At 45.9% G+C, this 70,786-nt stretch overlaps 3 protein-coding genes and 1 long non-coding RNA gene across 5 annotated transcripts in view; all 4 read right to left on the bottom strand.

Moving 5' to 3' along the window:
* Positions 1 to 235: 235 nt before the first annotated feature.
* On the bottom strand, positions 236 to 9,149 carry RASD2 (RASD family member 2). Its single transcript, XM_042890420.1, has 3 exons — positions 8,042 to 9,149; positions 4,127 to 4,406; positions 236 to 2,587 (listed from the first exon to the last, which is right to left on the bottom strand). Exons 2-3 carry the CDS (start codon positions 4,395 to 4,397, stop codon positions 2,058 to 2,060), a joined length of 801 nt encoding a protein of 266 aa, XP_042746354.1. The 5' UTR covers positions 4,398 to 4,406; positions 8,042 to 9,149; the 3' UTR covers positions 236 to 2,057.
* A 1,026-nt stretch (positions 9,150 to 10,175) lies between these two features.
* Positions 10,176 to 23,166, bottom strand: LOC122190433. The gene is made up of 3 exons (XR_006182125.1): positions 22,898 to 23,166; positions 12,790 to 13,010; positions 10,176 to 11,240 (listed from the first exon to the last, which is right to left on the bottom strand). It is a non-coding gene; the product is annotated as an uncharacterized LOC122190433 (long non-coding RNA).
* A 36,277-nt stretch (positions 23,167 to 59,443) lies between these two features.
* On the bottom strand, positions 59,444 to 68,646 carry MCM5 (minichromosome maintenance complex component 5). Of its 2 annotated transcripts, XM_042889998.1 has the most exons (17): positions 68,564 to 68,646; positions 68,302 to 68,484; positions 67,165 to 67,291; positions 66,970 to 67,098; positions 66,683 to 66,855; positions 65,028 to 65,183; positions 64,653 to 64,819; positions 63,848 to 64,019; positions 63,621 to 63,732; positions 62,750 to 62,893; positions 62,566 to 62,631; positions 62,108 to 62,284; positions 61,317 to 61,429; positions 60,879 to 61,007; positions 60,474 to 60,616; positions 60,206 to 60,333; positions 59,444 to 59,769 (listed from the first exon to the last, which is right to left on the bottom strand). In XM_042889998.1, exons 2-17 carry the CDS (start codon positions 68,466 to 68,468, stop codon positions 59,668 to 59,670), a joined length of 2,205 nt encoding a protein of 734 aa, XP_042745932.1. In that variant the 5' UTR covers positions 68,469 to 68,484; positions 68,564 to 68,646; the 3' UTR covers positions 59,444 to 59,667. The 2 variants fall into 2 exon arrangements, with proteins under 2 accessions (XP_042745932.1, XP_042745931.1); XM_042889997.1 differs by having other exon boundaries at positions 68,302 to 68,617.
* A 1,262-nt stretch (positions 68,647 to 69,908) lies between these two features.
* HMOX1 (heme oxygenase 1) overlaps positions 69,909 to 70,786 on the bottom strand; it is a 6,178-nt gene continuing 5,300 nt past the window's right edge. Inside the window, exon 5 of the mRNA XM_042889586.1 lies at positions 69,909 to 70,661. Within this exon, the coding sequence (XP_042745520.1) occupies positions 70,525 to 70,661 (137 nt within the window). The 3' untranslated portion in view covers positions 69,909 to 70,524. The remainder of the gene's footprint in view (positions 70,662 to 70,786) is intronic.

Raw genomic sequence — 70,786 nt, forward strand, 5'->3', positions numbered from 1 at the left:
ACTGGAAAGACTAGCTGTCTGCTTCTGCTTGAGAGGATATCTGTACATATATATTGGTGTTGAGATAGATAGATAAGAAGGAAGGAAGGGAGAAAGAGAGGGAGAGAGATGTAGTTATAGATACAGGTGTGTTTCAGACAGACCACTTTTAAGCTCCTAGTGTCTGGAGAAAAGACAGAAAAGACTCCTCCAGAATTTACTGGAGATCTCATCTGGGCTCTCAACTCATACCGCACTTGCACAGTTGCACTTGCACAAGAATAAACTAGGACCTTCCTTGTTCTTGGAGAAAGTAAAAATGGACTGGAACACAGCTAATAAATAAAACAGGTTTAATCATAAATGGCATACATATTTACAGATGAGAGGGAGAAATGGTTGGAAGGTTGCTGCCCTGGAAATGGGGTTAATAGAACAGTGTATCTTACCAGTCAATATACAGTACCAATGAAGGGTGGAACTGATAAATGAATATAGGATTTTTAGTCCCAGCAGCTAATTTTCACAGTCAACCATAATTCCTAGATTTCTGTCAAATTACAGAATGAACTAGCTTACAGCTCTGACCAGGACACAGCAAAGCAAATACAGCCAAGAACAAGAGTTTGGAGGTGAGGGAGAGACACAAGCTACCCGAAGGCCATTCTGAGGTATATAAACCATATATACTCTGCTGTTGTGTACATTTTGGGGGCCACACTCTGCCCACAGTTATGCATGCACGCCTCTTGTTTCAGTTAGTGAGAGTGGCAAGCTTACATCTAAGAGAATGTATGTGGCTTTGATGGCAAAGAAAAGCAGATCAAACAGCAAAACCAGAAACAGGACAGTGAGAGCTAAAGATGAAAAAGCCTGGATGGATTTGAGGAAGAGAAGATGTGAATGATGGCTGCAGATTTATCTACCCAGCCAGTTCAGCCCCATTTGGACAGCCAGCATGAAACTTTACTTCTAGAGGTCTTCTATAGCACAAAGGTTTCGTCAAGGTAACCTTTATCAGACAAGAGGAAAATTCATGAACAAAATGACTAGAGACATATTAACAAAATAAATCTGATGGAGTTGGTCCCAGATCAAGAGTCTACAATCAGTCAGTTTCTACTGTTGGAGGAAAACCTAGTCCTGCCATGAAGTGGTCTAAGCCAACACGTGGTCAGTCTCAACTGATACAGGCAGAGGGAAGGAACCATTGGTCCAGTGGCCAACAAGGCAAAGGATGGCATTTGTACTGTGGAGTTTAGAGTTGGTGTGGCTGATTTGAGAAACTATTACACTAGGTTTGCAAAGCAGTCAAATGTATTGGCCTTTTGCAGAACAATTTCATTTTCAGTCAATGTAAATATTACGTAGTTTTACAGATGGAAAACATCTTTCACTTCTAAAAGTAGACACTGTTTTGATATCAAGCACATCTGCCACCTGATTTGGCTAAGAACCCACACGATAAAAAAAGCAAACCCCAAATAAAATCTATAATACAAAACAACATTCATGTCAATAATTGACCCAGCAAGCATAAAATCATGACCTTCTTGCAGGCCCCCTCAGAAGTGACTTAGAGCCTTGTGTCCGTATGCAGAGTCCACCCCCTTGGTAAGACTGCTGTTCTTTGAAATGGAAGTCCCATTTTTTTTAAAGGAGTGCTTCTCGCATGCACATACACACACACACACACAAAGACATAACCTCCTCTCTTAGCAAGTCCTGCACACTGGGTAACTGCTGATGCCTTCTGTGCATTTTTGACCTACTCTCTTTGTAAGGATGAGGTTGATTTTTCTTTACTTCTCAAGTCAGTTTTCTTTAGACAAAAAGGGGAATGAAGATGGACTACATTACAGAGAAATGCACACTCAGGCGTATAATTTTCCCTAGTTGCTTATGAGATTGATGTTATTTACATTCACTGACTCAGCAGAATCTGCAGGAAAAGTTACCCTTTTGCTGTGCAGGGTTTCCTCGATGAACCCAGTGAGCCCATTCTGTGATTCCATAGACCATTTTCCTTTAAGGCACTTCATGTGGATGATGACTTCAGGCAGAAGCACAAGCCCTCTTCACTGGATTGTGCATTTCTCCCTCTCCCTTGACTGACCTTCCCTGAGAACTTTCGATTTGATGTACTTCAGGTCACTGTTGACACTTGGCCGGCGAGCAAAGGGAGAGATCATGCCATAGGCATCCATGTCCTTCACTCGCCGCATCCGGAAGGATTTCTGCTGGAAAGTGTCCCCATACTGGATGGAGATTTTCCTGTGGAGAGCAGGGCTCATCTCATGAGGTAACTTAGCCATGCTGAAGAGAACATAGAACATCTCATCCACGTTGGTGTTCTTCTTAGCTGAAACTTCAAAGTAAGCACAGTTTTCATCACTGGACACAAGGTTCTCACCTTCGTCTGAGCGCACTTTGCGGTGGATTTCACTGTGGTCATTTTTGTTGCCACAGATCACCATGGGGAGGTCAGCTGATTCCTTGGTCTTGTTCTTCAGGCAGGATTTGACCTCGAGGATCTGCTTCTGGAGTCTCTTGACCTCATCAAAGGATTCTCTGTTATCCAAGCTGAATACCAGGATGAAAACATCACCTGCAATTGAAAAAGGAAACTGTAAATGTTTAGAACAACCTGTGTCAGATAAGCTAATTTTCGAAAAACAATACATTTATTTGCCATCTCCCCCCCATAGTTGTTCTCTTGTTTTTTTTCTTTCTTTTCATGTGGTCCTTTTGAATCTTTTCATTCTGTTTTACTTTAGTTCCAGTTCTTCCAATCCAACTCCCCACTCATTTCTGTAGTGCAATTGCTTATGGCTTTGATGTTATTTCAGCCATATCTGAGTACATACCCACAGATTGCACTGGACTTGCATGGGTTACAAATAGTTATTGCCCATTTGTACTGTCCTTTGTAAACAAGTTTTGTAAAAAAGCTGCATCGCTTTTCTTTTTCTTCATTTTGTCCATATTGCTGTGTAAAATAGCTATTCTTACACCAGCAAGAGTGGAGAACTAGTATCCATTCAGCCTTGGCCTTTTGATTATGCAGTACAAGAAACACCTGAATGGAAGATTTCCAGGTAGTCAGTCCCAAATATCTAAATGAGGAATGAGTGCTTTCCCAATGTTCACTGCTCTGCTGCCATTTCATTTTCTCGAGAGAAATAGACCATGGAAAAAAAGAAATACATAAATGACACAGATCCCCTGGCATTTCCTTTTGACATTTTCTGACATACAATTCCTTTTGCAAAGGAATCATTGCCTGTTGAATGACAGTCATGTTGAAAGTGTGAAGAGATTTCATGGACAAAAGCTCACATCCGCGTCTCAGAAACTGGCCCTAGGACCTCCCTGAATGCAGATGGTAGCCTGGTCTGATACGAATGTCACGTTTCACTGGTTATCCAGAAGGGAAGATAGCAGACCCAGAGAATTGGTTTGTCGTGAGCTGTTGCTTAATATATCTCCACTGTCACTTCTGCGGTCAAGAACATATCTTAGCTCACAACAGGAACCGCTGACAATGGGGATGTACAAAATGAGTCCACTATTTTCCCTCTTTAATTCATTTCATTAATTGTAGAATTAAGGAGAAAGGGTAAAAGTAGAGTGATCTTTTTTACTGGTATATTAAACCAAGGGAATCAGGCTGGGACTTTTAAGAAAAAAAAAATCTTTGAGCTTTTCTCAGTTTGAATTCCCTGCCTGTGCATTTTACATTTGCTTTTCACTGCTGGTGTCTTATAATGACATGCCTGTTTTGTCCCTCGCTGCTCTTTATTGCCCACGAGATTTTATTCAACCGTTCATTTGTGACGGCAGGAAAAAAAAATATGTTGCAGGAGAGGGAGGTGGTAAAGCAGGGGAATAAACTAGGGGGAAATCTTAATTTCAGACCATCACCCAGAGGACTTCTTCTCTGCGGCATAGGAAGCATACCAGCCAGGAAACATCCCTCTGGAGAAGTGAATCTTGCAGTGAAATCCCACAGCCCGTTTTGCTGTCTCCCAAACGCATCTGATCCCCAAGAAACACTCATCTCCATGATACAGTTTCCAAGCTACACTTTATCATTATAATATTTTATCCATTGTTCCCTGTTTGCAAACTTTCTTCACTTTCTCACCTGTTAGGATAGAAAGCCTCCTCATAGCGGGGAAAGGGTGATTTCCTGAGGTGTCCAGGATGTCCAGCTGATACATATCTCCCCGGATATTGTAGACCTTGCGGTGAAAATCCTCAATGGTGGGAGTGTACTGGTCCTCAAACCGGCCATTGAGAAAGCGTGAGACTATGGAGCTCTTCCCCACCCTGGAGGCTCCCAGCACCACCATGCGATACGAATTCTTGGCTGGCACATTCAGGGTGCAGTTTCCACTGGACATGGTTTTCATCATTGCTTGGACCTGAAGGAGGAAACGACAAAGTTGAAGGTAAGAAACTGAAGGTGGAGGACAGAGTAGGGATGTTCCATACCATGTTGGTCAAAGAACGCTCTGGCATTTACCCTGAAGATAGCATGGTTTTTAATTGTGATTTGCTATTTTGTTTAAGCCTTGAAGGGCTAATTTTATCAGCTGTGTTTGAACTTGGACACCAGGTTCCTTCTCACCATTTGCATCACTTAGACATTACCAGATTTTTCAGTTCTGGTTCTGTTTTAGATGCATAAACACAAAGGTCAGATTTCCCAATATATTGCACCCACTGAGGTTACCATTACATTTCCTAATGTACTACATCCACTGCAGCTGTCGTCAGGACCTAGACCACTTCATTTGGTTGCCTAAATAGGAACAGCTCACAGCATTCATTTTCTGAGATCAACCAAAAGTCAGACAGAAGCCCAAATCACGTTTGACATCTGTGGAAGCTAGACATCTCAGTTATTTTAAATAGCTGGTCCCATATAGCCTACATTGCTGACGCAAGGAGTTCAAGACGCAAAATAGCACTGAGTAGAGATAAATTCTGTGCCTTCAGTGACCTTTCAGAAACCAGAATTTAATCTAGCTGCTTGGACTGATAGTGTGGGAACTCCCTACCAAGAAACTATCAGTGCTGCAATTATCACTGCCTTGCAGTAGGACGGCTGACAATGGATAGAGTTGCAGTAATAAAGATTTCATAGGAGTTTCAATCTTTATACATACACAGATGTTGTGTGACAGTCATTGAGCGTGCTAGTACAGGAGGAGAAAGGACAAAGGACAGCCATCTTAAATTACTATCTGACTAGATTTCCAACCCCTGGCAAGGAAAATGTGTCTCGAGACCTTGGAGATCATGTTTTGATGCTACTCAGATACAGGAGACTTTGGTGGGGAAATAAAAAGGAGGGTCACACAGACGTTTTACATGTGCTATTTCAAATACATTGTGTGCTGAAAGGAAAAATACAACCCCCAGAATGGGGAAAGCTAACATTAAAGCAAAGAAAGTACATTCTGGGCAGAGTTTATTTTGGTTACTAGGATCTTATTAAAGAATAATCAAGTTCCCACTGTGCCGTTTATTTAACTTAGGTGTTGTTTACTTAATATTACAATTTGAGCACTTTGTGTACACTGAAATATCATCTCTGGGTCCAGATCTGGATTCTTGTCTTTCCCTTGAGTGAATTTTATCTCCCAAGCGTTTATGCAGCTGACACTTATCTCAGTCAAGAGCTTAAAATCTTTGACTTTGTTTAACATATGCAAAGCACCAAAGCAGAAGTGAAGATATGGCCACTGCTAAATAAAGGAGTCTCTGGAATTCTAATCCAGAATCATTACAAGTGCTATAGCCCGAGGCAACAGCAAAACATGACTATTTATGATTATTGCTATCGTTTGCTAGCAGCACGTTCATCCCTATATAAAGCATAGAAGAAAATGCAGCACTTTCCTTACAGTGTCTTATGGCCTAAATTACACATAGAGGTCAGGGCTGCACAATATTAGAGGCAGACAGTAATGTCAGATTATAACTTTGGATGTAAACACACACACACAGTTATGGTGCTGCTGAAGTGACAACATGGAGGACACCTGTTGTGGATTGGACTGCTTTGTTTAGAATAGGACCCATCTCCAGCCCTGCAAAAACACCAAATTTAATCTGAAACAACACTTCCACATGCAGTGTCTCTATCCTACATGGTGAGTCCAATGCTGTCAGGCATCCATGGGCCAGACAAATGTCAACAGAACAGCTATGGGATACTTCCTTTCACCCTCTCAGGCTATATTTAGCTGACAGAGAAAAGCATAGATTTTATGAGGAAAAACACCAGCTTCTCTACAGGCTGTGCTCAGTGCTTAGAAATGAGTCAGCTCCTTGGACCAGGAGGGACTGGTATAGTTGCACTCCTGGCTGACTCCTACTGTGTGTATGTTTTCTGACAGGTAACCACTGAGCTGCTGGCCATCAGAAACCCCCATCATGTATCAAGGGAGCTTGATGTGTTGTTACCGTGCTTCTGGGACAGCTGGTTTTGCACCCCAAGGGCAGGAAGTGCTTCCATCTTCCTCCTTGACATGGACTCCATTGTCTTAGACCTCAGTTAATTTATGAGCATGGTGGTGATGAGTTGACTGTAGGACCAGAGGTCTTTTCCAACCTCAGTGGTTCTAAGATTCTAATGCCACAGGACCCAAAACACCTTGGAGAGAGAATTGACACTGTGGCACCTTTGGCCACTAAAATCATGCTGCCTCTCACCTCCATCAAAGACAAAATCCTACCTGCAGGCGTGTGACTTTCAGGACACTTTGCCCCAGAGATGCACATGCACTGAGAAGGAAGGAAGGTAAGGACTTGCAGATTTTAACGCATTAAATAGTCACTCCATACTGTCCTCATTCTGCCTGTCCAGGCATTCAGTTAAGAGGTCTCCTATGCTTTCCTGACAGCTTTTCATTTCACATGGAGTCTAACGGTGCTTTTCAGCACTTTGATTCCTGGAGTTTCTATTCATCTCATCACCTCTGCTGCAAATCTGACTCAGAGCATGCCGTTGAGCTGGGAGCTTACGGTTTTTTTTTTTTGTGCACTCTCCTTATCCCTCCACTTCAGCTTTTCTCCAGTGCAGCGCAGTCTTCCTTCTTTCCTCCTCACAAAAGGAAAGAAACTTCAGCCCTCATTCCCAGCACAGGGACTTATACATTGAAAAAGATTAAAGACAGAGGAAAGAAACTAGAAGGGAGCCACATGCTCATGTACTAAATAAAGCAAAATCAATCTGAAGAGAATGAGGAGGCAAACAACCTCCAGCTGGCTTTAATCTACATCTTTTCCTTGCAGTTTATTAAATGCTTAAGCATAGATTAATTCTCAGTGGTACCTTTTTCTTTATGCACTGTCTCCATGGCAGAAATTCTGCATTAGTATTTTATATTGGTAAAGGGATTTCAGAATGCCAGAGAAATACAGGCAGTGTGTATTATCTCCAGTTAATAAAGGGAAAGGCTTGCGTGCCCATAGAGAAATGAAACAGCTGTCCAAAATCAGCATTAAGCCTCGTTTCATTGGACTCCCCACATCTTCTACCTGCTGACCCCCGCTGCCTGTTCTGTAGATGCACACCAGAGCAAATGGCAATGCACCTGATTTTCCTCACTCTGAAAAGCACTTGTCTGAATTCCAGTGAGGTGCTGCCACGTTTAGCCCTGAGCACCTGGAGAGAACTACCTAAGAAAGACATTCCTCATTCAACCTGCCAGCAGCTTTGCCACCCAAGCTCCCCAGCTCCCATTAGGGAACGGAGTGACATCTGCTTATCCTCCCTACTGCTCCCCATCCACGAGCACATTCCCGGAGCACCTTTCTTGCACTCCACTGTCTTTAGCTACAGTTTGATGCTTCCGTTTGCCATCCAAACATACTTCAGTGCATCCAGCTGAAAACAACATAGGCAGATACACAAACTGCATCATGCATAACAGACCTGGCACCTGTTAGCCACCACTAGTACCCCTCAGTTCCCATGCACACTCAAATCACTTCTTTGGGATGTTTGTCTCCCACTGCCATCCCAAACTCCATGCTGCGCTCTTACCTCTCTCTCCTCCGAGGAGCAGCCCTGGGTCTGGGCGTTGCCTGATGAAGTTGGTAATTTGAATCAGAGGCAGCTATGCTGTAGAAGGCTGTCGTTCTGTGGATCCCACGTTGCTTGCCTGGGGCTCAGCTTTTCACCAGTTATTTCCTGGGAACTTAGCAGGACTGGGAGGGACTGCAGGGCTCCAGAGGACGTCCCCCCATGGAAAGCAATGACTAGATCAGGGCTAAAGAAGGGTCTCCGGACCAGCAGCAGCAGCTTTTCTTTTTAGTGAGATGAGCTCTTCTGCTCCCAGCCTCAAGTGAGGAGGAGAGGCAGAGTCTCCTCTGGGCAGCTCTGCTGGAGTAGGGATACTTTGAGCAACACCTAGTCCTGCAGGTCTGGGGGTTCATCCACTCTATGCCACCTCAGTCCCTATGGGAAAAAATCACTGAGGGCATGGAAGTTATCTACAGGGAGCCTAAGCTTCCCCAGGTCTTGCCTTGCATACAAACCCCTCCCCACAAGCTTCTTTTCTTCTGACCTGGGATCGGTATTGTGCTATTCTCTTTCCAGGACAGGAGGGGCTTTCCTTTACGTTTGCCGATTAAGTTTTTCTCCTTCCCTCCCTGCCTTTCTCTCCCTGGCTCTCACAACTACTGGCAAATTGCAGATTTCCCTTCTGTAGGACTCACAGATAATTGGCTCAACTCCTCCCTTGAAGTCAGTGTCAGACACAGGGGAAGGAGGGGTGCTGAGGGGGTGGGATTTTGAGCCTGTTGAAAAATCTTTTATTTTTTTCCTTCTGAACAGAAAGTTCATATGCATTCCAGACTGCACATTCCTTTTCTTCCCACCAGAAACCTGTATGCATGCATGTGTGGGGAGCGAGTTAGTGGATGTGTATGAGAGACACAGGCTTCACTTTGCCAGCTGCAAATTCAGAAGCTGTTTCTAAACACTGCTTCTATACTTCAGCACTGATGTTTTCTGCAAGGCAGAAGTGGACTGACTCATTTCCCAAGTACAGGCTTTCTGTCCAGAATTCCTGTAACTCTTTTGCCGTATGGAATACAGTCTCCTGTTCCCTCACCCTCAGTGTCATTCTCTTGGGATTGCTAGTTGGTCTGATTGAGAAACAGGGGTGATGTGTGACTGCTGTTAATTCATTAGTATTTAAATAAGCTAAACAAGCACCTCGGGGAGGCAGACAAATCAGAGTAACAAAGGAAAATTAGAGTGAATTCAGGCAGTTTGCTCCGACCTTGTTGAAGAAGTGTGTTTGCAATTTATTTCATCATTTGCTAACTCTGCTTTTCTCCTTTCTGAGCTGAAGAAGCAATAGTTTAGACCGTAATGTCTATTATAAAAGATGAAATAAAAAATAATTTAAAAAAGAGTTAAAATGAAGTATTTCAGCATTGCCTACTTACAATTTCTAATCAGATAAAAGGAAGAAAAGCACTGAGATTTTCAAGATATTTTGACAATAAAAAAAAAACAACAACAAAAAATAACGAGAAGGGAGGTATGATTTCTCAAATCCAAATATACTCGTAGTTCCAAGTCTCTCAACATTTTCTCTCACTTTCTCTTTGATCAAATTTACTATTCTTTGAAGAAAATAATCATCCAACTTCATCATCTGTTTCCTCTCAAGAATTCCCACAAGAATTTGTGCTGTTTTGGTGGAATTCCATAGGTTCTTTTCTTTTGGGAAGCAGCAGCTCCTGGCTTCCTCCTTGTACAGACAGCTTCAAATTTGGGAAGGAAGAGCACAGCTTGGCACAGCACCACCAAAACATTGCTGGCTTCTTTCAGGAGCCAGTGAACTGCTAATGGGCAATGATCTGAACTCGGCTCTTTTTAGACCACAACACCACTGTCAACTCAAGTCTTTTCTCTTTGGTACAAAGTTGATGAGCATTTTTATAGCTCAGATAGGAAAAAGATATGATGATTTTCACTCCCAAGCCATTGGTTCAGATCAAACCTTCACTGAGAGGTGTCATCTTTGTTGACTTGTCTGCAATCTGTGTAGCTTAGATCCAAACTTAGTGACCAGCATAATGGTGTTGATGCCACAGGAAGAATTGCTGCTGACAAAATTAGCATAAAATTAAAGTCCTATTCTGCTACAGAGAATATACTCCTCTTTCATGTCTATAGTTTGCAAGAACCTGAGTTCTTTGCAAAAAAAAAAAAAAAAAAAAAAAAAGTGTAGAGAATTGTAGTCATTGTAGAGACCATCTCATCAGCCTGGAATCTCAGCCTACTCAAGATCTTTGTAAACCAAATGCAAAACTCTTGCCTAGCTGCCTTCATCAAGCCCAAACTCCCACTCAGTTGTCTTCTCCAGCATTTAAGCTAGCCATTCCATTTCCTTTAAGCACATCAAAATAGGATGGGAACATTCTTGGCTATGCACCTTGGTATTATTTGGTCTCTCAGCAGATAGCTAGTAAGAAGTCACTTCTAAAGAAAGCCTTCAAAAGACAGTTGCTGACTATGAGTCTTCAGAGGCTCACAGACATTGCTGTGGCTATGTTGTTGGGTATTTTTTTCCTTTTTTTTTCCTTTTTTTTTTTGTTCTGAGTGTGCTCAGCAGCAGTTAACAAAAGGCCAAGACTTCCCTTGTGGCTCAAGTATCCCTGCTTTTCCCGTGGCTTCTTGGGGTACCTTGTGGAGAAATAAGGTTAATTCTCAGTACTTGCCCACTGGAGAAGCAGGGATGGCAGTACCTTTCTGCTTCCAGGGCTGAAAAGGGAATAAACGAATCAGAGTGTTAAAGCTATGGCCATAAGAAGAGAAAAAGTTCCCCATCTCAGCAGTTTTCTCTGGTCAATCAGAGACCATCGATCTTTCTTAGAGCCTGTGGCTATTCACTGATATAAATGTCAGACATACAATGAAATATGCTCCGAAGGCATTTATTCCTCCTACTCCTACTGTATGAAGAAATCCAAGCTGAGCTTCTCATGTGGCTAACGCAGTCTCAGAGCATTGCAGGCTGTGGCTGCAAGAACCACCATGACTACCAGGGGCTGTGCCTGCCTGCTTGGTGCACTCGCCAGCATCAGCATTTGGGCAGTGCACACTCGTGGAGCAGAGGTGTCACCATCTGGAGCCATCCCTTCTGCAGCTCCCGATGCTGGCTGCAGTTGGAGATGCAGACTGATACGATGGGCTGATGCAGTAGGACCAATCTGTTTCTCTCCACCTTAAGGAAAATGACAGAAGTGACAATCACATGCTGTTCAGTTCTGGTCAGAATTAGTTCAAGACAAAAGATGTTCCACGGCTTTTGTCTCCTCTTCAAAAGCATATGCAACAGAGATTAAATATTTAAACCAGCTATTCTCTCTCTCTTCCCATTCATTTTCACTCCCCTCATTATTCAGTAAAGCAGGCTCGTTTTTCCACCCCCTCACCTTCCCTCCCTCCCTCCCTCCCACATTCATTTCTCCTTCGTGGTGCCCCTCCCTTCAGGCAATGCTGGAAAGTTAGTGTTCAGGAGCCACTCAGCTGCAGGTAGGTATTATGCCCTGAGTAGCACATAGATGGGCAAACACAATGCTTCCCCTGAATTACTTGTACTCCCTGGGCATTTAAACTCCTCCAGGGGTATTATGGTGTGCAGGAAAATAAGTGATGATCATCAGTTGTGAGTGAGAGCAGTAGTACTTGGGGAGAATACAGGTAGAGAAGGCACACATTTGAGAAGATGGTGATCTGGCTTGTCTTATTGTTCCCTTCAAAGGGCAACTGTCCACATTTCTTTATGAATCTGTAATTTCTCAGCGTCCCAGGGTGTGAGATGGGTTAATAATATTTACTGAGATGCCTGCAAAATGAAAAAGCATTACTTTGCAGTGAAAAGCATCCAGATCACTTATTTGCTGCATTTTGCTATGAATCATTTTTAAATTATATTTTAATGAAATATGATGGAAAAAGATTGCATTTCTAGTCTCTCTCTTTCCTTTTGCCACTCAGGGCACAGCACATCTGGATTTACTCACCAGATATGCACGCACCCTTTCATTTTCATCCCATTGTTGAAACTTTATAAAACTTTCCCCATCTCTGGAAAATTGGTAGGAATCAAGATTAAGGCTAAAAAAAACCCTTCAAAAACCATCAATAAAAGTGTATTCAATAGTATTTCAGGGAAGAACAAGAGGAAAAATAATGAGTCACAGAATCATTAAGCTTGTAAAGACCTCTAAGATCATTTATTCCAACTGCCAGCCCACCCCCACCATGCCCATTGACCACGTCCCTCAGTGCCACATCCACCTGGTTCTGGAACACCTCCAGGGATGGTGACTGCACCACCTCCCTGGGCAGCCTGTGCCACTGCAGCACCACTCTTTCTGAGAAGAATTTTTTCCTAATATCCAACTTGAACCTGTCCTGGTGCAAGTTTAGGCCATTCGCTCTCGTTCTATCACTGTTACTTGGGAGCAGAGGCTGACCCGCACCTTGCTACAGCCTTGTTTCAGGTCACTGTAGAGAGCCATAAGGTCTCCCCTGAGCTCTTCTTCTCCAGACTGAACAATCCCAGTTCCCTCAGCTGCTCCCCATTAAGCTTGTGCTCCAGACCCCTCATCAGCTTTGTTGCCCTTCTTTGGATGAAGTGGATAACAATTCATTTCTGTACACTCAGTGAGTACTAAGGGGGTTGTTATGTCGTCTCTCAGTCCCTACTGGAGGAAAAGCCACCAAATCATGTCCTACCCATGCAGAAGGAGAAGTGATGCACTCACCTGACAGTGACTGTACTGACATTGCAGGAAGGAGTAGGCGTAGGGAGAAATCATGACGTTCAGTCTCCATTCAGGACCCATCTTCCTAGCTGCTCCTGGCCCAGTGATAATGGCATGGATGGCAGCGAGCCCATGCTTGTCTCTGCTGGTATATGATGCTGAGAGGAAGGGTTCATTCAGGAGGCCCCCAAGGCTCTCCTCTGGATGGCACCATCTAGGATCTTCCTAGAGAGAAAGAATGCTTTGGGGACTATTTCTATTGCTGCTGCTATTTGGCACCACAGGATGTGCCCTTATTTCCTCCCTTTCACTATTCCTGACTCACTTACCAGGGCTGACGATTGTCTCTCAAAGATTTTTACCTGTGATGATAAACGAACAACTAAGGAGGGCAGAAGAGAAGGAGGAGTTGAGGAAGATGAAAAGAGAAGAGCCTTGCAAAAGTCTTCACAGAAAAATCTCTGATCAAAAGCACAGTAAAGGCTCATTAGATGCAGGTAAAAACAAAGATATAATGAATAGCTCAGAAGTAAGAGGCGATGCATGAAAAATGCATGAAATGGAGACAGACTGATGAGCTCGAGCCCTCCGTAGCGCACGCTTTGCTAACCGTGACCGGTTGCTCTATTTTGGTCTCCATTTGGGGAGAGAAGGGGAAACGTGGAGCTTGCTATCTGTGACAGCGATAGGGCCTGGGGGAACAGCATGGAGCTGTGTCAGGGGAAGGTTAGGTTGGAGATTAGGATGAGGTTCTTCACCAGAGGTTGGTGGGCATGGAACAGGCTGCCCAGGGCAGTGGGCACAGCCCCGAGATGCCAGAGTTCATCTGGTCAACACACTTAGACATACGGTCTGACTTTTGAGTGGTTCTGTGTAGAACCAAGGTTTGGACTTGATGGTCCTTATCTTCCACTGAAGCTGTGCAGTATGAAGAGACCTTCTTCAGTCACCTTCTCTGATGCTGCATGTTGGTACTGGCTGTACATCTCTGTGACTCTGGGCACATTTTGTTTGGCTCTGAGCTTCACTGGCTCTTTCCAGAAGAGCAGCCGCTGCCTGCTGATGGTCAGTATGGATGCTGTGTCCTCAGCATGGGATTGATTGCTGCTGTGCCCTCCTCTATAGCAGACCAGTCTTATGCTAGAGCTTGTGTGAGCACATTGCTTTTTCTTTTTTTCTATTGCTCCCTGTTCTTTTTTTTTTTTTTTTTTTTACTGCTCCTTTCATTAAGAAAAGAAAAAAAAAAAAAAAGGAAGTTTGGGGGATTGAAAAACGTCTTATTCCTTTGATCCAAGAAATATTATACGCCTTTGTTTATAATCAAAGGGAGTCAGTGAATGAGAATAATTCCTGAGTAAAGAACAGGTGAGAATGACAGATCATTTTTTATATTTCTTTTTGTTCTTGCCCCTCTCAGAGGACTGCAATCATGTACTCCAGATCCGGAATGAAATCCATTATAATAATAATGATGGTAATACTATGTACTCTTAGTGCAACTTCTGCTAATATCTCCACACACACTGCAACTCCTAGAAAGGAGCTGGAGCACAAATATTTCAGCAGTTTTGTAGAATCATAGAGTCACAGAATCATTTGAGCTGGAAGGGACCATTAAAGGCTGGTCAACTCCCCTGCAACAAACAGGGACAGGTTAGAGATGGGGAAACCAAATGTGGATGCAGGTTTTTAAGCGATGAGCCTCAGTTGACACAGGACAGTGAGCACCTCCAGATGTGAGCTCCCTCTGCCCACACTCAAAACTATCTGGAAACTGAGCAACCATCGTTGAGGAATTATTGAGCCTGAGCTAATCAGCTCTGTGGCTGCTGGCCAGCTCGGAGCATGAGCAGAATTAGTCGTATCTGTCTGCAAAGGGCCATGCAAATAGCCAGCATTTCCAGCAGCAGGGCTGGAAATAGAGTCCTCATCTCTTCCTCTGTGCAAGGCACCAGCTGGATGGCCAAGAGGTGTGTATGTAGCAAGCACTGGCTGTGGAGTACCAAAACCTCCCAGAGAAGTAAAGCTAATAATGGATGAATTCATAACCTCGTCTGTGTCCTTGGAGGGAACCCGCACGCAAAGCCGCTTTGGCTTTCAGAAGGCTGTTGCCTGCTGCAAGCTTGCCACGAATGTATGTCAGACCCTCAACAGCTCGAGGCAGCCTGGAAAGCTGCAAGATTAAAACAAACTAGAAAAGAGGAAAAAAAGCCCTCAAGTGCTGCAAGGTCAGGTTTTTCTCTGCAGCAGCAGAGACCGGCATCTCAGTTTTTAAGTAAAAAAATAGAATCCAGACTAAACTTCCGTATTTTCATGGGGGTCCTCAGGCTGGGGCAATGCCCTGCACAACAGATGCTGTAAGGCATCACCAACTTAGCTTTGCTGCAAGCACTCTTGCCATGCTGTACAAACCTAGAACCCCGCTTTCAGTGGTGTAAAAAGCTATCATTTTGACATGGAAGCCTATCACAATTGCTTTTATCTGGTTCAAATGACTAAGCAAGCTGCTGAGGCATAGGAAATAGGGCCCAAGGCATTTTCTGTGTGTTTGTTCTGGCTGAAGGCTCAGAGGACGTGTACAGAAGTATAAATTTGCCCATTACCTTCTCCACGACTCTGTGTGCTCTCAGCCCTCCTCTGTCCAGAGGAGCTTGTTCCTCCTCAGGTAATCTCACAACAATCCAATTAGCAAGAAAACTTTCTGCCTTCAGCGCTGGATGAGACGGCCACATTATTAAAGGCTCCCATTGGCTCCGACCTGCGCTTTGCTTCAAAGCAGAGGGCAACTACATCCGTGAAATGAACAGAAGGGACAAATTTAATTAGTGCCAAACTTACCCATCAGGATTCCCACTCCTGATAGTGGCAGAGTGCAGAGAAAAGGAGCTCTGATTTATGTGGCAGGTCAAACAAAGGCAGGGAAAGGAAGAGGATAACCACAAGAATTTGTTCACTGCTGGAAATCTCTGCTAATTGGGATAAAATGCAAAAACTCAGAGCTGCTTCATCTGCCAGGCAGCTCCATGTGGTACAGACCTAAGTCACCTCGCCTTTTTGTTCTGTCTTGAGGATTTGACCCTTTTATCATGCAAAAAAACCTCTGTACAGTGCTCTTTATAAGGGAGGGGGCAGGGGAAGAAACATAAGGAGTTTGATTTTTTTTTCATTTTTGCGTTTGAAGTCAGTTTACATAAGTGCCCCAAAATAGCAATTCCTTCTTCTTGTTGTCTCCGAGAGACACTTTATGCTATTTTAATGCGGCAGAAAGGAAACCAGGCACGCGGATTCATGCCATGCGTGCAGTTCTTCCACTGAGTGACAGCACAGGCTCAAGGGTGCTGGTGCATGTTGGAAACCAGTTCAGCAGCACAGGTGATGCACTGGGAGGATGATGTAGAACTGCTGCTGGTCTGCGATGCCTCATCAGAGGCACAGAGGCTATGGGGATGCACAATTCCCAGGCCCTAGAGGGATACCACCAATGGGTATGGCATCTGGACCATTCCTGGGTGCTTTTTCTGTTGGGGAGATGAATAGAAGGAACTGGGGACACCAGTTGGCATGGCAACCCCAGTATCTGCCTCTTCGGGCTTAGGCAATCACACACAGGTTGGGAAGGTGTGAAAGGGCACTTTGCACAAAGCCTCATTGGCGTGCAGTTTGCATCCCAGGCAGCTGTGTGGAAATCAGCAGTCTGCCAGAGCACTGCCAGACCCCAAAAGTCCTCACCCTGCCATTCTCTTTCTTCTGGCTTTGCTAGACTTTGGGCAACAGCAGAGACCTCCAAATCACCCCTTACCCCATCTGTCACCCACCAGAACGCAGCCAGGACTGCACTGATAAGGGTGACCTGCTTGGTCTTCTTGCCTGTTTTTCTATTCTCCCCTGCAAAAAAGGCAGTGAGAAGAAAGGCTTTTGTTTGCGGAATGGATTGCCAAGTGGCTTTTCCATCATAAAGCAGTTTATGGACACGACTGGTGATTTGCTTTCATCAGCTGTCTTTGCTCATTGCATCCTTAGTTATGAGTTTTTTAGCAGCTGTATCTATCATGCTTATTTGAGAATACTGAAAAGGGCAAAGAGAGAATAAATATGTTGTCCTCACTCTATCTGAACTAGTTTAAGCTCTTGCCAGCAAAGAGAGCTTTAAAGTGGACAGATAGGAAGCTTGGGCAGAATTGCAAAAGGGTGCTGCACTGAGCCTAGCATATTGCTGTTCAATAACCAGTGCAAATCCCTGTGATTTTATGGTAAATCTCCTAACAGCTGACGAGATTCAGTCTGTCCCAGATTTGGATCCATGTGATGAGAAAAAGAAATCTCAGCTTTCATTTAAAGCAGGAAAAGCAACGCAAAGACAACAAGCCAAAGTCTCTGTGCTTACAGAAACATCACTGTGTCATTTAAATTTACCCTACGAACCCAAAGGTTTGGAAGTAATGACAGATTCTTCCTATTTTCAATTAGAAAATAAATATTAATAACATGCAAGCCAGTCTCATGATTCTGGGGAAAGTGACTCATGCTTCAAAATGTTTGGAGAGGTGGTATTGACACTGCTGGGAACAACTTTGGTGCCCCATTAATACCTAATCGGATGTGCTAGGGCTTCCTGTATAGCCACCTCATTAGCTCAGAGCCTTGGCTGCCCAGATCTTAACGTTTTGATATCCTTACTGCCTTGACTTGCCAAGCATGCCCTGCTATGTTTCTCAGTGAAGCTGGCCAGGCTTCTTTAAGCAACCAATTATCAGAAGATGTGGGGAGCGTTTGGCTGGGCAAAGCTCAGCCTGTTCTTTACCTGTGTCCAGACAGCTTCTTTCTTTACGGAAAGCACCTCTCAACAGGATGCAGTTTTCCAGCACTCCAGACTCTGAGCTTCAGGGCCTTTGTTGTACAGTTTGCTGGGAGAAAGCTATCATAGACGATTTATTTATTTATTTATTTATTTTGGTGGTATGTCTAGGCATTTCTCATCCTCGGGATGGCAGAGAGCAGGGGAAGGTGGCAGAGGGAGTCAGCGAGCTCATCCCAACTGATCTGACATAAATCCACACGCGCCTATGAAAGGAGAACAGTTACACAAGCTGCCTTCAATGTCCTTTAACAGCTGTCAAAAACACATCCCACAGATCCAGCTGAGATATCAGCTGAAGAGGCACTTGAGATGCAACGTAAGGAAGACTGTCACAAATAGGTTGCTGTGATGGACTGCAGTCCGGACAGTTTGTTTCAGGCCCTGGGACATGCTCTGCCCCAACTTCTGTCTCACAGCCAGCCTGTGTATGGCCTACAGGACTCCTAAAAATGGATCTGTGATGTGAAAGGAGGGAGGGATGGCCACACCATATCCTGCCACCTGTAGAGGGGAGTGCTGCTCCTACAGCCTGCTCACAATAAGCCCAGACTCAGTGGGCTCACAGGTGAGAAGAATGTTACTGTCTGTTCATCACTGCCTGGGTGAGATGATACCTGAATGTAGTCCATCCCAAAAGGTCCTCAGCTTCAGTGGCCCGTGTCTGTAAGTTCCACTCAACTCTCTTGTTCGATCAAGCCCATGTTATGACACTAAGGAGAAAATAGTGGGTAGCAGTGAGAGTGAGATGGCAGGTACTGTCACCTCCCTCTGCTCATTGCTGAAGGAAGGTAGGCAGACCTACGACTGAAGCACGTCACTAGCAACTCCCCTGAGATTACACAAGTCATAAATAGTTGAGAAACATGTTGCAACTCAGTTTTTAACTCTTGCTTGCACTAAAAGTTTACTAACTGTCTAACTAAAGGCATTCTCTAACTGTCCCACAAAAGTAGAGTAGTCCTGGAATATCACCTGCATCTGCTTATGGTGATGGAGATTCTTGTAAAGAGAAGGTATGCCTTTTGAAGCTGTGACAGAGAATAATGCATGACATAGGCCAAGGTTGCATTTAGTTTTCTGGCTGGCAGACAAATACACCACACAGTCAAGCCAGAGTTGCTTCTGGCTATTTTGTAGAGTCATAGAATCATAGAACCATAGAATGGCTTAGGAGACCTTAAAGATCATCCAGTTCCAACCCCCTGCCATGGACAGGGCTGCCACCTACCAGCTCAGGCTGCCCAGGGCCCCTCCAACCTGGCCTTGAACCTCCAGTGATAGAGCACCTGCGGTCTATCTGGGCAGCTGTGCCAGTGCCTCACCATGCTCTGAGTAAAAATTTTCTTCCTAACGTATAGCCTAAATCTTGCTTCTTTTAGTTTAATGCCATTCCCCCTTGTCCTATCACTATCAGACCTTGTAAAAAGTCAGTCCTTCTCCTGCTTGTAAGCTCCCTTCAAGTACTGAAAGGCAGCAATGAGGTCTCCCCAGAGCTGTCTCTTCTCCAGGCTGAACAAGCCTAATTCCCTCAACCTTTTTTTCATGTGAGAGGTGTTCCACCCCTCTTATCGCCGTTGTGGTCCTCCTCTGGACCCAACTTCAACAGCTCCCCATCCCTCCTGAGCGGGGGTCCCAAGCCTGGATGCAGTACTCCAGATGGAGCGTCATGAGAGTGGAGCAGAGAGTGGCAATCCCGTCCCTCTCCCTGCTTGCTGTCCTTCTTTTGATGCAGCCTAGGATACTGTTAGTCTTCTGGATGGCAAGAGCACAGTGCTGTCTCATGTCCAGGTTTTTGTCCACCAGGACCCTCTTTAGCCATGGTTGCTTTGCGTTCCTCTTACTGTGGCACCAGTAGCAAGCCCAGCCTGGCATTTGGACACAGATATGAAGTCAGATCCCAGGCATTCAGAGGAGGTACAGGAGGCACCACAGTGACTTCATGGTGCTTCACTGCTACTATCAGCTTAGAGGAGGAAGTCATCAGTGAATAGATCTAAAAATGGAATGGAGAGCTCTTGGAGGGGGGTGGCCACTGAGCTGTGGAGAGCCTCCTCATTGTTCCGCTGCCGCCCTGACGTCTGTCTGTTCGCACAGTGAGAGAATGCCAGCCATTTTCTTGAGCTTAGCCTGACTGCCAAAGCTGCCCTCAGATGAGAGTACAGCCAAATTCCTTCACATCTCTGCTGCTTTCTGTTGTCTGCCATTGTCATGGAGAATAAAAACGATCCTACATAAAGCACTCAAACAATATGGAGCTGGAGTCACTGAATGTGAGATATGTCTGACACACTTGCCGTGAGATCTTTAAGGGCCTCTGTAAGACAAGCATATCTCAGTGGAGTTTTGTGCAGCAGCTGTGTTATGGAAAACCATTAAACTGCTCTACCGGGTCCCTTTTTTTTAATCAGCAGAATGCAAGTGACCATGTCCTGCTTGATACAGCACACCAGGCATAGCAACATACCTTTTTAGGCTTTGTCTCCAGTGGGATTTGGGGATGAGAAGGGAGAACATTACAAACACTTCCCCTACTTTGTGTTCTTCTGTCACTTGTCACATCCTAGAACTTTTCTCTCACCCCCCAGAGATGACTGGCCAGTTTCATTCAAAGTAAGGCACTTGTTCCCCTGGTATGAGGCTTTCCTCCTAAGTCTCATTGTACCATGCAGACAGCAAGAGTCAGGAGAAAAACAACCTCGTTAACAGAAATGGATTTTTCTCTCCACGCAGATGGGCAGTGAATATTTTTAAATGCAGTCTCAACAAGATGTGCTAATTGGTACCACTGTAACCCCACGGTCCTTTCTCGTAAGCAAGCTAGAGAACAGATGGGTATTATTATGAAACTCCAGGGAGATGGATGGCTGCACAGTAAAGTGGACATGCCTGGCCCTCCTCCAGTTCTCAGAAAGGACCCCAACAAAGCACTTGATTCTGAAACCCAGCCTACAGTCACAAATCGTCTCAAGATGTGTTCACCAATCCAATCTCAAAAGCACCGGCACATCAACAGCCTAGAGAGGGAAGGTATATGTGAAAGAGGACAGTAAGATCACATTGCGTAAAACAATAACTGTTGAAAACAGCAAAAAGCACAGACGTGCCCTGGGAGGGAGAAATGCGAAGCATCAGTGTCTAAAGAGCCACTTGAGAGAAATAAAGGGCAGCAAATTGATCTTGGCTGTGCAGGCCATGCGTGTCAGCCAGAAAACAAACACAATTTGGCCTACATTGGTTTCTGTCACAGCCTTGAAAGGCAATACCTTCTCTTTACGTGATTCTGGCCAGTAAATCATTGGAAAAATATGAGCTAATGTGTGGTCCTTTTGTTACCAACAAGGTTTTGGGAATTGTGGAGTGTCTTGTGACTCCTCTGCCTGGAACCCAGCTGAAATCACCCTCTTCTCACAGAGGACCACATCTCTTTGTTCTCTCAGCTATACCCTGCCAGAATCCACCACAAAAACATGTAGAGGAGACGCCTGCTTTTGAGATGCCCATTTTAGAGTGAGGATTGAACCCACACCCCTGGGATCATGGTCTGACCCTGATATTTCAAGAACAGAAGACCTTAGGTCCTGATGAGGCCAAACCTGTCCAAAAATCTGTTACTGCTGAGAGCAGAGATGGCAGTGCAGTTCTTCAATACTCTCTGGAGAAATTCCTTTCCCTTTCCCTCTCTGGCCTCTTGAGCTGTTCACATGGATCTCACAAAGATCTTTGTGATCCCTCAGCAAATCAAGGAATTAAGCAGCTTTATAAATGAAACAACTATCAAGCCTTTCCTACAAGAGAGCAGATAATCTCTTTTATGAAGTCAGAAACTAAAACAAGAGCATTCTCTACCTCAAATACAAGTCCCTTTGGTTGAAGAGGGATAACAGCTGTTAATCTGTCCCTCTGTAAGTGGTAAAACCTTCACACATAGGACATGTTTGAGACGGGAAGATTAACAGAGGATAGAACCACAGTCCAAAAACACTCTAAGGATGCAGACATCAAGGAGGAGGGAGAACTGTTAATTGTGAGTCTGAAAGCAGAACACTTAAACTGATGCCCTGACAGTGTCTGGAAGCTGGGATGTGGCTGGCTTTGGGCTCATCTCCAGGGGAAGCGTTGAGAATCACACTGCTTTCTATCACATGCACACCTCAGACTCTGGTATGTGCAAGGAGTTACCATCTTAGCACCTCCTCCATCTCTAGGACTTGGCAAGTAAACATGCCATTGCTATGAACGCCAGCCTTCCTGGCCCCTAAATAACCCAGGAACATTCACTGCCCTGCTCACTGGGGACAGTCCTGTGACAGGACCTGGCAGCCCTCCCATGGCAGGCTGCAGCACACCTCAGCCCTCAGCACTCTCCACTGCAGATTTCCAGATCTGCTCTGTGGCAATGGGAATAAATAAATAAGAAATGGGAGACTGTGCATTTGAGTGTCTCTTGGAAGAATTTTCTTTGCTTCTGTAATTCAGCCCTGTACATTCCTCTCCCCTCACTGAGATCTGGAGCTATTCTTGTTGGCATGATGGGATGCAGGAGAAATAATTTTGCTGAGAAATGATGTACGATGCTGTCAGTATGGACACAGGGGTGCTTGCTCTTCTCCTCAGGAAGGAGGCAGAAGCCAGGTGAGGGTGGAAAGATGATGTCAGCCTACATTGGCATCCCTTGATGATGCTGACCTTATGCCCTTGCAGCTGCAGGAAGGCAAATCACCCAGCTGAGCTGGTTATTCCTCTGTTCACTAGCTGATTGATAGCAGCAATACTGCACTGCTTATGGGGCAGATTGATGTGATAGTTGCATCTCAGAGGCTGTAGTGTTTTGGAGGGTTCTGTCAGCAGGGGAGGTGACGGTGAAGGGGAGCACCCATGTGGCGCACACCCTCCCACCAAGCAAACGCAGTTAGGTTTCTTTTTGCTATGACTTCTGTTTTCGTGCTGCGGATCAATTAATTTTCATGGTCCAATTAGAGTTACAGCTGTTAAAGCCTAGAGCATGACTGGCTGGTTAGGCTTTAAAGAATGTGACATTTTGCAGCTGAAAGCTTTATCACGCATAAGCAGTGTTAACACAGACATGGCAGAAGTTCATCTAAATGCCACGTCCCAGATGGAATGGGGTCCCTGTCCGTGTTTGTAGGTGGGTACAGACCTCTTCTGCCCACACATCCCATCTTCCTAGTGTATGTTATTGCCAGCAATGGATGTAACCATCTCTGCTCTTCTCCTGTCCATTCTACTCACCAGTCTTGCACCTACATAAGCACCTCTTTCTCTTACAGGAAACTCTCAGCATAGGGAGCGCTTTGGTGGCCCTTGGTGGAGTCTGCCAGCAGCAGTTCCTTCCATGTTCCTGGCACATGAAGCAAACCAGGGGCATTCTTGCACAAAAGTCTTCTTTAGACAGTGAAAATGCAGAAATGCTAAGAGACCATCCATGCAGGCATTGGTGGCAGCAGAGCTCTGGAGGGCGACTGGGGAAATGTCACCTTAATAAGTAGGCGGACTTAACTCAAGCCATCAACACTGCCAGAATGGCCCCAAGCACAGCTCCTCAGTGTGTCTCCAGAAAGGGCACGAGTGCATGGCTGACTGAGCTGTGGCCTCTCCAGCTTCTGGAAGATGAAACGTTGTAGTACAGAGAAACAGGCATCCTTGTTGCAGAGCTAATCCAGGCATGCAACACCTGTCCTAAGCCTCCATCAGCTGAGTGCACTGATAGGTTGCCTTTTATAGCAGGCTGGATAACCTAACCCAGCAGGTTCCCCCTTTGCAAGCTGCTTGAAGATATCAGGTCTCTGAATGACTACAGGGTTCCTGGTACCAGATTTCAGTCTAATATCCACCAAAATAAGGGAAGGTTTTGCTTAATGGCTTAAAGTTGCACCAGGGGAGATTAAGGGTGGGTATTAGGAATTATTTCTTCTCCAAAAGAGTGGTGAGGCATCAGAACAGGCTGCCCAGGGAGGTGATGGAGTCACCATCCCTGGAGATATTCAAGAACCGTGTGGCACTGAGGGACATGTTCAGTGCTCATGGTGGGGATGGGCTGTCAGTTGGGCTTGATGATCTTAGAGGTCTTTTCCAACCTCAATGATTCTATGATTCTTTGAGCCCATATAGACTATCTCTGCTCCTTAGGACTCAGGACATAAAGGCAAATTGGTTGTATATTGGCACCACTGGGTGTATAGAGGCATCGCTGTTTGGATGAACATTTAAAATAACCTCATCTCCTCTGACCTGCACTCAGCTCAGTGCCATCATCATTTTCACTTAATGTGAGGTCCAGCAAGCTCCTCTGAGGTGTCCCCATCCTTTACTTAAGGCAGAGACTGCTCCATTCCTTGGCTGGTGTAGGTTGTGGTGCTCCCTCAGCTAATGGAAAAGCTGGTGAATCCCTGCAGAGAGTCTCCTTCTGTACATCCTGGCTTGCGACAAGATCTTGACTTTTAGAAGGAAAGGGAAATAAAAATCTTCAAAACGTGTCTGCTTTGAAGATTAAATCATATTCTGTTCAGCCTATTTGTATATTTAGCTTTTTTTTTTTTTTTTTTTTTTTTTTTTGGCACAGACATGGCTGTAATTCTCATTTCGTTTACACAGCTGCAAATCCCCATCAGAGTTAAAAGAGGGTAGAGTTAGAACACGTTAATCTACCCTGAATAAGATATTCAACCCTGTAATTCACAGTTTACACTAGATTTTAAGTGCAAGGAACTAAGAGGCTTTCTTTTTTGTCAGGATGCATGACATATGGACAGACTGACGTGGTTTACGTCCAAAGCCATTCCTGACCTGTGAAGTATCCCAGTGTATCATGGGGAATTATGTACCCACAGGCGAAAGATTGCTGTGGTTTCCTTTGGGATAATCCACATCTATGGTCTAAGCTTTATGTGGACCTTACAGCCTGGAGTAACTGTTAGAGCCTGACTCTTGAGTGGTCTGTGCATTGGCACAGTCCAGGAAAATATTCTGCAAAGGGGAAGGTTTAAGGAAAAGGTTTTGGGAAGAGACATATCATGGATACATGGATACATTGACTGGAGTCCTTTCTGGAAGCTGCCTCGTATTCATGTTTAGGGAGAATTTGAGGGAAATGCCTAGTCCTAAAAGAGACATGGATTAAGCAGTCCTTCCCACCTTGCATCTCTGTCTCACTGGTTAAGCCTTTGAGATGTAAGTCCTCTTGTTACTTGTACTCACAACTGGTAGATCAGACTATTCTTTTGGGACTATTTTACTGAAAGAGCCAGGACCAAAATACAGCATCTGATGATTGCAAAACACATTATTGACTGAACTTAAACATAGATGCTGAGCTAAACATTAAAGATACAATGCAAATCTGCTGGATGTTTGATACTTCTGTCTTCCTTAAAATGTTTTTCACATGCACAGAACTGTATATGCTAATATAAATACCTGTGACTTCCGATTGTTCTGATCTCAGTCTGGAGCTTGGCCCCAGGATCTTCCTGGAGCCTTCAGGCTCAGATTTGTTTCTTGTCAGGTGAAAATACATAGCAGGGGCTGATGGATGGAACAGTTCTGCTCCATGCTGGTGTGATTCTGAGAGCTGCCTGTGCATGCGTGGGAGATGGGACCCAACATCTCCCAAATGCTGCGCAGGGGACTGGCACTGTGCAGCTTTTCTGGGAGACAGGACATCACAGAGCATGTGCACAATGCCAGTAACTCAGCTCCCAGCCTTGTTCCTGAGTGCTGGTCGTGGGATCATCCCCATTGCATATATGTTAGCTCGCTCCTGGCTTCTCTTTTAGAATGGGTAAACCAAGTGCTTCTGAAGTAAAAGCTGAGTGTCCTTCTATGGACATTTGCCTCTGCCCTTCAGGAGGCATGGTGCAGTCTTCACCATACTTGGTTTCCTCTGGGGCATCCTCCCCATAGGCAGTGCAGGCTTGCATGTCCCTTACACTAATTTCCAGGCATGTAATATATGCACACAGCATGGGGCTGAAAAAACTCCACCCTGGTGGCTTGCAGTGCAGCCCTTATATATTTTCAGACTCCATATGCAGTCTATATGGAGTATATTTTCAGACAGCACATGGGCTGGTGGGGGAAGAGTGGACACAAGAGGATAGTAATAACGGTAATAAATCACAGAATTGCAGAGTTGTAGAACTTGGAAGTGATCTCTGAAGATCAAATCCAAGCTCCCTGCTAAAACAGATTCCCTAGAGTAGGTTTCACAGGAAAGCGTCCAGATGGGTCATTTAAACAGACATAAATGAGTCTTTAGTGCACATAGGTGCCTAAAGAAAAGACTCAAGGCTGAAGGCCATGGCACGTAAATGCATCCAGGCCCCTCTCTTGGTGGCTCCACAACTCACAGTGCACTGTATGGCCAGGGGATGGAGAGGTCTTCCTCACAATGTAGTCAAAATCTTCTGACAGGGCACTTTTCTGTCTTTCCTGTCACTGAACATCTGCTATGAGCATCGAGATAATCACTTGGCAGTCTCCACAGCCCCCACAGCAGTTTTATGCACCTTCCAGATCTGTGGGAACAGCTTTTGAGCTGCTTTTTTGGGGGAGGAACAGCCAATGTCCTCAGCAACTGGTAGCCAGTGTTCTTCAAGCATGAGACTTGGTGGTGAGACATCTTGTAATTTGCATCTAAGATTTCCTAGCCAGAGGAAATCAGTTAGATCAGGAGTTCCCAAGACAAACTTCCTCCTATAAGAGTCCTGTATTACCTGTAAAGAGATGAACTGCTACTTATTTTCCTGGAGAATCTGGCTATTTGCTGCTCTTCCATACTCTCACTTCCAACAAATTGGAGGTTGTTATTTTGGGGCTGTGTTCTGAAACACCCATATGGGAAAAACATAAGTTGCTTTCGGAACAAAAATAAGTCATGGTTACGTACATGCTTTAAAATGCAGTCAGCCCCTAACTGCTTCTTGCAGTCATATCTGAACTCCTTTGTCTTTTTGCAGCATCTACTCCCTCATCTTTTCCACCATGGCATTAATCCGTAGCTCTCAGGCACATATGGGCTCGTTCAGGCACGGCCTTGTTCAGCTTATGAGGAATCCAGTTGCAAATCCTAGTTCTCCCAGTGAATTTCCATACCCTGCTGGCAGCCTTTGCCTGGCAGGAAACAAGGGGTGGGATGGGATGGGCTGCTGCTGGCCTGGGAGACCTGGGCTGTTTCCTCTTGGGAATAAGAAGGGTGAAGGGCCAAGGTTTAACGATGATAGTTGTCAAAGGATATGGGCCTTTCTGCATTTAGAGACAATTAAAAGAACAGCTGAGCTGGCTAATTGCCAGGATCAAGAGTGCATCAATTTGGGGGATCGCTTTGATAACTGAGATTCCCTTTGCAGACAAGTAACTTTTTTTTTTTTCCCCAGTTTACTTCAGTTACTCAAAGGTAAGAGACAGAATCAACGTTGGAAAATAAAAGTTTGCTTTTCTCTTCCAAGCTAGAACCAACGATTAGACTGAGCTCTACTAATTCTACAGCCCGGATGAAAGCCAAGGAGACAAGGATTCCCATTAAGATGTTTCCCCTGCAAAACAAACCAAATGTATTAATGTAAAATATTTTGATAACCAACTTCTATCTAGTACATCTATCTAGTACAAATATAGTTTGACTTAGCTAATAACATCAGTTCAAACGTTTATTTTCTGGTTCCTAGTTGTTAATCTTTATCCAGAGTGATCTTTGCATAGATTACGACTAAAAGGAACATATCTTTTTAGACAATTGTGAATGGCAGCTCCAGTATATTAATGTGTTTAAAAATGCACGCAGGTTATCACCTTGATTAATGAAAGTATATGTCTTATTTATTATTCAAGTTGTAGAAAAATGAAAATCTGTTTATTAGCCACAAAGACTAGCAACTTTTTTTTTTCCCTGAGAAGCAAGTAAACAGAAAAAAAGAAAAAAAATCAGTAATAATAAGTCGATGTTTTTTGTTTGCTAGCTTTAATCACAGCTAAATATGGTAATTTAAAAATCACGTTCATTTAATCCAGTTGCCCTTGTGAGTGGCGACCTGACATTTCTTTGGGGAGCTATCAAATACCATCCTGTTATTTGGTCTTCCACCTGTTACAAGGCAGGGATAGATGGGTCCTTGTGCCAAAGTGAGATTGAGTTCCTATGTCCTCTGTCTCAGCCATCTCTAACCTTGCTTGTACTGCGGTGTCTTTGCACTCTGCAGGATTGCGTTCTTGCCAGAGAGATTCAAATGTATTTCATTGCATAGATCCTGGGGCATGATTAAACGAGCGTAAGGTCTGTATAGGTCATGTCTGTGATCTTTGTGTGGTCCTTTCTAGCTGCACCAAGAAGCTTGCTGTCTCTGTACAAAGCACTCAATAATCTCCCATCCATCCTTGCTCAGTATGCTACGGTTCAGTACACTGTGGACTCGAAATATCTTTCCAAGTAAGCAACCTTATGATGCAGTGCTTAATGTTCTTCGATGATGTAGCCAAGTAAGCTAGAAAGATTGATTGTCTTGTCCCTTCATGTTGCTATAGCTCTGGGCTGAGTGATGGATGGATCCTGGATCTCTCGGCCAGGACTCACCCCTGCAACCTTTCCCTGTCAACCTGGCTGCCAACCACTTGTTGCCTCTTCCAGTTTTGGCCGCTGATGGGGACTGCCTGTGTGATCTGCTCACCAGCTCTGAAAAAAGCTTTGGAACAAATCCTTGGGTCTGTCCCAGGCATAGGGATATTTCAATCTGAGAAAGTTACTGTTTTAGTTGACTTCTGCTGTCCCTGAGGGCTTTGCAACCCTGGCTCCTTGCCTCAGAGGTGAACGGTGTTTCTGCCAGCCCCTAGCAAGCCTGCTTCAGCAGCAGTGGGGACATGGGGACCTCATGCCTTCAAGATCTAAGTTTTCTTGGAGCTAGCTTGTGTACGCTTGCAGTTCAGAAGGCCAACAGAATCCTAGGTTGTATCAAAAGAGGGGTGGCCGGAGGGGTGGGGGGTGGAAGTGATTGTCCCCCTCATCTCTGCCCTCATGAGGCCCCATCTGGAGTACAACATCCAAGTCTGGGGCTTCCAATGCAAGAAATACATTACAAATAGAGATGTTGGAGTGGGTCCAGAGGAGGGACTTGAGGAAGATTAGAGGGCTGGAGCATCTCTCCTGTGGAGAAAAGCTGAGGGAGTTTGGCTTGTTCAGCCTGGAGAAGAGGAGGCTGCGGAGAAACATCATTACAGCCTTCCAGTACTTGAAGGGAGCTTACAAGAAGGAGGGAAACCAGCTTTTTACACAAGTAGATAGTGATAGAACAGAGGGGAAATGGTTTTGAACTAAAAGAGGGGAGATTTAGATGGCGTGTCAGGGCAAAAATTTTCAATGAGAGAGTGATGAGGTGCTGCCCAGAGAAGCTGTGAATGCCTCAACCCTGAAGGTGTTCAGCGCCAGGTTGGAGGGGGCCAGGGGCAATCTGTTCCAGTGCCTGATTTAGTGGTTGGCAATCATGCCCATGGAAGGGGTTGGAACTGAATGATCTTTGAGAACCCTTTCAACCTGAGCCATTCTTTGATTCTGTGATTCTACCTTGCAGTGAGACAGAGTGGCCTAGCTAGAAATACACTCTGGGGCACTGTGAAGGGAATATAGATGAAAACATTTATGCTCTCTCAAGAGCTCTCTACTTCCTGCCAAGAATCAGGCTCAGTCAAGTCAAACTGATACTTTAAGACATACAAAAGCAAGCATACGTCTGTGTGATGTGCTGGCAGAGGAATCATATCCACATCATCACAGACACTACTTTATTGGAAAAGTTCAACCTTCACCACAGTGTCCAGAGTGAGGACTTTGTTACCCTAGAGAAAGCCAGAAGGAGGGGTGATACCTGCAGGCCATGGTGGCACATGGAGGCAGGTAGCCCCACAAAGCAGATATGAGGCTGGAAAGGGCAGCATTGTCCAGTGTGCAGGAGTACTAGCACCGAAACACCCAGGAGACTGCAAAGGCTTCAGATACCTCAGGAAGGTGAGCTACAGAAATTCCTCCGAAATGTGGATACAAGCTCTCCCAAATTAGTCAGCATCTAAATATAGCAGCTTAAACCTTGCTGAATGACAAGTAATCAGACCCCTACCTTAATGCTGCATTGTATTGTTAAGCTGTATGATCAAGAATAATTATCACATAGGTGTGATTAATATACCAATATAACGCATTGTATTATAAAGGTGTTTTTGATTTTTTCCAGAGGCAACACATAGAGGTGTGTGTGGTAGTGAAGATAATCCTTTAAAGGCAGGCTTAAAACTTTCTCAAAAAATGAATCAGATTGAGGGGTGGGCCAAAAGATCGCTATAAATGCGTCTGTTACAAACTCTGAGATAACTGCAGTTCACCGGCTTGTATTTCAGATGGGGACAGTTTTTCTTTCAGTTTCCTGCATTTTGGGGGAAGTCTGAGCTTTTTTTTGGCTGAGAGGATTGGGGATTTAAAAGCATCATTCCTGAAAATGTGAAAGGCTGTGCTGAAAAAACCCAAAACAAAACTGAGTTCACAAGATCGCAAGACGTTATCAGATATTCCCATGTTTCGTAAGCTGTTTCACGATGTCATGATGGAAGGCAGACTCTACAAGATATCTGGAAAAGCAGAGCTTTATTTATTTGTTTTGGCTAAAATGGTACATTTTGAGGAACAGTAGCATCTCAGGAACAAAAGCCTGGGAGGACCAACAAGCTCTGTTCCCTTTTCCATGCACAAGCACAACTCAATACCCATTTCATTAGCTTTCCTAGCTCCATTTTGAAATCATCAGTAGTTTTGGCCCTACTAGTCCTATCAGTGGGTGTTGATATAAGGTTAAATTCATTTGTGAAAAACTTTTTCTCATTTTCTGCTTTGTTAACATCCTCCTGTGGCTTTAACATCTGCTCTCTCAGTCTGGTATTTTCCTCCTGCTGTGCTTAACTGGAGCCTAAACAGATAGGTTCTTCTGCTCTCTCCCCATGTGCCAGATTTCCATTTCCTTAACCTTCCCAAGAAACTCCTCTCTCAATCTGTTGAATTCATCTTTTCTGGCCATGGCTTGGATTGGGTTGGGTGCAGCTTGCCAGCCCAGGTTTCACCACAGCTGATACCCACCATCCTTCAGATGTTTGAGCATCTGCAGAGTAATTTTAATTTCCCAAAGAGGTGCCCAGATATATGCTAGGAAGGCTTGGATACAAACTCTGTTTCCTTAGGAAAGGCTTTTCATTTCAGAAGTGGAAGCTGAAGAGGTAATTAATGCAGGGGATTTACCTTACAGAAGAGGCAGCCATTTCCCCCTCTTTTCTGGCAAGGTTAAGTCTCATCATGATGAGATTCCTTTAATGTAAAATGTGAATCCTCAGTGGAAGGCAGCTGTGGGAGTTGTTTGGTTGAAGCAGGTGGAATACTAGAACCCTGTATCACATTTTTGGCTCTGGCACTGATCTGTTACGAAGCATTAGGCAGATCATTACTTCTCCATGTCCCCTCCAACCATATGTCTGTTTTCTCTTTTTTATGCATCAGCGCTCCCTGGGGCAATGGCTGTGCACTATAATGTATGGAATGAAGCCTAGCATAACTCAGCTCAGATTCAGTAACTCCAGTTGCTGCTGTGTTTTAAATTCTAATAATCCTGATTCAACAAAAAATGCTTTTGGAGTAGGAATTCTCCTCCCATCCCAGCGGCTGATTGCTCTGACGTTATCGGTGCACAGCTCTAGTTTATCTTTGCCACTTCAGCCCAAAGCTAAAATAATGCATCATGGGAGCTCAGAGCTTTAAGAATAGCATCTTTCCTATTCACATCAGATCATTCAGCATGTAATCTTTTTATCTCCTGCCGCAATTGCTTCTTGTGGTGAGTCCAATTTTCTATTGCAGCACTATTGGAAATGATTAGCTTTGACAGATTCTTAAATTCTGACTCCCAAAGTTGATTTTTGGAGGTATTGGGCTGCGGTGCTTCATGATACATTTCCCCCCAGATCACGATCAAAAATGGAGCGGTGATTATTGTTTGTTTGAAGTTGAATTTTATTTCCCTTTAGGCATCTGAATCCTTTATCGTGAGGCAGTTTCCTGGAGCTTGATACCCACAGAGGAAACACAAGATTAAGAGCTTAATCAAACTGAGAAACAATGCCTGGCAGGAGCCAAATACCTCCGAGTCTCCCTCTCAGTAGCAGCTTCTTCTCAGAACTGCCTGTAACAAAACTCCTGGTCAGGAATTTTCCGAAGAAGCATGAAGCACTTGTCTTTACATCTTGCCATGCCCATCCACTGAAATGGGAGAATTTTTGCTGATTTTTTTTTTGCCACTTAGGATGAAATTGTCCTTGGGGTGTCTTTGTTGTTGTTCAGCACCACACTGTGTATTTGTTGTTGACCTTATGTCCTGCTGACACTAATAACAGGTCTATCAGGAAGAGCAAAGGCTGAAGCTTACAGCTACTGAGGTCCTTGACCAAGGAGCTCCTGCTTGGCCATTCTTGCACTGGAACATGTGCATTCTCCTCAGAAGCTTTGAGACATCTTCAAGTTCTATTGGTGCAGAAACAGAAGAGCATTCTACCCAAGTGAGTGGTGCAGTCACCATCCCTGGAGGTGTTCCAGAACCATGTGGATGTGGCACTGAGGACATGGTCAGTGGGCATGGTGGGGATGGGCTGGAGGTTGGACCAGGTGATCTTAGAGGTCTTTTCCAACCTTCATGATTCTATGGTTTGAAACTCCAAAAACTTGTCATGAAAAAATAGAATGTATTGAAAAAATAGAAAAAAAAAAAATAGGTGAAAAAATAGATGTATTCTCCAGATTTAGTCTGAAATGTATCTTCCATTGAGAAAAGCAGGCAGGAGATTCTCATCTTCAATAAATCACAGCCTCTTATACAAGCCTGTGATAATGTTCAGTTTTCTTACCCCCCCAAAATTGCAAGTATCTTTACAGCCCATATATGTGTGATCCAAAGTCAACAGCAGATCTTACTGTTTACTTCAAAGGCTTTGGATTCATCCTCTCTGTATACAGCAGGAATTACTTGAGGAAACTCACATCTGGTATGAAATGCGGCATCTGCTTAACAGCCTGTAGAAAGCTTCAGTGTTGGGAGTGAAAAAGAATATTCTAGCCCAAACTGAAATCCAAGTTTACCAGACTGGGATCTGGCCAGGATATAAACTGGCTGCTACTCTTCGAGAAAACACTTTTTACTTGTGAATTGCTATAAATATTTTTTATTGTCTTTTTTTTTTTTTTAATTTTTCTGATCAGAATTTAGAAGGTCTTTTGATACCTGAATGTTGGTTTCCTACAAAAGATACTCATAGATTTCTGAGAACAGAAAATTGTACAGTTACTCTGAGTAGTGGCAAAGGAAATTACTGTTTTGTGAGTAAGAGATAGGCTAGAGCTGGTCACTAATGTTTGCTGCTACCTTCTGTGAGCAGAGGTCCAGGACAAAGGCAAAACACTTCAATAAAACTGTCAAGAGTCATAAAAAAAATGCAACTTGCTTCTTTAAATAGAAGACAAAAATTGTGATATATCAATGTATACATTTCTAATGTTCTGAAAGTTATTTTATTCCATCTTTCAGACTGCTGGAAGTGGGAGAAGTCTCTGTTCTTATCTTGAATGGCTGCGTGTTCCTTTTGCAAAGGACAGGTACAAAAGTCTGTGCTTCATTTTAATCATTCCCCTGACTCCAGCTGTTAGTGAGAACCACCTAATTGACAGCCCAGAAGAATGAGATCTTCCATTTTTCCACATACAAAAAAACTACAGCTGCAGTTGCAGTGAGGTAAGCTACACTCCAGCAGGAGAGGACCCAAGAGGAAAATATTTTGATCGAGTAAAAAAGGTGCTGTTCATAATCCACTTGATCTATTCAGATCTACTGAAAGTGGTATCAAGGGCTGTGGTGTTGGCATCTGGCTACTGGATTAAGGATCTTATTCATTTCAGCTGTTTTCTCTTTTTTTTGTTGTAGATCAATGAAAAAATCCATCTGACAGGAACCAGTTGCAATTACTAATAGCCAAGGTGGGGTTTGAACGAATGGATGGCGGAGGAAACACATTCAATCCTTTTTGCAAGGACTCTCAAATCTGTATCTTGCATTATTGAGGATTTAATCATTATTGTTAGAGAAAAAATTTCAGTTTGAATCACAGAATCATCAGGGTTGGAAAAGACCTCTAAGACCACCAGGATCCAACCACCAGCCCATCCCCACCATGCCCACTGAGCACATCCCTCAGTGCCACATCCACATGGTTCTGGAACACCCCTAGGGATGGTGACTCCATCACCTCCCTGGGCAGCTTGCTCTTTTGCAGAATAAATTTTCCCTAATGTCCAATCTGAACTCCCTCTCCTATCACTACTACCTGGCAGAAGAGGCTGATCCTCACCTTGCTACAACCTCTTTTTAGGTTGTTGTGGAGAGCATGCGATATGACTATTTTTCCTGAATATCTACAGTAAGAGAAGAAAGGTGCCAGGGAAGCTCAACAGTTTTAGGCAAATGGAAGGGACTGGCAGTTCAGCACCTCAGCCAGAATCAAGGTCCTTGGGCAGTACTCCCCTTCACCAGATCAGTGCAGTGTGAGTGGTGTGGTCTCAAACCCATCTGCCTCTGGGAAGGCTCCTGTACGCAGTCCCAAGCCACATGCTCTCACCCCTTCCCTTGTCCTCACACTGGTGATTCTCTGTCCTTGGTGTGACTCAGAGCAAAAAGACCACTGCTTTTGGTCTCTAAACCAGCATACTGAAGGATCAAATGAGCCCTGGTCCCATTGAGAAGGAGAGGACATGGTAGTTGTCTTTGTAGAGAAAGAAAGAAGCATACCTTATAGGATGATATCCTTGGGAAACATCAGACTGTGGCCAGGAAAATGATTGCAAATCTGCTGCTTTTTCAACCTCCTCCCACTCACCATTCGCCTGCTGTAGGAGCTGGAAAATACACACAGGGGTGGGATAAACAAAACTAAGAGAAGCATTTCTAATGGTTTAACTATTTCCTGATGGTAAAATGAAAACCCCAGTGGTGGCACATAGCATAAGATGTCCTTAGAGCCTTTACAGAAATGAAAGGTTGTTTTTGGATTTTAAAAGCTTGTGAACCACTCCAAGGGCATATCTGTTTGAGAAGCTTAGCCTTGTTGGCTCTATACACAGTAAGCCAGGGAGTGGCATCTCTGTGTTACTCTGGGGAAAGAGATCAGTAAAGGGATGCATGGGCAGGATGGATGGAAAGCACCATATCACACTCTTCAGTCTGCTACAGACAGGCAGTTTGGGGCTAACAGAAATATTCTTACAGTTCGCCAGTGAGAAAAAGAGCTTAACACCAATAGCAGCACACACCCAAGCTAGCAGGGAGAGGATGCAACAAACCCAGGCTGAATAACTTGTACATACAAACGAAAATCTTCTGTGGAGGTGTTTGGGTGGAGTCAAGCACCTTGTACTGTGTGCTTTGTATTTCAGTCCTCTGATGTTCACTCATCCTCCTCCAAAACCATACAGCTCAGGGGTCCTTGTGCTCCTTAGCACTCAGGTCCCACACTCTCTTGAACCAAAATCCAGCCCATCTGCAAGCTCTTGTTCTTCACATGCTGAGCTCAGTACCTTAGCATCAGACGAACCATTTATATTTTGTGTCTGAGCTAATTTTCTGCCAACTTAGTGAGTCAAATCAGCAAACCAAGAAGTTCAATGCGTGCCAGAACTGTATGGGACAGTATGCAGTGGGTAACTGCCATCCCCCTCAGTGAAGGGGATTTCCTGGATCTGCTACATCCCAGCACTGGATCTGTATGCCTGCAGCTACTGCTATGACAAAAATGCTTTCATGAATTTAAGTGAAGAGATTAGCCCAGACAATCAGCTAGCTTGGTTCGCAGTGCTGTTTTTTTAGAAATAGAACTTTTCTACCAGATCTTTTCATTTTGTTTACAAACACATCACTCTGATGTTTCATTTCAACCTTGACATTTTCTACCAGCCTATTTCCTCCTCCCCCAGCCCCGGCATTCCCTGCTTGTAAATACAGAATGCAGCACAATTTTGTCCTTCAATTTTACATTTCCAGACAATTCTAGCTCAGGTTGAGGTTTCTATTGTCTCCATCTCCTGCTGAGGCAATGACGTTTTATGATTATCCGAAGCCAAGCATCTCTTCTTTAAGAGGTGAGCCTTGTACAACACCACCCTCTGCACAACTCAGATCCTTGCTCCACCTGGTGCTGCTGATAGACTCCCCAAGGCACATTTCCGTTATCTGTGCATGAGGCACTGTGCAGTCAGGGCAGAATTGCACTTATGACTTGTGGGATGAGGTGGTGACTGAGTGAGGGTGTTGAGGTTCTCCAGTACCACAGCACTGGGCTTTTTGCTCCCAGCTACTATTTTGACAGGAGGTTGTTTTCTTGGATTAAAAGCCAGGGGATTTGCCTGGGGTGCTTAGGGCTGGGACTTGAGCACGGTGAGGCCAAGCTGCAGCCCTCACTATGAGGTTGCTCTTCCTTTCTAAATATGCCCAGGATCTCTCTGTTTTTGTGTGTTGTTATTTTCACTGGAAAAGCTTTTGTATAATGAGAAAGTGACATACAAGGATCGGGGAATTAAGGACAATGTACACAGGACATATGGATACCATATGATCCAAAGCCAGAGAGAGCTGCCAGAGCAATGGCACCATCAGGAATTAGAGATTTAATCTTATGTTGAAGTGAGAGGGGTGCTCTGGATTTACTGGCAGAGGAAGCTCTGTGTGAAAACAGCTTGCCGTACATGGTGAGGGATGCTCATTTGGCTGTGTGGCAATGCTGATTCATTCCAGCTGAGAATCTAACCCACTACTCCTCTATACAGAGAGAAAACTACAGCTTGCAATAACTCTTTCTAATTAACCCTGAAGTTACTAATAGACTTTTCCCCCTCTTTTCAGTTAGAGGCTTATCTGCCTTGTCCTGATCTGCCAAGTGTTCTCCTGTGTGATGCTTGAGGGGTCATATTATATGATGGGACACAGCCAGCGAGTCAGGGAGGGGCTGTGGGAATGGTGTGGCACTGCATAACCTCTCCCACCCCAGGCATTGTACACCTGAAGCCACCTGGGATGTCCAACTCTTTCTGACACAGAGGAGGCTATACCAAAGGAGAGAGCCAGAGTGCCTTGTCCTGTGCAAGGTACATGGGATATACATTCTGCAGCAAGGGAAAGTGAGACGATTAAAAATTTCAAATGATAATTGCAGTGCTTTAGTATCCTGTCTCTCTCCAACTCTACTCCACTCTACTTTGAAGTCTGAAACTGCCAGGCTTCCTTTATCCCTGGGTATCTTCAGTATCATTGAGGGATACTTAAAATATGTAGGTTTCCCTCAGCTCTGTGGCCAAGTCCTCTTTCCCATGGATAAGTCTCTTCTGCTTAAATATCACAGAACAACACAGATGTGAAGAGAAACAGATCTGCAGTCATTTGCCATGGAAGTCAGCCCAAACTGTAAATAATAGGACAGAGGCCAGGTCCCCATGGGCCTGAAGGACTCGTTTCTCTCTGGCTGCTGTGACATCCCAATACAACTTCTCTAAAGAAACACAGCTAGTGCTTGAGTTCAAGGGCTTTACATTCAGAAAGCACGGCATTACCCAAGGAGAAGCAGATTGGCCATCTACATATCTTCTAGCACACTGCATGCTCAAAAAAATACCTACTGCCTGAATGCAAGCACCCAAAGGAGGACAGTGGGCAGGGCCCTCAGGAGTCATATCATCATAGAATCATTAAGATTGGAAAAGACCGCTGAGATCACCTAGTCCAACCGTTGACCCATCCACACCATGCCCACTAACCATGTCCCTCAGTGCCACATCCACACGGTTGTTGAACACCAGGGACACCCAGTTGTGCCCTTGATAACCACTGAAATTGCTGAACCTCCCTCCATTCCTTTTTCACACAGTCCGTGTTGTTTCAGCCTATGCCTTCTTCTGTCCCCCAGCACAACCAGAGCACCTGGAAAAATTATGGCAAACTGTACATGTAGCTGCTTGTAAAATTAGGTCAAAGCCAACCAAGAAGCTTGGCTAGGAAAGAAAAAGTGTGAAGAGAAGGAGGAATTTTGAAAATGCCACGCAATGTCACTTAGATATGTGAAAAATGAGATGTTTCAGTTTGAAAAGTCTAAGTTGCATGAACATTTTTCAGTCTCATTTCAGACATTCAAACTGCATTCAAACCATTGAATTTCAGAACTGTTTATGGTGGAAGAGCTGCACAGCAATTCTCTTTAAAAAAAACTGTGGGGGAAGATTTTCAAAAGATGAACAATCTAACAGTGAAATGTTTGCTCCTGGTCCGAGGAGAAAAGGCTTCAGGATGAGCTAAAACACCTTTTATCATGTTTCTACATTTTGTTTATTGAGAAAAAAACATGTAAAACTTTCTTCTCCACTTTGGCTCAGATGGTTCCCTTTACCTTTCCTCCTTAATGCTGCGAAATCTCAGAACATACCCAATGAAAGTGTGCACTGAGAAGAGTGATCTTTCACTCACTCCTTGTTAGAGCCTTGATTTCCAGTGTTTTAAATGAATTTTGGGCCTTCAGCTATACAGCCATCTCCTTGAGAGAGATTGTCTTTGCTAGGCTAACAGCAGCTTTGGCAAATCCACATGGTAGGCACCCAGAGATTGGTAGCACTTTAGTTATAATATGAAAAAGAATTGAAGTTGATGCACTTCTCACTACAGGCGAGCCTAAGTATAACAACTTTCAGCAAACAGTGGATCATTCAGAGAGCAAAGTGTGGATGCCCCACTCCATTGTGATTTAATATTAAAATGAAAATGAGCTTTCTCATTCATTCATCATGACATTCTCACCTCCAAAAAAATGAGGTGAGCAAAAAAATGACTCCAGATGCTTCGGGGTAGGAGGAGGTGAAAGGTTTAATGTATTTTTAAATTCTATTTCCATTATGCTGTGAGCTAGTTTTCATGGAAATTCTGAGGAAGAACTTGGGAGAGAGCCCAGAAAGCGGAAGAAATTAAAAGAAAGGGCAAATTTTGTGTGGTTTATGGGAACGTGAAAGAGAAGACTTTGACTTTATGTTTGGCTGAGAGCAGTGATGCCTTGTCCCATGAGCAATATGCAGCATTTTTTTTCTCCAACTCCTCTTCACTGTTTCTTATAGCACTGCCTGCTAATTAGCATGCTGATTGTGGGTTGCTTGCTTCTTCTAGAATGTGCTAAGATATACAGTTTTGGAAGAAGCATACTGACATACTGATAAAACTGCAACACCTGTAATTATCTGCAGCAATTGCTACAACTTGGGTCCAATGGCAGTGAGACACACTATTACATCTCATCCTCTGCTTATCAGCGTGCAGGCACCCTCTGCCTCTCAAAGCACCTTCTCCACAACCACACTACAGCACCTGGTCTCTATTATCTGAAAAATGCTTCTCCCAGTCAGGCAGGAATGGCATTTCCACCCCACAACTCAGAATTGTGGCTTTTGCCACATTCAGATTGGATATTAGGAAAAGGGGCAGGCTGGGTATTAGGAGAAAGTTCTTCTCCAGAGGGTGGTGGGCATGAAGCAGGCTCCTCAGGGCAGTGGGCACAGCCCCGAGCTGCCTGAGTTCAAGAAGCTTTGGACACTGCTCTCAGACACAGGGTTTGAATTTTGGTTGGTGCTATGTGGAGCCAAATGTTGCAACCAATAACCCTTGTGGTTCACTTCCAGCTCTGTATATTCTGTGATTCTAGGGAGAAATATTGAATACAGCTGCCAGAAATCATCAGGAAATTCATGGCCTCCACAATTAAGATAATCTCCTTACCTTCCTTGTCATTCTTTTTGTATCTAAATCTGCTGTTCATGCAGAACTTGCTTAAATCCCACCCTACCTTTCCCATTAGCACACGCCTGACACTGTGAAGCCTGGATCACTACAAGTCTCTTGAAGCAGATAACAAATCTGGGGACACAGGACTTGAAAAACCAAATGTCTTCTTATCAGCACCTTCATCCTGGCTTGATGGGGAGAACACCAGTTTGCAGGTCCTCCCACTTTCTTCTGACCTACGCAACAGCCCCTGCATCCTAGCACTGATTACACAGCATCTGAGTGATGTGAATCACACAGTTAGGGTTTATTCACTGTCACATGACAGGAGCACACCTACATTTGTCACTTGACATATCTACATCTTCACACGGGACAAGGGAGAGACCGCCAGGTTAAGCAGTAGTTGGAAGCTCCCATGGGAGCTGGTTGGGTCTCTGGGCAGCTCTACAACGAGCAGTCGGGATCCAAATGGGACCTGCTGCCTCTCTCTGACATCTCCTGACAGAGCCATTGCCCTCAGTCACGTTGCAGACCTTGACTCCAGCTCCTCAACCACTGTGTGAGATGCATCCTTTCATCCAAAACCCTCGTGGAACAAGAACATTTCAGCACCTGCATAAATCAGGCTCCAGAAAGGATGGCATCATGTCACCTCTCCTCTTAGTCTAATTATATATACGCTGCACTTACAGACAGTGGCCCCAACTCGCTCCATTTTACCAAAATAAATAGAGATAGCAGACATTTGACAGCTGTTTCTACAGATGGCATAGCTAAATTTTATTACTTTTTTATGTTTGACTTCAAGAGAGAAATATGATTTAATTGCACCAGGGTTTGCAAGGCAGCTTTAATTCATTTTATAAAATAAGCAGAGTAAAAAATCTTTTCCCTAATTTATATCTGTAGATCATCCTTTATTCTTCACCCCTATTCTTCCTTGGTTGCTTGTTACGTTTTTTCATTCTCTTCTCATGCTGGCTTCAAGTATAGCTTTTCTCCATTTGTCATATTTGCCCACCCCTTCCTCCCTTCCTCTCTTTCCCCTTTCACTGATTCATTGCTTCGGTAGCTTATTTAAATCACTAGAAGAAAGGTGTTTTTGGATTTTTCATCTGGCTGTTCTAAGGAATTACAAGACAAGGCTGTTTGTCCAGCAGTCTCTTTAATTTCTACAGTGAAAGTCACGAAGATCATAGAATCATCACAGAATTGTAGAATGGCCTGGGTTGGAGGGGATCTCAAGGATCATGAATCTCCAACTCCCCCGCCACATGCAGGGCCACCAACCTCCATATCTAGTACTAGACCAGGCTGCCCAGAGCCCCATCCAACCTGGCCTTGAACACCTCCAAGGATGGGGCATCCACAACCTCTCTGGGCAGCCTGTGCCAGCACCTCACCACTCTCTTGGTGAAGATAGAACATCCTCCCAAGTTCTGTGAAAATCAGTGACCAGGCAAAGTTACCCAAGCTAGGAACTTGCTGAGGGAAAGCTCACAGTGTGTAGTTATCAGTTATCTTCACAGTTCAGTGTGCCATCAAGTCAAACTTCAAGTGGATATCAGCCAGGTGATCGCTGTCTATATTGTCTGGGCTCTGAATGGAAATAACTACAGGGCAGTGGGTACAATTATATACGAATTACATTCACATTACATTCGTTCTGCTGTTTGTAGGACAACTTGCTTCCTATATTTCCTAGAAGACATACATTTAAAAGTAAAATAAAATCTCTAATTACATCTGGTTTATGAAAAAAAACCTAACTGTAAAAAAGGGAAAACACAAGAATGAAGGGACATAGAGGAAAAGATTTTGGATTAAATGCTGGCTCAGAATTGTGAACAAAGGAGCCATTTCCTGCTGTTTCATTCCTGTTTTGTTCAAGAACACAGAGCTCCACGTACCTTCTTTGTAAATAAAGCAGGGCTGCACTAAGGAAATACAGGGCTCCAATATTTGCTTTTTTTTGTCTCATAAATGAAACAGTCTACAAGACATTTAAAATTGGCTTACAGAGCAAGTCAAGGAGGGATAATAGTTGTGTGAAGTGAACCAAAATGATCCCGACATTGCACAGATCTGGTGTATGTGCATTATCTCAGCGCTCCACGTCCGTTTATTTTATGTGTCGACTCATCAGAATCTGACAAGGCTGGAGCTGAGTTTCCATTCCCTTGGAAGCATTTTACCCTCCCAGGACTGACAGCCTTGTTAAAGCGAACAGAGATGTGCTTAAGCAACCTCCCATCCCCCCTGACCCTTCCTTGTGCCCACTCTCTCCTACCCTCCACCATGCATTGCATGGTCACCCTGTCATCCAGTCATCCAAATTGCAGTACTGGCTGTGAAACAAGAAATGCAAACGGCTGAGGAACTTTGGGTTCACTTTCTTTCCCTCCTGATTTTGAACTTCCAAAGTGCGTTGGTCTTTCTTTGTCAGATTTATTTCTTCTGTCTAATACAAAAAGTCTGATAGATGATCATCTATCTCCTGGTTCCTGAGATGAACTTTAAAATGCAGCATCCCAGATCACAGGATTCATGACAAAGATTAAGCAGTGCTGGTATCTGCTTTAGTACACTTACTCTAAGATTTCTGGGCTGTCTTGTCCAGAGTTGCCAAAGAGCTTTCGTGACTTCCAGTATGGGGTCGTTTACCCTCATTGTAATGGAGAGGATTTCAGATGCCAAGAAAGAGTATCGTATGGATTGAATGCATCATGACTCACTCCAAGAAGGAGTCACAGATTGTTTTGCTTCCCAAGTTAGTCTCAATAATCATACCCAAATTTCCAACTCTGAAATGATGATGTTCCACTTCTCAGATTTCAGACATCCCTTGCCTGATGCTGTCCAGTGTCTGAAGTGTTAAAAAAGTTTCCTTTATTGAACTGTGTTTTCATTCTATCGTTACCGTTCCCCTTCCCACACCCCCTCAGGATTTTATAACCTCCATGCTCTATTTTGGCTAGTGATGTCAGAGGCAGAGCAGTTACCATGGAGAAGGGGACAGACTCTATTGAGACGGACACAAACACAGCCTTAGTCTACAGCAAACTTGTGATTCATCAGCCAAATTGCGTGCCATCATTAATGGCCTTCAAAAGGGGTCATCAATAATTTTTCATTGTAATGTATGCAGTGGTGGAGAAGTTTATTAAAACCTTCATGAAAGCCTGGCTAATGTTTACATCAGAAGAAGCCACAACACATGTTATTAATGAATAAGTAGAACAATATCAGGCACCATCTCAAGAGTGGTTACAAGAACAAGGGTGTAGAAACCCAGCAAGGGGGCTGGAGCTTTCCACTGAAAGAAAACAAAATTAGTCATTGCATACTAGGATCAGTGTTGCAATGATGCTCAGATAATGCAAGGAGCTCCTTAAATGGTGAGTAAAGAGCAAGCCCAATGGTGCTAGCTTGTACAAAGGGCATCTCCACGAGGATGCACTGATTCATTTCAAAATATTTCTTGTTTTTATTTCTGTTGCTTTGTTCATTTCTAATATTTGGTTTATTATGTTGGTTTTGCTATCATGTGAAACATTTCATTCCCATGTGACCCTCTTTTTTCAACTGTTTAAAGCTCTCCCTCTTCCATCACTCTTGGAACATTTTCCAAAGTTGAAAGCTCCACAGTTACCTCCACTTGCATGCATGGCTGTTGGAATATCATCTGGCTCCAGTACACTGTGACATCCCATGCTCCCATTGGCCAAGTAAGACTTTGAGACCACCTTGAAAGTCCTGTATGTTACCTGAACTTGGGAAAAACACTTCAGAAACACCAAGAAACATTTTCTCGGTAATAGAATTTAGGACTAAATTCTACTCTAAATGCAATGCTATCCAATGAAAATAACTTTGCATGTTTTGTTGGTTTTTTTTTCCTCAGGAATGTAATATTCTAATTTACAAATATGAATAACAAAGTTTGGAGTTATTTTCTCTCTCTGTTTCCTTGATGTTTGGGAGACAGTTATACCACTCAGGCTGCTGAGTGGTAATTGGGCCTGGAATGTTTATCACCGTAGCAATAAAGAGTCTCAGTTGGAATACTAAATTCAGTCCACAATCCAACACATGCAGAACTGCATCCAGTCCACCCTCTTATAATTTTACAACGTGTTCAAATATAAAACTGTAGCTATGAGGGCTGCTCCAAAAGTAATGCCTTCTATTTTAAGATGTCAGCCCAAAATGACAGAGGCAGTTGTTGGTGGTATGGCAGTAGAAGATGAATCTTCCCTTCAGTACCCTGCTACATGTTGTTGCCTTGCAACAGATGGCAGCAGAGGGGCAGTCTGACAAAATGGCACCTGGCATGAAAGTGCGTAGGAAACAAAGGTGCATCACTGAATTCCTTTGTGTCCAAAAAATGGTAGCCACTGACATTCTTTGATACTTGCTGAATGTTTATGGAGACCAAATAATGGATGTGAACATAGTGAGGGGGGGTGCTGTGTTTCAGCAATGGTGACAGTGATGTGAAAGGTAAGCCACATTCTGGATGGCCATGCACAAATGTCACATCACAAAATGAAGAGTGCCTCGATTAGCTCATCCGTGTGAATCAGCAGATTATGATCAGTAAAATGTATCAGCTTCAATGCATTGGAAATGATGGTGGCAACATTGGAATATCACAAAGATTGTGTCAGATGGGTCCCACTAATGCTCACACAGGAACAGAAAGAACAAGCAAGTATGTCAGGACATACTGAATCAGTATGAGGATGAAGGTGACAGTTTCCTCAGTCACACAATTTCTGGTGATGAGATGTGGTGTCTCCATTATGTGCCAGAGTCAAAATAGCAGTGCATGGAGTGGCAACATGCAAATTCTATGTTGAAGAAAATGTTCAAGGTGCAACCCTTAATGGGTAAAGTGATGAGCAGTGTCATTTGGGATAGGGAAGGGGCAATCCTTCTGGATTTCCTGAACCTGGACAGACCATCAACTCTGACGGCTGCATTACGGCACTGACTAAGCTGAAGGCTTGAACTTGCTGAGTCAGGCTGGAGAATAGGAACAACCTTTCTCTTGCAACGTGATAACACGAGGCCCCATGTCAGTTTGAAGAACGTGGGGCACATTGCCAGTCTTGGCTGGACTGACCTACTACATCCACCACACAATTTGGATCTGACTTTCATCTGTTTGGGCCAATGAAAGATGGACAGGTATGGGCAAAATTTTCCTAGCAGTGGTGCTGCCATATCAGCTGTGAAACAGTGGATCATCTCCACTGATGCAGATTTTTATGAGCACAGCATGCAGGCTCTTGGTCGGAGCTAGTGAAAATGCTAACTATGGCAAGTATGTTGAAAAATAGCATTCTGTAGCTGAGAATTTTCTCTAACAAGCAGTGTTATTGCGCTCTTTGTATCTGTTATAGTTTCCATGGAAATAAATAGGAAGCATTATCTACTGAGTGACCTACATGAAATGACAGCATTAAATAATATCTGAATCTTGCCAAAAGTGTTCACTACTGCACAGTGGAACTTCTTGCTAAGGTGATGTGGAATCTTCAGCTGGGTTCTCCAGAGGTCATCAAGCATGGTCATCCAGAAACATCTCTCAGCTCAGAAATTCCCATAACCATTGATTTTTGGGGTGGTTCTCCTTGTGCAAAAGCACTCACTCATGCTGTATTCTGCATTCTCTTCTCTGTGCATGCAAAGCTGTCCATTAGAAGAAAAGAAGGAAAGCTGTGTCTTGTGCTTGCACCACTATAGCTGTTGACACAACCTTATGTTCACATCAGCTCTGCTGACACAAATAATATGAATGCTTTGGGAATCCCAGCTCTCAACTGCATTGGGTACATATAATTGTGTGTCTGCTAAAAGGAGTTCTCATCTTGCAGCCCAGTTCTGTGAATATAACCATGCTTTAACAGTTTATGTAGTTTTAGCTGGTAATTGCTCTCACGCCTTCAGGGTGTGGGATCTCAGAGAGCACTGATCTGTGACTACAGCTGTGCTGAGACTGTTGTCTGAGCAATGCCATTCCTAAAGCCAGAGCAAATGCAGTGCACCAGCAAAAAGGACTGGGAACTGCAGTCTGGAGGCTGCTACAGCACCAGCATTGATCTTCAGAACATTTTCTAAACCGTTAAACTCCATTTAATAGTTCATATTTGCATCTTTTACAACCTTTGAGATTTATATTTGAAAATGTTAATTTACAGGGTCAGTTGTGATGTTAACTATCCCTCTGCTAAATCATCCTTTCTGCAGTCTGGTAACACATTCCTTTTTCCTAAGGATTCCAGCTCCTCTCAGTTGGACTTTTTCCTCCATGGAACAGGGAGTCTTGCTCAGACAAGAAAGAGATATTGCAACCTTCAGAAAAACACTCTACCCAGCTAGGTTAAGAAATGAAAAAAAAAAAAAAGAAATGAAAAAGAAATAATGAAAGACTCCTCACTGTGTTGCAGTGCTCATAGAATATCTTGTTCTTTCTGAGGTCTACGTGGGAAGCTTGAAATGAATTAGTTTGTTTTATGGATTTCAACTCTGCAGTCAAACAACTCCATGTATAATGAATTCGTGGAATGGGGGATCCTGCCACAAATCTGCAGCTCAAAGAAAAGAAGAAATACAATTCTTCCTTCCCTGTTTCCCTGTTCCTTCCTTTCCTCACCCCTTATCTCCCAGCTAAGGGAGATGTTCTGTGAAGTGCTTTTCATTAAGCAAAACCCATTTGTTTGATGTCTGGAACTCGGGAAAGCAGCGGTAAATACTCCCCATGAAACACCAACGTAAATTTATTTAAGGACGGGAGTTTGCAATGACCAAACAACATCTTGTACTCAAAATTCACTTATATAACCAGGCTGAGAGCACCCAGAGACTCTGAGAGCTGTTTTTAGAAGAAGAAATGTTTTGTTCTGTTATCTGGTCTATCCTGGAAAGACCCTGCTAAGAGGATGCTGTTACCAAAGGATGTGCTAGGTGGGCCTTCATAGAATGGCCCTCTGCCCAAGCTGAGGAACATCTGGGACACAGAATGGCAAAACCATTATGAAAACCCATCTGAATTTTCCTTTAAAATGCTCCAGTGATAATCTGTTTTCTTCCTGCCAAGATGGATAGCTGTTTTCAGCAATTTTCATTCCTGGTCTTGGTAAAAAATATGAAACTAAAAACTATATATATATAGATCTGGAAATCCCAGCATTCTTCTTTTCTCTATGATAAAGCAAAGATTGGAAACATGGAGATTTGGGGAAAAAAAAGAAAAAAAAAAGTTCTTTTAAAATTTCAGGCATATTTGTCATTTGCTGATGGGGGTCGCCCACCAGCATTGCAAAGACTCCTGCCTGTGCCCTCTCCATCTCGTTTGTACTGAAATCTACCCTTCTCATAGTTAGATATCACTGCCTGAAAGCCTCTCAAGGCATTGTTTCCCAAGACAATAAATTCAAAGTTGCCCTCAACATGAATCATCTGAAAGTGGACACTGCTGCATATTACAGCCTACAAATTGGCTCTGGCAAATCAAGTAAGACTGACCTTTTTCTGAGTCATTTATTCCAGTGTAGCTGTCATTGCTTGTTCTACTCGGCTGTACTCGAGGTCCATCCTGATGGTCAAGGCACCTGTCAATTAAGCTTCCCTCCTCTTGTGTAATGTCAGGTGTTCCTAGATGTTAACTTCATCACACACTTCTGCCTCTTTCTTCTATGTTCTGCAAGTTCTTCTGAACGTCAAGGGCTGTGGTGCCACCACTTCTGCACACTACTGTGCTTTTGGGCTTGGGGCTGGATGCAAACCTGTCTCAAGAGGTGCTGGTCTTCCCTCTTTCAGGATAACAGCTCTGCTGAAACAACAGTTACCGGAATCCCCATGTTACCACTGCACCTCACACTGGCCATTAGTGAACCGTAGCACACAAAGCGCAGATCAGTGCAGTGCCAAACTGGAGGTCTTGCTGTAGCAAGGTGGGGGTCAGCCTCTTCTCCCACTGAAACAGGAGGGAATGCCTTTAAGTTGTACCAAAGGAGGTTCAGTTTGGATATTAGGAACAACTTCTCTGAAAGTGGCACAGGCTGCCCAGGAAAGTGGTGCAGTCACCATCCCAGGAGGCGTTCCAGAACCGTGTGGCTGTGGTACTGAGGGACATGGATGGTGGGCATGGTGAGGATGGGCAGATGGATGGATTTGATGATCTTAGGGTCTTTTCCAATCTCAACAATTCTCTGAGTCTATGAAGCAGGAGTACAGACCCAGCTCTCCTGGGGCCCATGTAGGCTCTGCCTCGGTTGTAAGGAGCTATTCTGCATCTATCCCCATTACCCCATGCATACCTTGCTGAAGGAGAGATGGATGGAGAGGAAACGTCTGGGAGGAGATCCTATCTCCTCATAACCAGTGTCAATGTTTTTAAGGACTACATGTCCCAGTGGCATTGAGGAGGCCAGGGACAAAGCATGCTGTTTAGGGGCATGTTTATTATGGTGTGTGCCGGTCTTTTTCCTAACTTGGCCAAGCATGAAGCTGGCCAACAGCTAGCATCTGTTTACTGTGAGTGTGCAGCAATATTTCTTATAATGGTTGCAAGCTGTGTTTGGCCCTAACCCAACTCTGCTCACATTGCTCTATCATTGCTTGTGTTTTCTGTTTTTCCCTCCCTGCTCAAACCCTACCAGCTACCTTCTGCAGATTCAGTGGGATCTTGTGACCCTTAGCTACAAATCTTCCTGCTTGCACTGTGTTCTGCTGTCACTCCTGGAACCACCAATCATCCTGCAGCAACCCTACAGCAGCCCAATGGTACATGTTAATGACCCCTGCCTTCATCTGCTCAACCCGCCTCACTCCTCATTGACAGCTTGCACTGGCTGCTTCCTCCAGTACAACCCTGTTCTTGTCTTCTTATATACCACCTTTTCCTCTGACATCTCTGCAATGTCCCCTCCTTATCTTCATCCTTAGGTTCCCCTTGGCCATTCTCACATTTCCTCCTGCATAGTCTGTGGCAACCACTAGCACAGAACACCTGATGTGTCCTCGCTCATCTGCCCTTCCTCCTTCTTTTGGGCACTGGGTGTGATGCTACTCTTCCTTCTGTCCCATAGTTACCAAAATATGGTGTGACCTTCAGCTTTCTGTATCTTCCTTGACTTAACAATTAATTTGTATAATTTCAGCTTAGCAGCAATCCAGGGGTTGCAGAAGCCTGTGATCTGGCTGACAGCTGGTTCTGCACATCTGTACACGCACTATTAATAAACATTTGTGCCAGCTGCTGGGGCTAGGAAGCAGGGATTCATTCAACCATGGGTTTTTTATAATTAAAAATAATAATAATAATAATTAAGAATGGTGAGAAATTGTAGCCATTTGCCTATTTTGGGATACGGGAAATTGAAAATATCCCTGGTTATTTATGCTGGTAGTGCTTTCAGCTGGCAGTTCTCAGGGGTCTTTTGGAATGAGGAGTTCCAGTTTCCTTTGCCTGAGGGGCATGGTGATTTACAACTTAAAGATGAGCTTTTGCATGCATATACAAGCGCCCTTGCACATATTAAATGCATCAAAACCCAATCGGTGAGCCAATGCACCAAAAACTGTAGGCGACCACGTAGTCATGCAACATTTCCTAACTGCAAAAAAACTTACTTTCAAGTCTCATGAGGCAACAGCACCTCTTTGGAAGAATCCATATCACTGAGCTTGGTCCTGAAAGGCAAGCTTTGCCACTGCAGATCAGGTCCATTCTGAGCAATGAAGTATTAGCAAAGCAATGCCCACATGGATCTGCTGGGATTTCTGCTCCATTCCCATCTATCCACCTTTATTTGCCTCCCTTAATCCAGGGAAAACACTACCTTGAAACCAACTTTCACTTCTTATCTGAGAACCATATTCCTTGAAAGCTTCCACTGCAGGGGCAGGGTGATCTGCTCAAGCCAAGACATACACCATCTACTTTTATGCTCTGTCCTTTGTGTGGTGCCTGTGATGCTCCTATACAAGCCCATTTCATGTAAAATAACAAAAAAAGTGGGCAGAATCACAGGCAAGGTGATATTTTAATTTCAGTAACTGGTGTTTACCAGAAGTAGGCTTTTTCTTTTTGCTTCAATAGATTGTAAAGAGGTTTCTGTCCCACTAACTCTGTAAAGTGTGGGTCTCAGAAACATATTTCACCCTTATGCTACAAAATAAATCTCCTGAATGGGATTGCTGTTGGCTTGAGCATAAGCAAGTTCTCTTCTTGTAAACTGGCACAAACACAAATGTGCTTATGGTTATGGATTTTATACAGTTTTCGTGGCGTAATTAGTCTCCAGGAAAACTGCCACAGACATCAAACAAGCTCAGACCAAGGGCTCCATTTCAAGAAAATATTTAAAGTGACCTTACATCCTTTCCATTTCTTCTCCTACCCTTGCTTGGATCCCATCTTCATGTACCCGGTGATCGCCATAACTTTCTGCCCACTTGCATGGCCCTGTATGAAGAGTAGATAAGAAGCAGGAACCAAGCAGGGCAGCACAGCCTGGTACTGCTGGGAGGAGGCTCAGTGCACAGCAGCATGGCGGGCATGATTCTGCCCATCCAGACTCGTACCCACAGGGCAAGACCACGAGGGATGAAGCTCATAGCCCCATGGTCCCAAATTGCAGAAGGCGCTGCTGCAAAGAAGGACCTGGCATATGCCAAGGCCGGGAGGAAAAAAAGGAAGATATAGGGACTGGTGGCTGGGACGATGGAGCTGAGCACAGTGTAGCTTTATGCAGTAGTCGGCATTCCTCTGCTCCTCTCCTCAGAGCCAGCTGCATGTTTTGTCTGAAACCAATCTCTCATTTGAGCTACACAAAAAAAAGCACTGAGGAGCCCCTATTGTAAACGCCATACAAAAATACAAAAGGAGGGAGCCCAGGGTAAAAAATATTTCCATAATAAAACTGTCATGGGGGAAAGGGTCTTTGTAATGCCAAGTAATTAAGTTAAGAACAGAGACGTCCTCTCCAAAATGCTTGACATAAACTGTCTCCTTAATGCTGTAGTTGGAAAGGAGCAGTTTGGGTTGAGATGAGCACGTGGACCGGGGGAGTGGGAATCTCAGTGTGGTGTCCTGGGGAAGAGAGCCCAGGAGATGCTTGCACTGGGTATGTGGCTTGAGCTCCTGCCAAGGAGCAGTGAAATCCTTGCTCCCCTCTGTGCCTCCACATGCCTCTTCCATAGCCTCTTCAAATGAGATGCCTCCTGCACAGTCTGCAACTCACAGCAGCCAGTGCTGGACCACCCAGGGCAATGAGGAGACTAACACAGATAAAGCAGAAGTTCAGATGATGCAAGGCAAGGTGGATTGGGTAATAGAAGCATGCTCTCTGGTTGGCAAGGGAGAACAAGAAGACCTCACCGATGATAGTGCAACATGACCTCTGAGCTGTGGCCCAGCCTGGGTTGGGAAGTCCTGACGGTGTAGTGTTCTGTGCACGTGCCCAACATAAGCTGGCATGCAGTTGGCCTCTCTGCATCTGGAGAATCCTCAGTTGAGCTGTTTTCCTGCCAACAGCAAAGGATTGACTCTGCCAAAGACATTTTCCATGCTTGGAGACCTGTCTCCACACCTAGCTCCTGGTAAGGGTCTGCCAACAAGGAATGAAATGCAGTGTCAGGGTCCCAAATTGTACCTTGTTTAGATGGTAAGAATCATAGTCATAGTCGTAGGATGGCTGAGGTTGGAGAACCCCCCTTTTTCTGTGAGACATTAGGATTTAAACTTCTCAGCACTGGACCATGGCTGGTCCACATCATGTCAGCCCTTATTGGATTCTGCATCATGTAGACCTTTTCCTACATGCTACTTTTCCCAAAGTACTGTCTCCTTGAGACAGTGAAGAACACCAAGAGGTCACCGAAATTCTGTTTCCTTCTCTTCTCCTGCTCTCCCCAGCCTCCCAGGACAGAGAGCCATACCAAGTAGAAGCCAAATGCCATGACATTCAGGCCCTTCTGGGAGGAATGGTGATGAACTCAAGATCTGGATGGTTTTCCTGACTTCCAAAAGTTCAGGTGCCTTCTCTGGATTTACAAAAAGAGTTCATTCTGTGGGCTGTAGAATAAAGTATAGGCTACTTATTCCTCTTCCCCACTGCAATTAGGGGAAGAAACCTACCTGATGGTGAAAAATCATACTTGGTTCAGCTTTCAATGATGAGTGAAGTAGGTTGTGGCCCCTGAAACCCTCATGGTAGGTGGTTCATCGCTCAAGGCATGACATGGATTTTTGTGAGACTAGGAAGAGGATCCGTGCTTTTGAACAAATCACCTGCTGGCCTTTGCTCAGACGCCGTTGGATAAAAGTGCACCAAATGAAATAACAGATAAAACACAGACATGGAAACCAAGACAACCAAGAACTATGGACTTTGGGTGACAGAAATAACCTCAACAGATCAATACTAGACGAGGTAGCACAGCAAAGCCTGCGATCTCAAATAGTCCTCTGTCGGATTGAGAGCAGAAGTTTCTCCCATTTCAGAAGTGATAGAGTCAGTCACACGCCAGGTGTAAAATATAAACACCAGACACTTGGCATTGTGCAGCTACCTGACAAAGGCATTAAGTTAGTTGGACTCACTTGAAGCACAGCCTTTTCATATTTTCAAAACACCAAGTTCCATGCAAGTATTCAGGCTGCCATGGCAACATGGTGCATTTGTTCCCGAGTGTCATTTTCCATCACAATTGGCTTTTTTTTTTTTCCACAGAACTTTGCCCAACTTCAAAACTTTGGTTGCTGAGGCAACATCTCCCCTTGAAGGGAAGCAATTGGCTGTGCCCATCTGTGCCAAGACAAGGGCTGTTCTTTGAAGACCAGCATGCTACAGAAAGGGAGGAGGTGTTAGGAAGGCTAAAATATATCGGGAAAGCAGGGTGAGAGGAAGGAACGGTGCTGAGAAGTGGCTCTGGAGGGCCAACACACGCCTTCGCAGGAGGCAGGTGGGATGGGATCCGAGTGGGAGGCTCCAGGCTTAGCACAGGCGAGATAATGTGCAGCATTACATCAGTGGGAATGTGAAATGAGGTCTCGGTGTGGCAATTGCCTGCGACGTGTCCCTTCGGGTTCTCATGGAGATGCATAGTCCTCACAAGACCTCCACAAGGAAGGAATTTGTCACTGGGTTGGTTTGGCACAAGAAGTGACTGAGGCAGGGAGAGCTTGAATGAACGGCTAAAGGTCACGCGGTGAATTAGTGGCTCGTATAGGAAGAAGCCCCCAGAGGTGCTGTGTTTCATTTGTAAGATCATCATTCCTCTGATATTTAGCTTACGCTTAAATAGAAACCCATCTGCCTTCTGTGGAGAAGCACTGCAATCACTTTTTCTCTAGCTAACACATTACAGTCCTCACCTCTGCTATTTGTCAGTGTATTTGGCCCGAAATGCACTGAAGCAGGGAGCCCTCTTTCTGGACAGCCCTGATCCACACTCTTCCTGAAATCAACAAGTAGTGCAGAAGGCTCCAGAGGGGGGTGGTGGGCTGAGTGATGAGGAAATGCACAACAGGAAGCCATGCACGTACCTGAGGAACGGAATTAGGATAAGGGATACAGAAAATGATGAAAACAAGCAGGGGATGGCGACAGGATGACAGCACAGGTACAAGGATGGCTGACAGATGCTGCTGGTGTAGGGACTGAGAATGGAAGATGGGATTGAAAAGCACTGAAGATGTGGTATCTCTAGGATGAAGCAAATCCTCACAGGCAGAGCCCACAGAAGTAGCCAGAAAAATCAGAGGACCTGGATAGGAGGCATTTGTCTGAAGCAATGAGAAGCTTGCGGGGATCAAGCATGGTTAAAAGAGAGGTGTGGAAAGTTCTCTCATCTACTGCATACTCTATTGACATGTCACAGGAGCTGCGATGGAAATGTTGCAGATAGAGGGTATATTGCTTCAATAAGAGTTCTCCAAAGCCCTTGTTCTTGCCCTGCCTGTAAGCCAGCATCTTTCCTAACCTGGAAATGCACACTGTGGATGCTGCTGAAAAATAAACCTGATGAGTGTATGAAGGGCTGGGGTTGGTACCAGCTCCTGCTTGTCCAGAGGGCATCACTGAGTCATTGGGTTCACTTGCCATCTCTCCACTTTGCAGGCCATGTCTCAGTGCCCCACTTCCAGACCAATAATGACTCTGATGCTTGTGTATGGGTCACTGATTTCTTCCCATTTCAGCAATTCATAGCTAACTGAATAAGTGGAGTCAGATACAAGCCCGCTGCCTGGATCACCACCTGCCTGTTCTGAGTCTGGGTCATTTTGGCATTTAAAAACACAAACAACCAACACAGCCCTGCCAGGCAGAAGCAAACACAGTAAGCAAATATAGGAAGCGCTCTTGATGTCAGAAGAGAAACATACAGACACAAGAAGCAGCAGGCCCTGTCTTTTTCCTGCATTTATTTATCTATGACACTTCCTGCCCAAAGGCATTGAATTTTGACTGCCTCTTCCATGTTGATGGAGGAGAGCAAAATTGGCCTATAGCCTTCATATGTCTGGAAAGGCATTCCCCAGGGGCTGCATACTCTGCATCCTGGGACATTTTCTGCTGTACAAGTGACTGCAAAAGCAGCCTGAGGAGGGGTGATGATATTTCTCAGGTGATTTCCAGGGATTGCACATGTCCCCAGTTTTCTCTTGTCCAGGCACAAGAAAACTTGACCACAGGGAGTTTCCCTCACCAGTCCTGGATGTCTCATTGCTTTGGGCACTCCAGTTCATCACTAGGAGCTTTGGCTAAGGGGATGAGACCCCAGGACACTGCATGATTCTGCCCCATGGGTGATGCAGACCACCCCTGGAGCACAGCTGCACCAGGAGCAGGAGGGAAGAGGAGCCCCAAACCTCTTGATGTACTCCAGCACATGGCATTTAGAAGAGGATCTGAGGAAAGCCTCAGGATCTCTCCTCTGCTTGCCCATACCAGTGGGTGGAAAGGCAGTCTTGTCTCATGCTCAGGCATCTGAGAGTTGCCTGGGATTATCCTCCTCCCAAAAGCATGACTTTCAGCTGCTGGATGGCCTAGCAACTTCTGGAAAACATATCTGGACAACAGCCACATTAACCATGAGCACAGCTCTCCCCTGTGGATACAACAGCTGCCCCTTGGAATAAACAGGAAACCATTTTATCCTCTGAGGAGCAGGAAAGGTGAAGGGATCACAACTGCAAATTGTGTGTCTCTGGGTTTGGAGCATGCAGCAAGAGCCACAAACAGATAGATTTTCTGCTTTTTCTCATACAGCAGGGACACAAAAGTTGGCCTTCCCCCTCTGAGCTGATTCTCTGACCTAATGTTACCCTCTTCTCCTGTGCAAAAGACAAAAAAGCAAAATCCTAGCCTCGCTGCTGAGGTTTTGAAGGAAAGCAGTCAGAGAGCATGGCATGGAGATGCACTGCAGCAGTGTGCCTGCCAGGTCCCAGGAAACGCAGGTGCGAATCTGTCTCATCTGACTCTGCACCACCACGTGTGGTTGTGTTGTGTAGACCCGGCCACTAATGTGCATACTTCTGCACTTTGCATTCCTGCCAGCTGGTGATGTTCATCAGGGAAAACTCCAAGCTCCTCTGTCATCAACTTTTATTGGCCGCTTTAGAGTCTTTTCACCCTCTAGGAAGGCAAACAAAGAAGGCCTTACTTCAGATAAAGGCAGCCAGTGAGAATTTGCTCCAAAACTGCTGGATTCCCTGGCCGGAGCTGGAGGGCCTGTAGCTTGCAGGAGATCAGGTGACCCAGGTTCGATGAGCCTCAACACCTTGACTTTTAGTCCAGCTCAAGACTGGGGCAGCTTCACCCTCTTTCCCTTTGATTGCATCTGCAGCTGAACATGATGCTGGTGCAGCACGGTGATAGAAATGTTGCTGTGGAAACCACGATATTTTAATTGCCTGATTCAGAAGAAGCCAGGTAAATCAGGCATTGTGTTTTCACTGTAACAACCTCTCTGCTGCCAAAAAGATCTGGACTGCTATGCAGAGCTCTGCCACTTGTGAGAGCTACATGTCACTGGGGAAGCCATTCCCACATTCATGCCCTTTGGTCCTCCTCAACCCAAGCCATCATCCTTTGCCTGCTGGACCCATACAGTTGGCAAACCTCCCACACTGACACTCCATTTGGACATGGCATCCTGATCAGATCATCAAATGCCTTCTCAACACAAAACATATGCATCATAGAATCAAAGAATCATTAAGGTTGGAGAAGACCTCTAATTCATCTTGTCCAACTAGCCGCCTACTACCAATATTGCCCACGAAACAATGTCCCTAAGTACTGCAACTACCCTTTCCTTAAACACCACCAATGACAGTGACTCCACCACCTTCGTGGGCAACCTGTTCCTTTTCACTGCAGCACTGCTCTTTCTGAGAAGAATATTTTTTCATCCCACTGGCCTCAGCCAATCAATCCAGCCTGCCTGGATCCCTCTGGAGGGCCTTCCTACCCTCAGGCAGATCAACATTTCCTTCCAGCTTGGTGTCATCTGCAAACTTACTGAAGGTGCTCTCAATTCCCATGCCCAGATAATCAATAAAGATATTAAACAGGGCCAGCCCCCAGTACTGATCCCTGGGAAACACCACTTGTGGCCAGTCGCCAGCTGGATTTAACTCATTCACCACCAGACTGGGCAAGGCTCTCAGACAGTTTTTTTACTCAGCAAAGAATACATCTGTCCAAGCCAAGGGCTGCCATCTTCTCCAGGACAATACTATGGGAGAGTCAAGGGCTTCACTGAAGTCTAGGAAGGCTAAATCCTCAGTCTTTCCATCATCCACCAACCGATCACCTGGTCATGGAAGGAAATGAGGTTGGTCAAGCAGGACCTGCCTTTCACATAGAAGATAAATGAACAGTGAATGTGCACCTTATTCTGGCATGATGGTCTAGGACAGCGATATTACCTCTGTAATGCTAGGTAACCCATCAACTGTTGCTCTAGAAACTTCCAAATATCTTGAGCAGTATTCATTTAACTCCTAGTGACATAGGGAATTTCAACCTTGCGATCAGTTGTGACAGAGCCTGCAAAATACCAGGTGCAGTTTGAAACCTGACAGATCCCATCAGGTGAAGGTTTCTAGGCAGGAAAGATGCCTATCTATTTATAGATACCTATTTATACCTCAGAGGTACTGGATGCTGATGAGCACACAGCATGTGGCCAACTGTGGATAGACCTGCTCTCCCCTCAGCAAGTATTGCAAAGGTGCTTTGATCGAGGTGGGCAGATAAGGCTCCTTTGCTTTCATTCCAAGGGCCCCAAGTTGTCTGGTGCAAAAGGCAGCTAAATCAGCATTGCCTGGCCAAGAAACAGCAGATGGTTCAGAGGAGATTCTCTGATGAGTGTTCCTTAGTGACCCATTTCTACCAGGCATTTCTACCAAGCCCTGAGAGCTGATCCAGCACATTTAGACCAGTGTCCTGTTTGTTTGTGAACTGGCAGACCCCTCTGCTCTCCTCGTGAGGAAGCTGTACGTCGTCATGAGGCCTCCCCTCAGCCTCCTCTTCTCTGGGATAAACAGCAATGGGAACAATGTGTTCATCTCACATCCTTGAGCCATGGTCCTCAGAACTCCACAGTTTGGTTTTGTTTTATTTTATGGAGGAAGTGACACTCACAACACGCTCAGAGTTCACACTGCTGCATTGCAACAGCTCCCATCCCACACAGAGATGGAACAGAGCGGAGCAGCGCAGATGTGATGACTCAGCTTCCAGAGCCAGGATCCCAAAACAAGCCTCCAATGAAACCCTTCTCTGATACACATGGGAAGATTCTGCCTCCTGTTTGATGCTTATGCTTGCAGGAGTACCCACCCCATTTAGTTGCCCTGGATTCCTTCCACAGTCAACAGAGCGAATCCTCTGGCCTCTTCTAAACATTTACTTTGGACAAAACCTGCTCTCTGCCCTGGCAATGACACAGCCTGAGTTCTGCTCAGCTCTCAGCACAGGATCACATGAATCTCAGCCTGGCACTCCCAGACCTGGTCCTGGGCCTGTGACAGCAGTGGGTTAAAGGAGCTGCAAAGTCACCTCTGTAGGCTGAGGGAGTGCTGCACTGCTGGAAGGTGCCAAGTGTCAGACTGGTTTTGCTCTCTGCTGGCCTAGCAGTGGGGAACAGTATGTCTGGTCAGCTAAGGACACCCAGTGACTTTGCCCTATACTTCAGCACACCAGAACATCAGAGATGACCAAGAAGTATAGCTAACCCTTTCTCAAGCAGCTGAGGAAAGGTCTGGTGTTCTTCTGCAGGGATGCCACTAGCCCCATATCAATGTAAATATTCCAGTAATTACAACTTTACCTGACTGAGAATGGCTATCCCCCCCCCCCCCCCCTTTGATTCTCCCCTGCAGTGTTATTTGTAGTCAGTAATCTCAAGTTCCAAGATAATGCCAGAGATGTGTATCCCAGCTCCACATCTTGTGACTGAGCTGACGTCGTTTCGAGCTGTATGTACGCTTACATAATCTCATACCACATAATCAACACATTTTACAGCACGAAGAGATCAATCATTCTGATCCCTGTCACTGAAACAGTCTTCTGTTCCATATCATGTCATGAAAACAAAAACAGTAACAAAAAAACGCCCAGCATAGATTGACACACCTTGAGATGATGGCTCCTTTGAGCCCTGCAAGCAACACTGTAGGCTTCATGAATACCAGAAGTCAACAGTCAAGTAAGCATTAGGTAGACTGGTACTGCCAGAGCCTTCAGAGCAGGGATGGAGGCACTGGAAAGGCATGGCTGGGGCTATGAGATGAATGGCACACCTTTCAGACCTCGGCATGTGGCTGGATAGCAGCTGTGATATTATGTTGATTCAGGGTGGTGGCAGCCCCGCTTCGAGCTATGCCTAGATGCAGTGTGATAAAATAGAGCTGGGAAGTTTGGTGTGCCTCTGCAGTGAGGCATGGATACAGCTGGGATGAGTTTTCCACACACCCATCATCACGCAGAACCTCCTTTCCCTTTCCATCCTCAGAAAACACCAGACCCATCCAGAAAAAAAAACAAACAACAAAACAAGCTGGAGGGCAGAAGACTGTTTGTCCAATGCAGAACCAGCCTCATGAAGGCTACCAGTGCCTGGGAAGGTACACCCGACTTCTCAGCCAGCTCTGGCTCTGTCCTAGGTGCACCAGGTGCCTTTCCAAGCACCCACACAGAAGCACACAAAGATGTTGTAGAGCCCCCCTAGGATATAGCCCAGCATCCTCAAGGCTCGAGTTCCCTCTGCTGGCCTTGAGCATCTATTCCAGTAACAAAGCCTGTACAGTGTACTGCTGGATGGTTTCTTTTTTCGCAACCTGAAGGTCGCTCTGAGACATGCAGCAGCTTCTCCTGCCTGCAGAGCAGCTTTTTCTGCACGCCCAGAGCTGTGATAGCTCAGAAGCACAAAATAATAAAAAAATCAGATTGACAGTGCAAGGGTGCAAAGGAAATCCAGCAATGCAAGACAGCTGCCACACACAGCACAAATGCATCCCATTGCTCACACCAGAAAACGTGCAGAGCCCCAGTGAAGCTTCTGCTAAGTGGGATGTCCCTCCTGCTAGCACACATGTGAGGTGGCAGCTTTTTACCACTGTACACCAATGCTTTTTCAGTTGGTGCCAGCAGGGCTCAGAGCTCTGCCATGTTTCATCAAGGCTTTTGCACAGCCTTTTCCATTGCAGGGTGATGTGTTTTTGCCTCCCAGAGTCCTTTGAGATGCAAAGCAGGGATGAACCAACTCCAGCTCTGAAGCAATAGGTTGTAAAGCCTCCAAACCCAATCCCACACCGCCTCCAAAAGAGAGATGGAGATACAATCCCTCTCTCCCCTCCAGACGGACAAGGACCCTGATGTACCACTAAAAGCTTTTATTTTAAAACAAACTAAAAGCTTCTGGAGTATCAAGAATAAAACTGCAACAGCACACTCAAGGGGAAGCCTGGCTGCCTCAGAGCTTGGCTCCAGGGGCCCTGGGTGGTTGGCTCCCCAAGGAAAAGCTTTCAGGTGTTGGCAGTGGCCCCATGGATCTCTCATCAAGCAGATTAGCAGCTGCCCCTCCCAGGCAAGGAATGCAGGGTTACTTGATGCGGTAGAGGACTTTGCGTTGCATGCGGTGCTGGATCTCCCCACGGCGCATCATCAGCTGCAGCACCTTGTAGATGGCATGTTCAGGGTATTTCTGGAGAGGGAGAGAGCAGGGTGAGACGAACGGGCAGAGAGAAGCTCAATGCAGTCCAATAAGAACTGCAGCTATTGCCAAAGGCTGTGCCTCTCAGCAAGACAGCAGGAGCTGCTGCTACTTTCCCATTTCACCATTTCAGACCTGAGTACAGCCAGTTTTGTGAGTCAAAATGTTCTGGATTCAATGCTAGACTTCAGTCTATTACCAGGTATTGCAGGGTACCTGAACAGCCCCAAACCTGAACCGCAGCGCTTTTAATAGAGGAAAAAAAACCTCTCCTCCCCTCCAACTCTGCAAACACAACAGACCCTGCTCCCTGTGAACAACTTCAAAAGCAAATATGACCAAGGGGCTCTACAGCTGCCTCCCAGGAAATGGACTCCCCACAGCAGCACAGTGGGCTGCCTGGTTGCAGAGCCCAGCCCTTGCCCACCTGCCTCATGAAGTCCTGCACAATGCTGTGCTCTGACACCTGCGAGCCAATGGCAAAGCGGCGCTTGAGTTGCTTCTCAATACGGGACAGCATCTCTTGGTCCTCCTGCGTTGTAAAGCCTTCTGCCCCTGAGGGGGAGAGGTTGCATGAGCAAACAGATGTCACTTTCAAAGCCAAAAAGCCATCCCCCATGCCTCCCACCACACACACACACACACACACGTTTCAGAGAGAAGCTGTAAGTCAATACAGCGTTGTCCATCCTTACCCGACAGACTGCCTGACATGGCCGCATCGAGCGTGGACACCTGGAAGAGCCTCAAGGCCTCTTCAACATCAGCCTCGGTGGCAAAGGGCTGCAGCTTCATCTTGCTGAGGGACTCGGCGATGCGCACAATGGCCTCCAGTTGCCTATGGGTAACGAAGATTCTCCCATTCCCCACTTTCTACTGTAGTCCCAAGGGTTTTTCTCCTTTCCCTGACACTCCCCCCCACTCACAGCATCTCCAGTGCTGCCCCATTCACAGTGGGCTCTCCCAAACTTCAGCACCCCAATCCTCCGGGTTATCATAGATGACACTATGACTTAATCCCAAGCCTGAGAGTTTCGGTGGGTACAGGAGGACAGCAATGCTCTCCCTTCCCACATAGGACCAGGCCCCATGGCACTCACCTGACAGTGATGGGGATGCTGGAGCGGCGGTCACTCTCCTGCTCGTGCTGCCGACTGCCGCTCCGCATCAGGATGTAGCGGTTCTTCAGCTTCTCTGCTGCTGCTACAGACAGCCGAGGACCGCACTTCCTGCAAGAGGGGAAGGAGAGATGGCACCTTGGGTAGGATGTCCCTTGTGTGCTCCAAGCCGTTCTCACTCGCATCCCTTCTAGGAGAAAGCCCTTTCAAACCTAACCCCTATCAGCCTAAGAATTCAGTCCTCAGAGACACCTTTCACTCAAAGGTGCCTGTGTTGCCTCACAACCGACTCCATGCTCCCGGCTCTGGGTGCAGAGGCACCAGGCCCAGACCTAGGCCACACATCTGCCTCACTGCACAATGCAACCCTAGCAGCGCCATGTGACGTGGACACAGCCTAAAATCACCCCTCTCACTCACGTCCGGCAGAAGGAGATGAGCTTCTTCAGCTTGTTCAGCTCGATTTCACCTTCCACAGCCTGTGTCTGCGTCAGAGCGCTCACATGCAAGGACATCACGTGCTTGGCCAGTGTCTAGGAGAGCAGAGAGCAGTCAGACCACAGCCAACCTCCCTGTCATTCAATCTTCCCCAAAAACGGGGCAGCAGCTCAGCAGTTCATGGAGCACAGCTCTGTCCATACTGTGGAAGGCATTCCCCAGCCCAACCCCTATCAGGCCCTGCCTGGCTCTATGGTGACAAGCAGAACTATGAAAGACCACAAGAAGCTTGCCTTGCTACAATGTAGCAAGAAAGAGGTCTCAGAATCATAGAATAGCTTGAGCTGGAATGAACTTTAAAGGCCACCTATACCAACTCCGCTGCAATAACAGCGACACCTACAGCTAGAGCAGGGTGCTCAGAGTTCCTCCAGCCCAACCTTGGGATGTCTCCAGGGATAGTGCAAACACCGCCTTTCTAGGCAATCTGTTCCAGTGCCTCACCACCCTGACTGTAAAAAATACCTTCTTCATTATATCCAACTTCAATTTCCCTCCATTAGTTTGAAACCATTTCTCCCTGTCCCATCACAGCAGACCCTTCTAAAGAGTCTGCCCCCTTCCTTCTTATAGTCCCCCTTCAGAGAATTTAAGGCTGCTATCAGGTCTGCCCAGAGCCTTGTTTTGCTTCTTCCCCAGGCTCTCAGCCCCATGCTATGGCTGTGCAACCTGCCATGCCTCAAGCCCCAGCTGAACCCACAGCCCCAACCCACCATATCTCGTTCTTCATTGTGCTCATCCTTGACAATGAAGATCATGTCGAATCGAGACAGAATGGTGGGCATAAAATCAATGTTGTCCTCGCCCTTGGTCTCGTCCCAGCGTCCAAAGACAGAGTTGGCAGCTGCGAGCACTGAGCAGCGAGAGTTCAGCGTGGTTGTGATTCCTGCCTGTGGGGAAAAAGGAATAGATGGAGTCAAGATCACGTCCATACAACAGCAGGGCTAGAAGACTACTAACTGCTAGTATGAACTCCTAAGCATGATACATGAACTCATCCTCAAGCGCTTATACTTAAGTAAAGCTCATTTAAGTAGCACTCAATTGCACTGTAACAGTCCCACATTGGAGAGGGAACGTCCATCATGAGGAGCATCAAGGAGTTGGGCCCATGCATCCTTCTGGAGGAAAGCTGGCTTCTGCTGAGACTTGAGCATGGCTGGCTTCTCACCTTTGCAATGGAGATGGTCTGCTGCTCCATGGCCTCATGGATGGCCACACGGTCATCCTCCCGCATCTTCTCACCCGAGGTGGAAGAAACAAGAGAGAAAGGGAAAAAAAAAAAAGAAAAAAGCCACTGTCAGTCACCTCTGGATGAATTCAGCTGAGCGCCAAGCTCTGCACACCCCACATACCTTATCGAACTCATCGATGCACACCACTCCCCCATCCGCCAGCACCATGGCTCCTCCCTCCATGAAGAAGCTCCTTGAGGAAGGGTCACGGATGACTGAGGCTGTCAAGCCAGCAGCACTGCTGCCTTTCCCTGAGGTGTATACCTAATGGTGCATGGGACAAGGAGGGACAGCACATCAGCCACTGCAGGACCAATATGCCACTGCACCACCATGCCTTGGCCAGAGCAGAGGGAGGAAAGGCAAAGCCCAAGGGAAAACCCTTCATGTGCCAAAAGTGGACCTGATACAGACAGAGACTGCTGCGTAGTCCCAAGCCTCAAACCAAGCAATTGTGACACACCGGAGGGCATGCAGACATACAAATACAGGTATTAAGTACAGAACATGGAGTGATTCATTTTTTTGGTGCGTAGCTGCATTAGCTTTGTTTTTCCCCTGAGGAAACAACGCAGTCAGAGGCTGACTTTAATGGAGCTTATGAGAAAATAGAGCTGAAAATATAATTTCATGCCTGGGCTCAGTTTGGAGCTCTGTGCCTGAAGTGCAGTCAGCTTCATTTGTCCTGACCAGGCAGCAGCTCTGCTGATATAGCCTCAATGATAAACAGCAGCACTGGCCACATCTTTGGATGTCTGCAAATAGCCCGACTCATAGCACCACTAAAGGCATTAATTACCTCCTTCCCCTTCCCTCCCTCGTGCTCTGTCCTCTGCCCCATCTCCCCCAGGCTGGCACCAGCAGTTCCAGTTCACAGCTCCACCAGCTGCTCTCACTGGGGATGCACGAGTGGGAATCTGCCAAGACCCTGGTCTTCAGTGGCACACAGGGAGAAGAAGGAAGAAATGAGAAGACACCTCATAGCACCTACCCCGATGGGTGAACACTTCTCTACAAACTTCAGCAGCTGGGATTTGGCTGTCCCAGGGTCACCCAGCATCAGTAAGTTGATGTCTCCTCTGCGGGTCAGCCCATCTGGGAGCCTGGAGCAGCAGGGTGGGGAGACGGAGGGGAGATGGTGAGCCTTTATCTTGGTAACAGAGCATTGCTGACAATGGCAGGCAGACCGTATAAACCACCAAGTTGGCTTTTCCCCACCTCTTGCGAGAGCCTCCAAACAAGAGGCAAGCAATGGCCTTCTTGATGTCAGTGCTGCCATAGATGGAAGGCGCGATGCTCTTGGCAACCATCTCGTAGATGTTAGGCATGGCAGTGAGGTGGCGAAGTTCCTCCTCCTCCTGAGGGGTCACTGCACCAGCAAAACTGTGTCCTGCACAGGGAAAAATGAAGCAGCAGTGAACAAATGGGGGTTTCAAAGAAAAATACACTGTGTCTCTCACACCCGCTACAGCTAAAAGCACTTCTTGCATCTCACGTCAAGTACCACCACTATCTCCACTGAAGGGTGGAGAGGGCAGGCATTTACTAACCCAGCATGGCAGACACTTTGTTACAGCCTGTGTGAGGGAAAGGAACTGGAAGAAAGCAAAGCAGGGATCTTGGGCAAAACAGCTGGGAGAAACAGGAAAGAAATTACAGTCAGAACCAACTTCAAATACATAGCTCAGTTTTAACCGTTGACTTCAGCCCAGATCCTCAGGGATGGTTTAGAGAATTCCCACAAAGATCAGTAAGATACAAGTACTGAAATACCCTGGAGGACTCAGGCTGAAGCCTCATCATTTAACACCACTGAGACAAAACCAGGACATTTGGGTTTACAGCATCCAGGAAGACAGACCTCCTGGACCAGAATTGAACCTTTTACTAAGTAAGCAGAAGAAAAGAACACAGACTAGGATTTTGAACAGATCTAGCTGGTGGAACTGCCCTATTCAGAAAGAGGACTCTCCCAGCACCAGCTACACACACAGACCAGACAGGCACCAAAATCAGCCCTCACCTGAGCCCTCCACATCCACCTGGATGCCCACCACACGGATGTAAGCACTTCGGATGCCCACACCCACGTTGTCCCGGCTTTTGTTCTTGCTCTGGGCAGACTTCTTGATGGAGTAGATGCCCATGATGGTGACTCTGTTCCCTGGGACAACTCTGTCACACAAGTACCTAAGAAGATTGAAAGGGGAAAGCAAAGGATGGTGGTGGGGAAAATGACGGCACCACCAACACGGTTGGACAAGATGATCTTTAGTGGTCTTTTCCAACCTTAGTGATACTACAGTAATAAGACTCAGCCAGGGGAGGAAGCAATGCTGCAGGATCACCCTGAGATATGGCAGCAAGGCCACAGCCTACCCAGAGACCCAGCTATTACCTGTCACAGTACAGCTGTAGGTGCCGGGGCATCTCCCCGTGTGGCACAGCGTCAGGGGACTCCTGCAGCTTCAGGATCTGGAAGTCGACACACTTGCATTTGTCTGGCATGATGAAATAGGGATCCAGTGGGCACCTGGGGCGGCCAGCCTGTTCTCTGTGTAGGGATCAATAGGGAGAAGTCAGCCAGGGGCAGCACTAGGGGTGTGGACAGTGGTCACAGCACCCAGAGCCCACCCCTCTCAGGTCAGAAAGGCACCGTTAACAGCACAATGGTTCTCCAAACTCCTTGCCTCCAACATGTCAGAGCATCAGCACAAACCCACAGCAAAGTGGTGCTCCCCCTGAATACTCTCAGAAGCACCTCCCTCTCCCCTGCTAGCTAAAAGCAAGCATGAAGGTAACTCATTAATGAAACAGAAGATAACAGTATAGACTCCATGCCCTGACAGGGCATATTTCTTTATAACCTCACGCATGAGGCAAACACTAAGTGGTTTCTGGTGAGAAAGCAATTAGCAGTGTGACAAGGCTGCCATCAACCTCAGAGTCTCTTGAGATGTCAGCTCTGCCTATCTGCACTGCTCTACTATAAGCTCTGGGAGATGTGGAGCAGCTCTGCATCCTACTGGCTCCTCTGCAGAGCACCATCAGTGCCTGACTTTGTGCAGGCAGCCATGGGGCTTTTTGGGAAGACAGAACACAAGGCAGGAAAAGTCCCACTAGAAAGAGAGAGAGGCTGCACGGCAGCTGTGCTGACCCAATTGTGCAGCCAAGGCTCAGGAACCAGGCAAGAACTGTGCCGATCCCACAGGCCTCTCAGGCTGCCTTAGAGATAAGGCAGAGAAAATAAATACTGGCATGCTTCAGTTCAAAGACACAATCCATCAGGATCAGCCCATATGAATGTTGCAGCACTGCAGCAGCCCAATGCTTGCAATTCGTGCAGGCAGCAAAAGCCATAAAGCAGGATTTGGAAATTAGGAGCAAAGTACCCTTATAGAACTTAATGTAAAACAGCCCATCAGGGAGGGGGATGTGGAAGCAAGAAGTTTGCCTGAACAAGGTAAGAATTTGGCAAGGAAGCTGGAAGAGGAGCTGAAAGCAGAATTATGGGGCAACTGGGGATCCCCAGTTCAAAAAAAGACAGAGAGCTTATAGAGAGAGCCCAGCAGAGGGCCACTGAGACAGTGAGGGCCTCTCTCATGAGGAAAGGCTGAGAGCCTTGGGACTGTTCAGCCTGGGGAAGAGACACCTGAGAGGGGATCTTATCAATGCTTATACATAACTAACGGCGGGGGTGGGCTCTTACCAGTGGTGTCCAGCAACAGGACAAGGGGCAGTGGGCACAAACTGGAACACAAAAAGTTCCATACAAATGTGAGGAAAAACTTCTCTACTGTGAGGGTGACAGAGCACTGGAACAGGCTGATGAAGGGGCACTGGAAAGGTTGTGAAGTCTTCTCCAGAGATACTCACAACCCATCTGGATACTTACAACCCACCTGGACCCTTTCCTCTCCAATCTATCGTACAGATCCTGCCTCTGCAGGGGGTTGCACTAGATTATTTCCATAAGTCCCTTTCAACTCATGTGACCCTGTGTGCCCATTTTGCCCCACCACCTGCCCCAAACAGCCCCAGGTCATCTCTCACGTGTTACATTTCCTGGGCAGAGCATAGCCCTCCAGACCCGGGCGCACTGCGATGTTGTTGATGGTGTTGCGACAGCTGCGGCACTGGATGGCGATTTTGGTGGCTTTGGCTCTCACAGGGGTTGCCGCAATGACAATGCCAGGGATCTTCACAAGGTGGGACATCTGGTCAGACTGGAAGAGAAAAGAAAGGAAGGTGAGGGAAACAACATTGGAGGATGGAAAGGAAACTCACAGTGCTAAGGAAATGTAATGACACTTTGTGAGACTATGGTCTCTCAGGCTCACCTTCAGGCTACGGATGTTGGCTGCATTGGCATCGGACCTCAGCATGACCTGTATGTCCTGGAGAGCTTCTTCCCCAGCAGGACGAGGACGAGTGACCTCATCTGCCACCTCCTTCGCTGCTTCTTCCAGCTATAAAGAGAACAGCAGTCAGGACCACCTTCACACAACCCTCACACATCCCATTCCATCCCTTACCAGCTGCAGGTGTTCAGCAGGCTGTTTGTACAGATAGTCGGCGAGATCCTCATCAAAGCTGGCTAAGTCCTCCATCTCCACTTCCACCCAGTACTGGCCCAGGTTGTAGTGCCGCTTGAGCTCATCCCTGCAAGGCAGCAGGCACAGGATTAGGGTCAGGGCTACCCACAGAGCTCAATGAGGCCTCAGAGTAAAGCTCATGAGGAAAATGGCACTAAGGGGGAAATCAGGAGGACATGGGCAAACCTTCCACCCCAAACACAGTGAGATGTGCCATCAGCCCTGGGACAGTAGTTCCAATATGGCACTGCCCACAGAATCACAGAATGGCCAGGATTGGAAGGGACCTCAAGGATGATGAATCTCCAACTCCCTGCCACATGCAGGGCCACCAACCTCCCCATTTAATATTAGACCAGGCTGCCCAGGGCCCCATCCAATCTGGGCTTGAACACCTCCAGGGACGGGGCATCCACAACCTCTCTGGGCAGCCTGTTCCAGCACCTCACCTCTCTCTCTGTAAAGAATTTCCCCCTGACATCCAACCTAAATCTTCCCTCCCTCAACTTAAAATCATTTCCTCTTGTCCTGCTGTTATCTACCCTTTCAAAGAGTTGATTCCCCTCCTGTTTGTAGGCTCCCTTTACATACTGAAAGGCTGCCATGAGGTCACCTCGCAGCTTTCTTTTCTCCAGGCTGAACAAGCCCAGATCCCTCAGCCTGTATTCATAGGGGAGGTGCTCCAGTCCCCTCATCATCTTGGTGGCTCTCCTCTGGACCCTCTCCAACAGCTCCCTGTCTTTCTTGTACTGAGGGCTCCAGACCTGGGCACAGTACTGCAGATGGGGCCTCACAAGAGCAGAGCAGAGGGGGACAATCACCTCCCTGTCCCTACTGGCCACTCCTCTTCTGATGGAGACCAGGATATCATTTGCTTTCCGAATTGCAAGAGCACACTGCTGGCTCACGTTAAGCTTTTCATCCATCAATACCCCCAGGTTCTTCTCTGCGGGGCTGCTCTCAAGGATCGCTTCTTCCAGTCTGTATAAATGTTTGAGAGATCCCTGCCCACCCTGCAGGGAGCTCTCTATGCTCTATAGGAAGAGCAGACTCGCGTTGCCACACACACCACAGCACCTGTATTTGAAGGTGAAGCCAGTCCGGTCCGTTCCCACGCGATACTGCCGCAGGAACTCCTTAAAGCGTCGCTGCAGTTGCGATTTCCGCACTTGTCCCTCATCCGCCGATGTGTCCACGCCAAAGCTGTCGCTGTAATAAACACCGGGCTCGTCGAAGCCCGACATGATGCCTGTACCTCACCTGCGGGGCGAACACACACTCAGAACCGGGCACCCCCGCCCTGTTACGCCACGCCAAGGCCCACAGCCGATCCACGCACCGCCAATAACTTTTTCGCGGCAAAACCAGTGCCCGGCGGACGGCGATCGGCAGCGCGGCCCGCTTCCGATTGGCCCGCCAGCGGCACCCCGCAGCTGATTGGCTCAGCCGACCCTTCCGCCCCGCCCCGGCTGGAAGAGCGCGGCTTCGCCTCTGTCGCCGATTGGTTGGAGCGTTCCGTCCCCTCCCGCCGGGAGCAGTTTGGCGCGAAATCTGGAGGAGAAGGGCGGGAGGGAAGCGAAATGGCGGTCGGGCGGTACCATTATTCCGGCGTTGGGCGGGGGGGGCAGAGGAAACCATTGCTGGCGGGGGGAGTGTGGGTTTCTACGGAGAACCCCGCCCCGGGGGGGGGGGTGTGCTGAGAGACTGGATGGGCCAGTGGGCAAGATGGTGCTGCCAAACGCGCCTTCTGCCCCGATGGTAGTGGCTTTTTGTGGAACTGTAAATTTAAATGAATGGTTGTTTTTGAAAGGCTTTCCAGGCTCGCTTTGTCCTTGTTTGGGCACAGGTTTTCTAAGGCCACCTGTTCTCTACTGACTGGTTAATGTTCTGGGCTAATGCCCCTACTTGGAGGATGCTGCTCTTATTGCAGAAGTCTTGTGGCCAGGAAGGATATTTATCACAGATAAGCAGTGCTTCTGGAAGTTGTAAATGGAACTGTAACTTTGAGCAAGCGCTTTAATTAGGCAAAAATGGCAAGTGGTTGGTACTGAGACATCAGTAGGACAAGAGGAAAGGGATTTCAACTAGAAGAGAGGAAATCCAGTTATATATTAGGGAGAAACTACTCAGAGGGCTACGAGGCACTGGCACAGGCTGCTCAGAGAAGCTGTGATGCCCCATTCCTGGAGGTTCAAGGCCAGGTTGCATGGGGCCCTGGGCAGCCTGAGCTGCTGGGTGGCAGCCCTGCCCATGGCACAGGTTTTGGGCTGGATGGGCTTTATGGTCCCTTCCAAAACAACCCATGATTTTTTTTCCACCTTGCTGGACTTGGCTGTGTGTGTGTGCCAAGTCCTGGCAGAGATTGGGGTTGTGTAGCTGGCACCAATGTCTCCTATTGCATGGCTGTTCCCCATCTGGTGGAGCTGTGAGGTGGGATCAAGGCCTGATGCATGCTTGGTATCTGGGCAGTCAAAAGTTAGAGGTACTTTGTACAACCACAGGACATTGTTTTATTTCTGTAAGTGTGTAGAAGCTGAAGGTGTTGGAGAAGAGTGGGAACAGGGCTGGTTCTCAGAGCTCCCACCTCTCTCTGTTGTAACCACTGCACACAAAGCTGGGAGGCAAGAAAGACTCCTCCCTCCTCCCCTTTAACAATGGGAAACACCAGGCTTGAAGACTTTGAATTGAATTTTGAAATTGAATTTTATTATGTATATAAATTATATAGTCAGATAAAAGAATGACACTGTATCTTCAACAACCATTGTCTCTTGAAAAAAAAAAAAAAAAAAAAGGAAAGAAGAAAAATGATTGGAAGAAGATTTAACACAGACCTGCTAGTGTCATATAAAACAGTTCTATAGCCCACGGGAGCTGCGTGGCTCCACAGAAACAGTGATCACAGTGTTATCTAGCAGTATTAAACATTGAGCAAACAGAGCTCCAGGAGCTGCGTAGTTCTGAGGCAAGACCGGTGTCAAAGCTGCATTTCTCATCCTGTGGGATTTTTGCAGATAATCTGTAGAATAATTGCAGCTCTTGGCTGTTGGTTTTAGGCTTTTCCATCCCTTTGTCCTGGTGGTGATGTTGTTAGTGTGTGAGGAGAGCTTGCAGAAAGCAAGGAAAGGGCCTGGAGCCTCTCGCAGCACTCTGCTTTCTGGGGAGAAAGATCTCCAAATATTAGTGGTAGAGCTGAGATCACAGTGCCCAGTCGAAGGGAATTTCCCTTGGAAGGACTGGGGAAGGTGGATTAGTTCAGGGTGAGGGAAGGCACGAAGAGAAGGCGAAGATCCTGCTCTCTCACATGGCAAATAAGCCTACAGCGACTGTGGTGGCAATGAAGCCGAGCGCCAGGATCCACCGCACCAGGGGAGAAGTGGTCAGCATGTCTGCCTGCATCCTGCTTGTCCTCTGGCTTTCCTTCCCAGCTGCTGGACCTGGTACAAATAAGAAAAAATGAGCAGATGAGGACAACAAGAAGTAAGCTGCTCTCCCCAGTGCCAGAGCAGACCTGATGAAGCTGTCCAGGAGAGGAGGAGAACCCAGAGCATGGTGAGAAATC

Source organism: Lagopus leucura, unplaced genomic scaffold (assembly GCF_019238085.1).
Source record: "Lagopus leucura isolate 7727_CA_CO unplaced genomic scaffold, USGS_WTPT01 Super-Scaffold_100159, whole genome shotgun sequence".
Classification (NCBI taxonomy): Eukaryota; Metazoa; Chordata; class Aves; order Galliformes; family Phasianidae; genus Lagopus; species Lagopus leucura.

Coding starts and splice junctions, on each gene's coding strand:
- RASD2 (XM_042890420.1), bottom strand. CDS start 4,397: ATGATGAAAACCATGTCCAGTGGAAACTGCACCCTGAATGTGCCAGCC. Junction 2,588..4,126: donor GAGGCTTTCTATCCTAACAG/GTGAGAAAGTGA, acceptor TTTCAATTGCAG/GTGATGTTTTCATCCTGGTA.
- MCM5 (XM_042889998.1), bottom strand. CDS start 68,468: ATGTCGGGCTTCGACGAGCCCGGTGTTTATTACAGCGACAGCTTTGGC. Junction 62,894..63,620: donor AGAAGTGTTCACCCATCGGG/GTAGGTGCTATG, acceptor ATGCACCATTAG/GTATACACCTCAGGGAAAGG. Junction 60,334..60,473: donor CATGTCAGGCAGTCTGTCGG/GTAAGGATGGAC, acceptor TCTCCCCCTCAG/GGGCAGAAGGCTTTACAACG.